This window comes from Neltuma alba, unplaced genomic scaffold (genome assembly GCF_004799145.2).
Source record: "Neltuma alba isolate B1F8T4 unplaced genomic scaffold, ASM479914v2 tig00000241_pilon, whole genome shotgun sequence".
In the NCBI taxonomy this organism is placed as follows: domain Eukaryota; kingdom Viridiplantae; phylum Streptophyta; class Magnoliopsida; order Fabales; family Fabaceae; genus Neltuma; species Neltuma alba.
This window is the reverse complement of record NW_021631975.1, coordinates 67,586-139,674: the sequence shown is the minus strand read 5'-3', so window position 1 is coordinate 139,674 and position 72,089 is coordinate 67,586. Positions and strand designations below refer to the sequence as shown.

The 72,089-nt window shown below is 37.1% G+C and overlaps 1 protein-coding gene across 3 annotated transcripts; it reads left to right on the top strand.

The window, feature by feature from the left end:
• Positions 1-27,860: 27,860 nt before the first annotated feature.
• On the top strand, positions 27,861-51,410 carry LOC114761356 (external alternative NAD(P)H-ubiquinone oxidoreductase B3, mitochondrial). 3 transcript variants are annotated; one of them, XM_028950806.1, is made up of 11 exons: positions 27,861-28,065; positions 28,354-28,489; positions 28,597-28,653; positions 29,152-29,358; positions 29,596-29,846; positions 48,585-48,807; positions 48,928-49,032; positions 49,520-49,792; positions 49,867-49,988; positions 50,555-50,674; positions 50,783-51,410. In XM_028950806.1, the coding sequence occupies exons 1-11, from the start codon at positions 27,977-27,979 to the stop codon at positions 50,868-50,870; spliced, it is 1,671 nt and encodes a 556-aa protein (XP_028806639.1). In that variant the 5' UTR covers positions 27,861-27,976; the 3' UTR covers positions 50,871-51,410. The 3 variants fall into 3 exon arrangements, with proteins under 3 accessions (XP_028806639.1, XP_028806571.1, XP_028806714.1); XM_028950738.1 differs by having other exon boundaries at positions 28,354-28,600; XM_028950881.1 differs by lacking the exon at positions 28,597-28,653 and having other exon boundaries at positions 27,862-28,065.
• Positions 51,411-72,089: the final 20,679 nt, after the last annotated feature.

Here is a 72,089-nt window from a genome sequence, read left to right as displayed (position 1 = left end):
ATAAGCAAAGATGACCTACCCTTGAAGAAAGAAGAATTAAATACAAAGCTGAGAGCTCCGAGGGACGGTAACTGTTATACACTTCAAATTGATTCCAAAACATCTGAAAACTGCTTTATTAGTAAAAAGGAGGAAAGTTGGATTTGGCACAAACGACTTGCACATGTCAACATGAATCAACTTTCAAAATTAATAAAAAGGGATCTAGTTGTTGGTTTACCAAAAATCCAGTATGAACGTAATGATATCTGTGATGCATGTCAAAAAGGTAAACAAACAAAGTCTTCGTTTAAATCAAAGAAGACAGTTTCAACTGAAAGACCACTCCAAATGATTCACATGGACTTGGTCGGTCCATCAAGAGTAAAAAGCTTTGGAGGAAATCTGTATACTCTTGTAATAGTTGATGACTATTCGAGGTTTACCTGGACTTTGTTTCTTTCCTCTAAAGATGAAACATTTAATGCTTTCATTGTTTTTGCCAAAAAGGTTCAAAATGAGAAAGGTATATCTATTGTGTCAATCAGGTCTGATCACGGAGGAGAATTTGAAAACAACGAATTTGCAGACTATTGTGAGGAACATGGAATTGACCACAACTTTTCTGCACCAAGGACTCCTCAACAGAACGGAGTAGTTGAACGAAAGAATAGAGTACTCACGGAAATGGCTAGAGCAATGCTGAATGAGAAAGGGGTCTCACAAGTATTCTGGGCAGAAGCAATGAGCACAGCTTGCTATATATCTAATAGAGCCTACATCAGAACACTGCTCGGAAAAACGCCATATGAATTGTACAAGGGGAGAAAACCCAATCTGACACATCTAAGGATCTTTGGGAGCAGATGCTATATCCACAACAACAACAAAGAAAACTTGGGTAAATTCAATCCTAAAGCTGATGAGGGTTTGTTTCTTGGCTACTCTAATCGTAGTAAAGCATACAGAATTTTCAATAAACGAACTTTTACAATAGAAGAATCAATTCATGTAGTGTTTGCTGAAACTGAAGCAATTTCGAAACCTGTAGATGATGATGCTGAAATCGTTCAAAATTTTCAAAAACTGGATTTGAACAAAAATTCGAACAAATTATTTTCAGAAACCGTTTCAGAAAACAGGGATGATTTAAACGATCCCTCTTTACAAGAAAATCTAGAACAGCCAAAGGCATAGAGACATAACCGAGATCATCCTCTGGAACAAGTCATTGGTAAAGTCAATGAAGGGGTCAAAACCCGGAGACAAATAGTCAATGAAGTTCTTTTTTCTGCATTCATATCTCACATTGAACCCTCTAGTATTGACGAAGCACTATCAGATGAATTCTGGATAGTTGCAATGCAGGAAGAGCTTAATCAATTTGAGAGAAATCAAGTTTGGGAATTGGTACCCAGACCAGAAGACCATCCGGTCATTGACACCAAATGGGTATTCAAAAACAAGCTCGATGAATCCGCACAGATCGTCAGGAACAAAGCCAGATTGGTAGCCAAAGGCTATAATCAAGAAGAGGGAATCGATTATGAAGAAACGTATGCTCCTGTAGCCAGATTAGAAGCCATACGAGTTCTTTTGGCATTTGCTTGCATCAAAGATTTCAAACTATTTCAAATGGATGTTAAAAGTGCATTTCTGAACGGTTACATATCAGAAGAAGTGTTTATCGAACAACCTCCCGTCTTTGAAAATTCAAATTTTCCTAATCATGTTTACAAACTTAAAAAGGCTTTGTACGGTTTGAAACAAGCTCCTAGAGCTTGGTATGAACGACTTAGCAACTTCCTGATAGAAAAAGGTTTTGAAAGAGGTAAAGTGGATGCCACACTTTTCATTAAAAGAAGTAAGAAAGATCTTTTGATTGTTCAAATATATGTAGATGATATTATTTTCGGTGCTACTAACGAAGATCTCTGTCAAGAATTTGCTAAGCTTAAGCAGGGAGAATTCGAGATGTCCATGATGGGAGAACTAAACTTCTTTCTGGGATTACAAATCAAACAAAAGAAAAATGGTATATTTATATCCCAGACGAAATATGTGAAGGAGTTACTGAAGAAATTTGGAATGGAGAATGCCAAAAGTGTAAAGACTCCCATGAGCTCAACCTGTTCGCTTGATGTGGACGAAGACGGGAAAGACATAAATCTAACAAGATATAGAGGGATGATTGGTTCTTTACTATACCTCACTGCAAGTAGACCAGATATTCAATTCAGTGTGGGAATGTGTGCAAGATATCAGTCAGCTCCAAAAGAGTCACATGAAGAAGCCGTCAAGAGGATACTCAGATATCTTGTAGGAACTCAAAATTTAGGAATCTGGTATCCAAAAAGAGGAACCGAATATCTAATGGGATGCTCAGACGCAGATCACGGTGGATATAAAACAGACAGAAAAAGCACCAGTGGACAATGTCAATTCTTTGGAGGATGTCTTGTCTCATGGTCAAGTAAAAAGCAAAACACAGTGGCAATCTCCTCAACGGAATCAAAATATGTAGCCACTGCCTGCTGTTGTGCTCAGATCTTATGGCTAAAGCAACAAATACAAGATCTAGGAATCAACTTACGCGAGATTCCAATCTTATGTGATAATACGAGCACGATAAGTCTATCCAAGAATCCAGTCCATCATGCTCGAACCAAACACATCGATGTCCGACATCACTTCATTCGGGACCATGTCCAAAAGAAAGATGTAAAGGTTGAGTTCATCCCCACTGAATATCAGATAGCCGACATCTTCACGAAACCTCTAGATCAACAGAAGTTTAACTTCTTCAGAAGAGAATTGGGAATGGTAAATCCCAATGAACTGTAAGAAATCTCATGCTATCTCTCAAAATTAATTGTTTAAATTTATTGTTTTGATGATAAAATAACTAACTTAAGCATCAGAGCATGTAGAAATTTGTTTTGCAGGAAGCTCTGTTTCGATGAAGAAAAACAGAGGTAAACAGAGTATAAGATTATCGATCAATTGATCGATAATCCTGAAGGCAAGAAGAAGATAATTTATCGATCACCTGATCGATAAATTCACTTTGTAAAGAAAGGGAACTGCTCCAACTCAACAATTATCGATAATGTGATCGATAAATGCCCTATCGATCAGAACATCGATCAAGAGCCTCAAGGATTCGAGACCCATCCTTCAAAATTGGTAAGCATTAATCGATAAGCTGACCGATAAGTTTAATTATCGAACAGATGATCAATAAAATAGATCAGGTACGCATTTCTTTTTACTGACTTTATCGATAATATGTCCGATAAATGCATGATCGATAACGTAATCGATAATTCTGCTCTATGTTCAAGTGTGTTCTTCATAATTATCGAACACGTGATCGATCAAGGAATGATCGATAACTTGATCGATAATTCCGAAGACTTTAACGGTACTGTTTTGAAACCCCATTGTCAGTTTTTCGAACCCTAACTCGAAAAATACCGGTCCCCTGTTTCACGTAATGGTCAGGATTCACCACTCTCTTAAATCCTTCAACCTTTCTTCCACTCGAATCCATCTCTGCTACATTTCCAACCTTCACCCAGCTCAAAATCGCCGTTTTCAACCGATTAATCTGTCAGAAACCACTCGGTACTTCCGAAATGGCTCGGGTGAAACAGCCAAATGTAGAAAGGGAAGAAGGGCAGGAGAAACAACCTCAATCAAGCGACACCACTACTTCGGGTACTCGAAAACGCTATAGACCGAAGGTAAGGGAGGAACCAACGAAGAAGAAGGCTACTCTGAAAATTCGTGAGAGTCGGGCAGAAGAGCAACCGACCTCTCTCAGAAAATCTCCCCGGTCCAAATCAAAATTACCGATAGTGACTGAAGAATCAGAGACCGAGTCGGATGATGGTGCCTCAGTTCAGAAAGCCGTGGAATCCGCTTTGAACATATCTATCCCCAAGCAACCAAGAAAGAAGAAGCAGAGGGCAAGTGAAGGAGTCGCACGGGAAATTCCTCCTGAAGGTATATCCACTGAATTTTCTGAGTTATTAACTAGCAATCTCGATAATGAAGTTAATGTAGCAAAGTATAAAGCTGATTTTGCCAATAGAAAATTCTGTCCCGTGGTATCTGTGGATTTAGAGGGTCTGAGGAAAAACAAACAGATTGATCTTGACTTAAGTGACCCACTGCAGCATTATTCAAATTGGTTAATCATTGGTGGTGAATACTGCCCTGAAGTGGTTAAAAGGTTCTACTGTAATATGGAATCAGTAGAAAAATATGATGATAAAGACAATCTTATAGAAAATTGTCTGAAAATTAGACTGAGAGGCAGATCCTTTAAACTCACAAGTGACAAAATAAATGAGCTGCTAGGGACTCAAGATTTTGTGCGAGGTGGCGACATGAATGAAGTAAAGGCTTACAGAATTTTAATGCAGAGTAGTGATTACCCCGGTGAGCTGAATTTTGCCCCTAAGCAGATGTGTGATTTCTATAGGATCATCCATTACATCTATTCTAGGAGCATGGTAAACAAATCCGGCAGTTTCTCACATCTCACTCAGGATGATTATCTTCTCTTAGCCTGGATTATTAGTGGGGAAAAGATTAATATTGGGGATCTTTTTATTCTGAGATGAAGGACTTTGTTCTTAATAAGTCCAGATCAACCCCAATTCCCTATCCTCAGCTGGCCACCTACTTCCTTCAGGCACATAACATTGCTCCATTTGAGCCTGGGGAACTCAAGACCAAGGTTCCTGGTTTTGGCCTCACTCAGCTCCACAAAATGAGGATCTCTGTTCCCTTTACACCATCACAGAAAGTATCTCAACAGGATAAGGGAAAGCAACCTGCTGCTAGTACATCTCGGACCCAGGATGAAGCTGAATCCACTGTTGCTCCATCTCATACCCCTGGTCCATCTTTTATGGAGAGATCCCTCAGGGAAATGTTTCAGGCTGAGCTTCGCGCATTTGAGTCCAGAGTCTACTCCACTGCCAGAGACTATGGGGAAATTTCTGATCGGAAGTTTGAGGGCATTTCTAAGATTCTGGATCTTCACCAACAAGCTATGGTGGTTTTGGAAAGAGAAGTTACAGAGAGATTTAATTCAGTGGACAAGGAACTTCAAGAGCTTAAAGGCTTGGTTACCTCTCTCTGCCAGCATTTCACTGCACCTAGCACAAGCTTCAGCTATGAGGATCTCCTCTTTCATCCACCCTCTCCACCTCACCCTGAGCCTGCACCTACTTCCTCTCCCTTACCCACTTCTCCTATTTCCACCACTTCTCCTTCTGTTCCATCTACTTCTGTTCCAGTCCCTACTACTCTTGCTCTTATCACTATACCCCAACCTGTTCCCTCCTTTCATTTTCCATCTTTTTCTTCACTTTTTCCCCTTCCTCCTCTCCCTATTCCCCTGACCATTCCTTTGGTTCCTACCTCTTCCCCCTCATCTGATGCTGACAAAAAGGGGGAGAAGAAAACTGATAATGTCTCGTAGTTTCTTTATGGTTTTATGAGTTGCTTTATGATTCTATGACTTTCTATGGCTTTATTTATGACTTTATGTTATCTCTCTTTCTGTCACCTTTGTGGAACTGGTTAGTGATTCTATCGATAATATTTTTCTTGATATTTATTTGCTTTTTCACGTATTTTGAGGTTATGAAACTGGTTGATGTTTTTCTTTGATAGTTGATTTATAACTTATGTTTTGTCATCATCAAAAAGGGGGAGAATGTTAGGATTATAGTTTTGATGATAACAAAGTCAGATAATTTGGGTTAAGTATGTTTATCGATCAACTGATCGATAAATCGGTTATCGCTAAGGTTACAGATAATTGTTCAAGTTTAAAGCAGTTTTATAGTAGGTATCTTGATCGAAGAACTATTCGATAAGTGGTTAATCGATAAAATGTTCGATTATCGCTAACATAGAAATCACACAAGATTACGACTAATTATCGATCACCTGATCGATAACATCAGATAAAAAACGAGTTACTGATAAAAGGAACCAAATCTGAAGTATATTTATCGATCACATGATCGATAAATCAGTTATCTATAACGACTTCGATAAGAGGTAACACAATCTACTTGTTCTGCACATTAATTCTGTTACCATTTATCGATCATATTTTCGATCATTTGCTTATCGATCACCTGATCGATCATTATGCACTAACTCTCTGAATGCAGGTAATCATCTTTACTGATGGATCGATAATCTTATCAATCATAAACTTATCGATCACATGATCGATAATCAATGTCCTTATCTACTCATATTTAGTTTTTCCTGCAACCAAATTATCGATAACATTATCGATAATTTAAACTTGTTTGCATAAATATCTTTTCACATAACATGATCGATAAAGAGTCTGAGGATTGCTATATTCGCATTAACTTATGTTGAACCATTTTTCGATCACCTTTTCGATCATTGACTTTTCGATAATATGATCGATCATCCAATTTCCTGAAACTCATGTTTTCACAAAACTTGATCGATAATCAGTCTCTTTACCTTCCAGGATTAAATTTATTTTCTCACTTTATTCGATCACTTGTTCGAATATTCATTGATCAATCACCTGCTCGATCATTTCAGATAGTCTGTGTCTTTCACTGAATATATTCATACTCATGATTTATCGATAACATTACCTATTCTACATTTATCGATAAGTTGTTCGATCATCAATGACTGAAGTTTCATTTCAATAACATTTGAATTATCGATAATCTGTTCGATCAAACAAGTGTTCGATCATGGAACGATTTCTGTTTACTATGATAATTCTTAAAGTCAATGATCCAACACTTGATCGATAATATTGTTGAACTAATTCGAAAAGTCTTCATTCTGTTTATCGATAACATGATTTATCAACAAGTAATCGATCATCTCTTCGATCAAACATATCCAGAATGTCTTTCTGCTCTTTTTACAGATAAATCGTTTCATCCAAAATCATTGAATGATAAATTCGTTTTCTCTTCTTGGTTCATGTATAAAGTCTACACCGCAAGACTCTTACTTGTTTAAAGCTTAAAATATGCAGATTACTGAGAAAGAATACAACGGCTCTTCAACGGGATTACGTAAACTGCAATCTACAGTGTCAGAAGCTCAGACGCATTAATGGCGGAACCGTTGAAACCGGCGAAACACGCAAACTGAGTCACAACGGCTAGAAGCTCTTCCGTCTAACGACTAATTAACGACCTCAACTATAAAAGGCGCGAAGAAGCATTAATGAAGAGATTGAATACCGGAACTACCACCTGCGATTATTAAGTCTAGCATTCAATACTCTGTTTTCCGCGATATTACCGAGCATCAGTGTTCATCATTAAATTCACTCTGTAAGAGAGCCAATTACTACTCTTATTAAATACTTGAGTGATACTCAAGAGTGTGGACTCTTGAGAGGGCTTGTATCCTTACGGGAGTAAGGGGGAGTGATTGAGCGATTCAATTACTGTACCGAGGCACCAAGAGCCCTGTCGATCTTGGAAGATAGTGAAATACTCAGAGGTGTTCTGAGGACTGGAAGTAGGTCAAGTGGTTAAGACCGAACCAGTATAAATCTTGTGTCTTCCCTCTGCGGTGAAATTTCTCCTGACTCTGACTCTCTGTTTTTTATTCAATACTGTCACGCATTTAATTTAAAATTTTTGTAACTCACCCAATTCACCCCCCTCTTGGGTGAGATTGTTTCTAACAAATTTAGCCTCCAATCTGTAGCTTGCTCTTGGGAGTTTCAGACCCTAAATGTTAGATTATATTTGGGGGATGAGATTTTAAGAAATCCCAGTAGCAAGATCAATCAACCAAAACATTAATATGCATCAATTACAAGCATTCCAACCTTTTACTATTAATAGGGAACTACTTTACCTTATACATGTAGCACTCTAACATGCAATAGCCAAGGCACATAAAGCAAGGAGTATAGCTACACAATCATCATCATCATCATCATTTAGTTCAACCACATAATAGCACATGAAATTGCATAGCACTCAATGCAACACTCAACATTAGGGTTAATTAAATCTTACTACCTTAATCCAATGCTCTTTGATTTTCTTGTTCTTCCTTCTTGCTTCCACAAATGCCAAACCCTAACATGGAAATCCATAAAAAAAGGGCAGCAAGAATCATCAACCATTCCACATAAAAATCAATAACATAACTCAAGTAACTCCTAAACCCCTTAAAGCTTTCATCTTTGTTCTTGAATTTTTAGAGTTGATTTCCATAAACCTTAAAAATTTTCTCTTGACTCATTCCTACATGATTTTTTATGTAGATTCCAAATATCTACTTGGATTTAACAAAATAAAATTCCTTCTTTCAGTTTTAGCTTGACCGAACCATTAGGGTTTAAAATCCAAAAATTTCAACTTTGATTCTATGGCTTCCAACACTTGTTCTTTAGGTTTACCCTACACCAGTTTTCATTTTGAACACAATGGAAGCCTCAAAAATTTGAAAAACACATCTTAGGGTCTAGATCTTGCTTTGACCAAAATGAACTTTAGGAGAGATATCAAAGAAACACTTTAAAATCAACCTATAAACTCTTGTAACCACTAGGATCTATCATGTTTTGAGATGTTCTAGCAAGATTGAACCATAAAACTTCCTCCTCTACAATATATATGTTTCGGCTAGCATCAAAAGAGAAGGAAAACTATGATTTTCAACCATACAACTTAAGTAAACAAGCAAGGAATCATCTTAGAACAACTTACCAAGCTTGAATCTTAGTTGGAAGGTCAATTATGCTTGCTTTTCTCTTGATTAACTCAGCATTGGATCCTACTGTCTGATCCAAATAACAGAACTCATTCTGCCATCAGGGTATGAACAGGAGCATATCCGTCATCATCAAGATCCAATCTTTGGTGTCTAGATAAGGGTTACCCAGTCCTTGAGTCTGATATAACACCTTTACTCCCTGAAGGTATTCTAGGTAAATGTTTGGGTCATGTTGATCCTCATCTTTCCTGATATGTCGACCCAAGAATTCCAACTTCTCTCTCAACTGATCTTGACTATGAATCTTAGGCTCAGTCAAATAGGGATAGGTACTCTGGGTGTCAGGGGTATCCCTGGCTTGGTACTAGGTTCGGGGATGTTGCTTGGATGTACACTTGGGGTCACAAGTTGTCTGCAAAACTGATGTCACAACTAGGGTCCACTGGTTCCTGGTACAAATCATTTATGGGATCCACCGGGTTATTGGGTCTAGGAAAGTTCATTAAATCCTTAATAGTAACCCCTAAAAGGTTGGCCCCGTGCTCTAGATAATTGTTGGATTCTTTTCTTGAGTATCCTGGGCTAGCAGTCCCTATAGTCCATCCCACTGGATCCTCTTTGGTGAGATCGGTCATGTTAACATCCTAAACATTAACTGACTTCTCAGATCTAGCATTCCAATTCATGGTGTTTTCCATCACAACTCCTGTAATAATATGTCAATTTTCCTTCTAACTGACATATTAACTAAGCAGAGCATTCTATCCTATGCCAGAACCTCCGTTCTGATACCAAAAATGTAACACCTTACTATCGGATCCACTTAGGATTTAATTAAAACCAATTTAGACCATTTTGGATGGTCTTGGGCTCAAAAATATATGGAAAACGCCGATTTTCGGATTTTTACTGTTCATTGGGTAAAAATCCAGTTTTCTGGCCCAACTTCAAAAATTCATAACTTAATTTAGATCCGGGTTTAACTTCTTTTCTATAATTATAGTGCTCTGGCCTCTGTAATTATTTTCTGTCAGATCCATAAATTATTCTCCTCATTTTTATCTTCCCAAATTGCCCTTTTTGTCTCAAATTTAATTCCTTCTCTTTAGTGATTTTTCCTCTTTTCAAAGAAATTGGGAAAAATCTTGGATACTTGAGGGTCTTCTTTTGATTCCATAATCTCTTATAATACCTTGAGATATCATAGAAATTTTCTTGGGATTTGATCCTTCTTAAAAATATTTATTCGGAATTTTCCAAATAAAAGACCTTAAACTAGCTTAAATCGCCCTTAAATTCCTTTATAATTTCTCTAAGGGCAATTTGGTCATAAAACCAATTTTAAAATCCCATATAATTCTCAAGGATATCATCCTTATTTTTCCTTAATTTTCTGAGGCTTGAAAATATTTTTCCATAATCATTCTTGACCAATTTTTCTTAATTAGTCAAATTTCCATAATTGGCTTGGAAAATCATACTAATTATTTTCCACCAAAATTCTTCTATTTCTCCTTGTTACTTTTGACCCTTAATTATTGAGGAATATTCCTTATTCCTAATTACCATAGTACTAGATGTGACACCTCGTACTAAGAACCCTGTGCCTGTGTCTGAATCTGATTCTGGGGATGAGTATACTTTTGAAGAGTTATATCAAAAGATTGACCAAAGACCTCTCCTCAAGGAGCGACCTTTCCCCTTAGACCATCCAAATAACCCTTTTGTCTGCCAGCTCCGATCCTCCCAATTGACCGGTTTGGTCCAGGAGCGTTCTATGAGCAATGACACTTTTGTTCGCCATTTTTACACCTATGCCCATTTCCATGGCTCCATGATCATTGACTTTAGCAATGTCCTTGTCCACCACTCCTTTACCGCTGAAAACATCCATTTCCATTACTGCCTCCCCCCTTGTCGCCACTCGGGTTATTCTGCTTACAAAGACAATTACCCTTTTGACGATGTGGGCCAAACCTTGTGTTAACTTCCTCTAAATCGGCGTTACAGCTCTTAACCGCCTAATATGATCAATACTCCAGCTGCACCGGAATGTGACAGGACTTATCATAGATGATTCGATACGGAGACATACCAACTGGGCAGTGCGGTAGGCCCACAGTGTATCATCTAGTTGCAAGCTCTAGTCTCTGTTAGAGGGCTTGACAATCCGTTCCAGGATGCGTTTGATCTCTCAATTTGATACTTCAGCCAGACCATTGGTTTGAGGATGATAAGGGGTGGACACTCTATGGGAAACCCCATATTTTGCCAACAAGTTATTGAGTAACTTGTTGCAGAAGTGGGTTCCCTAATCACTTATTAGCACTTTAGGTACCCCGAATCTACTGAAGATGGTAGACTTTAGAAATTTGGAAACCGTAGGTGTATCATCTTTACGTGTGAGGATGGCTTCTACCCACCTAGAAAGGTAATCTACAGCTAGGAGAATGTAGGTGTAACCGTGGGAAGGTGGAAAGGGGCCCATAAAATCTATCCCCCAAGCATCGAAGATCTCACAGACCAAAATAGGTTGTTGTGGCATTTCGTTCCGTCTACTAACCCCCCCAAACCGTTGGCATTTATCACATGCCTTACGAAAAGTGAATGCGTCTCTAAATAAGGTGGGCCAGTAAAATCCTGCATCTAAAACCTTCCTAGCTATTTTTCTAGCACTGAAGTGCCCTCCACATAATGTATCATGGCAAGCCTCCAGAATGGCTCGAGCTTCTACTTCTGGAATGCACCGTCTAATTACTTGGTCAAAACATAACCTCCATAAGTGCAGTAGATCCCAAATATAATAGGAAGCTTTGCTCCTAAGCTTTTGAGCCTGAAAGGTGGTCAAGTGAGAAGGGATTAGACTAGTAGCAATATAGTTAACTAAGTGAGCAAACCATGGTTGAGAAACAGATAATGCAAATAGAGATTGGTTAAGGAATGAATCACAGATAATATCAAAATCAAGTACTCCCTTGGTTTCTAAAGGTAGCCTACTCAGGTGGTCTGCTATATGATTGACATTTCCAGCTCGATCTTTCACTTCCATATCAAATTCTTGAAGCAATAACATCTACCTCAAGAGCCTCAGCTTCGATTGAGGTTTATGGAAGAGGTATTTCATTACTGCATGATCTGTAAACACAACCACTTTGGAATTTATTAGATATGGTCTAAACTTATCAAGTGCAAAAACAATTATAAACAATTCCTTCTCAGTAGTGGTATAGTTTTTTTGAGCTGCATCTAGAGTTTTAGAGGCATAAGTAATCACTTTTGAAACAGAATTCTCCCGTTGACCCAACATTACCCCCACACTCAAGTTCGAAGCATCACAAGAAATTTTAAAAGGCAAATCCCAGTTGGGAGAGGTCAAAATAGGATGAGTAACTAACCTATTCCTGAATTCATCAAAAGCAAGCTCACATGCATGGTCAAATTGAAAATCAACATCTTTTTGTAGCAATTTGGAAAGAGGTAAAGCGATTTTACTGAAATCCTTGATGAACCTTCTGTAGAACCCTACATGTCCTAAAAAGGACCTCAACTCTTTCAAGTTGGTAGGGTAAGGCAAAGAAGATATCACCTCTACCTTGGCTTTATCTACCTTAATTCCTTTTTCAGAAATCAAATGTCCTAGCATGATGCCTTGGTTAACCATGAAATGGCATTTTTCATAATTCAAAACCAGCTTTTTCTCAATGTATCATGCTAAGATTTGGTCAAGACTTTTCAAGCAATCTTCAAAAGAATTCCCATACACAGTAAAATCATCCATGAACACATCCATGCATTTTTCAATAAATTCAGCAAAAATGGACAGCATACAGCATTGGAATGTGCCAAGAGCATTGCAAAGACCAAAAGGCATTCTTTTGTAAGCATAGGTTCCAAAGGGACAAGTGAAGGTGGTCTTGTCTTGGTCTCTAAGGTCTATAGGAATTCGGAAATATCCAGAGTATCCATCTAGGAAACAGTAGTGACTCCTCCCCGCTAAACGTTCAAGCATTTGATTAATAAAAGATAAGAGAAAATGGTCTTTCCTAGTGGCATCATTCAGCTTCCTATAATCAATACAAACTCTCCATGAGTTTTGCACCCTAGTTGGGATGAGTTCATTGTTCTCATTTTTAACTGTTGTGATTCCACTCTTCTTTGGAACAACTTGTACTGGTGACACCCATTCGCTATCAGAAATAGAGTATATGATTCCAGCTCTCAAAAATTTGTCTATTTCTTTCCTAACCATATCAGAAATTAGAGGATTCAATCTCCTCTAGCTTTGTTTAATTGGCTTGGAATCTTCAGTCAATAAAATTCTATAGGTACACACAGTGGAGTCTATGTAGGGAATTGAAAGACGACGCGCAGCGGAAATCAACTTAAAAATTTTAAAACTTTCAATCCCTTGCCCGGATCTACCGATCGCGTTTAAGTCAGGTAGTAAGAAGCATTACCTTCGGTGTTCGATTTCCTGGTAACTCAATGATTCGGCCGTTCAGGATGCTCCTGCTCGCCTCCTTTGTCGTTCGAAGTCGACAACTCCGGTCGGCTTCCTCTACCGGTATCCACACGAGTAGCCCTCAACCTCGAACGGCGTGCTAGCGTCTATGTCCGTCTAGGGTTTTGAAAGTCCGTCCTCTCTCCTCACTTTTGGCCGTCCCTTATCTGCTTTGTGCTTTCGCTCTCACTCTTAAAACCCTAGCTCCCTAATATCGAATATATAGGATGCTATAGGTATTATGAGTGATAATTTAATTTCGAAATTAATCCCAAATTAATTCCGAAATTAATACAATATCAAATATTGCATAATTAGATAAGAGAACAATTAAATAAATACGGTTTATATTAAATCCGTCTCACAGATTTAATTCACCTATTTATCTAATTCAAAAATAAAGATATGACAGAATTAATTTACATAGATCTAATTTATCCTTATAAATTAAATCTAACAATTAATATCTCTTATATTTATACAATATATATATACGAATTTATATATATATATACACGTCCACCCTATTTATTCATTGAATCTGGACATATCCTAGATTCAATGAATCTGGACATCACAACTCGTGTTGAGCTATTTTGTGTGCGACCCTGTAGGCCCATATGAAGTTGGCAGTGGGCCATTAACTATAATGACTCACAAGTCGTAAGCGGTCTCTAGCAAGACATCACGACTACCCAAAACATATGAGGATCATTGAACGATGCAACCTTTCATACAACCATATCGCGTCCCTTTTGTCACACGACATTTTGGTCATGGATGAGGCATGGAGAACGTCATCCTCCTATTCATGCCCGTTACTTTCTCGATCCCTGAGTAGTCTGAGTATAGAAATGGAACTACCTTTCCATTATAGTATGGCCATACATTTCTCAGACTCACTCATCGAGGGGCCCAGTAATGTCTCTCTACGAATGTGAGGGACAAATTCCATCTTGACCATTCACATTCCTCCGCATGAAAAACCACTAAACCTGAACATAGTCTTTATGATCACTCGGTCAAAAGTGACTTTTGACTAGGTCAAAGCTAAGCGTTTCTCATGTAGGAATCCATGATGATCTCAGGTCAAAGGGCACAGTGACATGGTTTGTATATGAGAGAAGCTTATGACTTAACCCATGCAGCTCTCTCATAGCGGGTCGGTCCAACACCTTGTACTCTTACATGTGCCTATGACTTTAATTTATATCTCTATATATCTTTAAAGTCATACTGGTCTTATTTCATCTTTGCTCCCACATAGATGACCGACCAGGGACATTTAGGATAAACCATGAGTTATCCAAGGATAGTCATCACAGTAAATATGCAAATAATATGATAACGTAATTAACAAATTCATAAATTAACAATGTTCAAAACATAATGATTGGCCCCTAGGGCATAATTTCCAACGGTCTATTCCCTTAATGTCAACTAATTGCCAACCCAAAGCCTCCCTATTTCTTCTAAGGACTCCCATTAAACTAGTTTCTTCATATTCAGTTAAAGAACTAGAAATAATGACAGGCAGTTTATTCTCAAGTTCAAGATAAGCATATTTGAGGTTGGGAGGTAAATCTTTCAGTTCTAAAGTTGGGGGTTGAACAACAGAGGGAATTAGAGTAGAAACATCAGTAAAGTTAGAGAAACTCCCCTTTTTAGACCCTTGTGAAATGCACTCGCTAGCTTCACTTGGATCCACTATGCTTGCTTCAATCTTATCGGATGTTGCACCAAGCTCAAGTTGGTTTACAGCGGCAACAACCTTAGGTTGGGTTACCTCCATACCTACATCATTGTTGGAAATTAGATCATTCAGAAATCGTAAGTTATGGGGTGTAATCTTGGAATGTGTATGAGTAGCAATTAAGTCAGAGAGTGTTGGCCCTTCAACCAAAGTCCTCAAGACATGAGGGGGTGAAGCAATTGAAGTATGAAGTTCAGGGGGTGAAACAGGGGACTCAGGTTGTGACTTCATATCTCCAGGTCACGACCTAATTTCATAGAGGTCACCCTCTCGGATTGTTCAGGTTGAAGTCGCGACTTAATGACCTTCAGGTTGCGACTTAATTTGACAGAGGCCACCTTCTTCATAGTCTTGGTCTGGAGTCACGACTTGATAATACTCAGGTCGCGACCTCATGTCACAAAAGCTCATATCCTCGGATTTTACTCTACTCTCAGCACTCACCATTTCTTGAAAATCTGCATCATTAACTAACAAACTCCTTCCAAGGCCAATGTCAGTTGTAAACGCAGAAATGGAATCAAAATTTGATGGAAAACAAAAGTCTTAAGAAATAGAAATCATGCTATCAATTTCTAGAGAATTAATGCATGGCACCTCATCTCTGCAAGGACTAGAAAATGAATAAACAGAAGAGAGGGAATTGAAGTATTCATCATATGCACTTAAAGATGAGTCCAGGTCATAAGATTCATGTGATGATGCAGCAGAAGAATCAATCAATTTAGGTGAACTCATGTCATAACTATCATGCATATGCAGCTCATACTCATCCCTAGCTTACCTAACAGCTAAATCAATGGCATTTAAACCCATGAATGCAGAATTGTCAAAAGGATAATGCATAGCTTCATTCATATTAAAAGTTACAACATGATCCCCTACCTCCATTGTTATACAGCTGTGTTTCATGCTTATGATAGTCTTAGAAGTTTGTAGGAAAGGTCTTCCCAAAATCAAAGTGCTCTCATTTGCAAGTTCATTCGACATATCTAAAACATAGAAATCAGCAGGGAATACTAGGTCCTTAACTTGAACTAGAATGTCCTTGATTATGCCCTTAGGATACCTAATAGACCGATCTACCAGTTGGAGCATGATGAGAGCCCTTTTGTCGTTCGTGTAAAACCCTTTTCCTTAAACATCAATACTCTTCATAAGACCACTACCATGGTAGAAAAAGAAAGATGTTACAACAACTACCATAGTAGAAAGAAATTGCGTAATTTTAGAAGAATTAACATTTAAAACTTGGTTCTATCTCAAACGTAGTTGCATGCAACTATCATCATTCAATCACAATCACTGGGCCTCCGAGCCTCCGGCTCGGGTAACAAAAGACAACAAAATTAGCCCATCCAAACGGTTTCCAACCATGTACATCCAAGTTCCATAATCAGTAAAAGGGGCCTCCAGCCCAATTAAAATAAGAAGAAGATACACTTCCTCCAGTTTACAAATAAACCGGGCAATCAAAATAGTTTAAAAGGACCCTAAACGTGACAATATACAACTAGCCATACATCAACAAAGGCTAAAGGCCTAAAGCTAACCAAGCTCAAGCCTCTGCGTCTCTTCCCGAAGGCGCACGCCTAGAACCTTCACCTGAAAACATTGTAAACCACGGGGTGAGACTAAGTCCCAGTAACCAACCTTTCCAATACTAGGTACTACTAAATAGGTGCTCGTGAGGTGTCAAGTGGGGCAGTTCACAAATCATATATATATTGATAGCCACAACAATTCATGCAAGTGCAATGATGCAATCCCATCAACCAAATCCCTCACTTTGGGGGATTTTCAGGAGCCGAACCCGGCCTATCCCTCACTATGGGGGACGTAAGGAGCCATAAAGGCCTATCCCTCACTCTGGGGGACGTAATGAGCCCGAAGGCCTATCCCTCACTATGGGGGACGTAAAGAGCCAACCATCATGCATTAATGGAGGCCTTACCACGTGGTAGTAACAGACAAACTCTCACCAATTCCCAATTAATGCATCATGCTCAAATCATAACCCAAGAGTAATAATCATTTCACAATTAACCTCATTCAGTGGCATATCTTTCACAATTCCAAAATTCATTCATCATTAGTCGAAACCCCACAAGACGGTTTTCCTTTTTATACACCACATACAGTTTGAACATAATTACTACTTAGAGCACAAAACATAAATCTACTCACAATACCACAGAAGCAAGTACTAAGGATTGGAAAGTGGTTACCTCTCGCCTGAGCAAGGAATAACAAACCAACGATGTGGCCCCGTGCACCACCAAGACTCACAACCGGTCTACACAAGCACACAAACATACAACCAACATATATTAGCTTTCAAACTAATAATGTGGCCAAAACAACACTTGGGGACACAAAATTCCTATCTCCCATCAAAACTCTACCCAACTCAAAGGGTATAACTATCAAAACAACACTCCAAAGTCCTCAAAGTCTATTAAAACATCAAGTCTCCTTCCAAGCATCAATTAGAGTTCAAACCTCAAGGACCCACTATAGGAATTCAACCTCCAACATCTCATTTGAGCAATTAAGGTTCCAACAACAATTCTAAACCGATTAAACATCCAATTTAACCCTCCTTAACATAACCCAATTCACAAAACTCAAAATCAAACTCTACATTGTCATCCTCAATCCCAAATCATCCAATTCCATAAACCCTAACTCCAAAAATTCAAGATTCTTTAAATCCAAGGAAACTACACCGATTAAATACTTAAACTAACTCAATGCAATCAATTAAACTCAAAACAATCGGTCAAAAACCTCAATTCCATCACAACTTAGAAAATCCTAGGGTTCCACCACAAATCCTCAGAAATTCCAAGTAATTCCAAGAAAGAAAGAAGATTAGAGGTTAAAATCACTTACTTGAGGTAATGGATCCTTAGAAATGCCTTTCCCAAGCCTCAACAACGAAACCCTAGCAGAGCTCCTCTCTCCTCCTCAGATTTTCTTATTTTTCGCACGCTGACTACTCCCGCGAATATATAGATTCGCGACCTTTCGCCGCGGCGAACTCCATCTTCGCCGCGGCGAACTAATCCCGAGAGGGATTACTCGCCTGAAAACCTTACTTCGCCGCGGCGAACTCCAAACTTCGCCGCGGCGAAAGCTTCCCGAGAGGAAACTCTCGCTCACCCAGAAGAACTTCGCCGCGGCGTGCCCTTACCTTCGCCGCGGCGAAACCTTCCCGAAAGGGAAGCCTCGCTCACCTGAGTAACTTCGCCGCGGCGTCCCCTAGACTTCGCCGCGGCCAAACCTTCCCGAGAAGACACTCCCCTCTGAAACTCCCGGTGCGCCGCGGCGAAGTTTACTTCGCCGCGGCGAACATACCCTGAGAGGGGTACGTTCACCTATGCCTCCAACCAACCTCAAATCCAACCCAAACACCAAGATCAAGATTAAATCACTAATCTATCCTCAAAATCAACCCAAAAGAGGCTATTAAAACCCGATCAAACTTAGGATGTTACAGTTCGCCTTGGGGTTCTCAATCAAAAATAAATTCAAGCTATGCAGTATAGTGCAAACTCAGGTCGTTTCACTTTTGGGAGCCTTTATTAATTACCTAAGCTAGACTAAATGCCATACAATACAATGAAATGGGGTTTTGGGTTTTTAAGATTTAAATGAATGGTGCCTAAACTAAATGTAATGAAAACAAACCTAAGATACTATATTTTTGGTGTTTTAAGATAATAATGATGGAATGGAAATGAATGATAGGAAATCTCTTGAAAATGGTTTTGATGGCAATCATAGTTCACTTAAGATATTGGGAGTTTCACAAATCCATTAGGTTTTCTTAATGACAACCCCAATAACTCATTGAGTCAAATGTTTAAATCAATGGACTTCATTAATGAAAACATTGTTAAGCTCCCCTAATGTGTAATTTGAGAATGATCATGCAATTGGCTCAATGTAACCCATAATCAACTCAGTATCAAAACATGACCATGCAAGATAAGAGAGAATCATGAGAGTTACAAAGAAGCACATATGTGACCACATATATTTAAGCACAAAATTCAACATCAACCAATCCAAACTACAAATGTAAATCATTAACCAATGATTACAGAATCAACCAAAGTGTCTCACTAAGAATTTACAAATCCTAGACCTAGGAAATCATAAATACATAGGTAGAAACTAAAGATTGAAACTGAAACTCCCCTTTGAAGCTTGGAAACTCATGCTACTCCACCATCTTCAAGAGTTGATAAACCCTAGCTCACCATAGCCTTGGAATCAGCTCCAACCAGAGTTAAATCTTCAGCCATAGCAATCAGGAGATGAAGGAAATGAGGTGGGATGAAGAAAGAGTACAGGAAATGGAAGGGGAAGAAGATGGAGATGGAGAGGCAAGAGGATAGGAGAATAGAGGTGTTGGAGATGATAGAATGGAGTTCTTGGTTGAAAATAGGGTTTTTAAGGGTTTTAGGGGTCCATCTGGGTCGGATCATATAAGTAAAGGGTCCATTTTTGCGTTCTGGATCCGAATCTAACGTTACTGATACGAGAGAGTTTGCCGCGGTGAACTATTCCAGAAGGGAATTTTGGTGAGATTTTGAAAGTTTGCCGGGGCGAACTCAAAAGTTTGCCCCGGCGAACTATTCCAGAATAGTCACTGATGCACATTTTCAGACTTTTTGCCACAACACAGCATTTTCTTAGAAACTCTCATGTTGTGTAATGCTTTGGTCTTCAATCTTGGCTCTAATTCTCAAGTGTCCTACAATGAAAAACAACAATTTGAAGCATCAATTGTCCTAGAAATCAATTGAATACAATTAATGACTAATTATGACAATTTTAGCCTCAAAAAGACACTAACTCAAAGTAAGGACTCTTATCTAAATTAAGCACAATTATCATTAAAAGGAGCCAAAATCTATGATAAATACCCTTAAAATGATATGAAATAACATAGAACAATTGGGTTCAATCAGAGCACTACACTTGTGTCTTTAATCCCATTAATCCCTAATGCCAAATAAATCGACCAAGGCATGACTTTTATAGCAGCTCCTAAATCTAACAACGCTCCCTTGATGTGAACCTTTCCTATGGTACAGGGGATTGTGTAAGATCCAGGATCTTGGCACTTAACAGGTAGTTTGGCCTTGAATAAGGATGACACATTAGCACTTAGCTAAATTCTCTCAAGGGGCCTAAACCTTTGCTTGTCATTACACAGTTCCTTTAGTAATTTAAAGTATTTAGGATTCCCTCTTAAGAACTGAATTATTGACACATTAATTTCCAGCTTGTTAAATAATGAGTAAGCATCAGTAGTCAATTCAGCATCAAACTTTTTCTTACCAGAGAAATAGGCTTTAGGAAAAGGAAAGTTTTTAGCACATACCTCCTTATCTACTAGCTTAGAGGCTCTTTGGTTGCTGGTCTCTGGCTTGTCCTCTTTTTGCTTGCCTTTGTGAGTCAAGCTCTCTACAGTGCTCTTATCTTCTGGCACAGCTTCTTGAGATGCTTCTTTTTGTGCTTCAGTTGAATTCTCTTTTGGTTTAGTGTGTGCTCTTGCCTTCATCCTGAGCTCTTCTTCTTTGGAGCTCTCAGACTTGCCAAGCCTCATTAGGGAAAGTGGGGGACTCTCTACCCCTAGTACAGAATCATCTTTGTCTACCTTTTCGCTTTCAAAGTGAACCTTTTTACCGCTTCTTAAAGTTATGGCATTGAGGCTCTTTGGATTGATCATTGTATTGGAGGGAATGCTACCTCCGCTTTTAGCTTGTATGTCATTGACCACATTAGATAGTTGGGTCAAATGACTGGTGATATTAGTGTTCTTTAAAGTGAGCTCCTCCAGTTTCTTATGAACATTTGAGTTATCTTTCTACATCCCTTGCAATATGGTGGTTATGGAGATGAACTTGTCATCAATTTCCTTCATTCGCCCCTCTATGTTTATCATCTGAGCAGCCATGCTCTTTAAAAGTTGAGAAGCGTCATCTCCTCTTGGCGATGGTTGAGATACCATAGTCTGTTGTAGAGTTGTCACCACTGCTCTTGAAGGATCTTGAAATGTGCTTGAGGAGGCCCTAGTATTGTGGAACTGATTACCTTGGAACTGGTTTAGTCTATTTGCTCCCCCATCCCATTTGAAGTTTGGATGATCTCTCCAACCGGGGTTGTAGGGTTTTGAGTAGGGGTCCCTTTTCTGATATTGCCCCTCTCTTCCTTGGTACATGGCATTCACTTCTTCAACTGGCCCAGGGCAATTTGAGGTAGTATGCATCGATGAATGACAAACTTCACGACTTGTAGCTACTAGGGCAAGAGAGTGAGTTTTGTTGGAGCGAAGGCTTTCAACCGTATTTGCAAGTTTAGACATGTCTTGGGCTAGCTTTACCAAGAGGGGGTCTCTTTCAGATTTGGGGTCTCTTGAATCCCTTGAGCTCACATGTTTTCTGTTAAGAGCAAAGGTCCTTATTAACTCCCATGCAGCCCTTGGTTCCATATTTTCCACAGACCCATTTGTAGCGGCATCTAAGACTTGTGCATCGTATGTTGACAACCCATTGTAGAAATATTGTACCAAGTGCTCCTCAAGAATCTGATGGTTGGGGCACTGGGTAAGCATCTCTTGAAATCTGCTCCAAAATTCAAAGAACGTCTCAAATGGCTCTTACTTAGTTGCTGAAATTTCCTTGCGGGCGACTGAAATCTTTGTGGAGGGGAAGTATTTATCCAAGAATGCTTTCTTCAAACTGGTCCATAACTCATAGGTATTGTCCATATAGAGTGGCAGGTTCATGTACCATTCTTTAGCTTTGCCTTCCAAAGATAAGTGAAAAACCTTCCACATAACGTCATCAATATTGGCTCCTACTGGCTTCATGGACAAGCACTGCATATAAAGAGTTTGGAGGTGCAAGTATAGGTTTTCTCCTGTAAGACCATAGAACTTAGGCAATGAGTGAATCAATTGACCTTTAATTTCAAAATCTACATTGAAAGTAGGAAAAGCACCAGGCATAAGTTCAAAGTTCCCATCAGACTGAGTTAGTTCCTTAATAGTTCTACCCCTGGGTTGTTCATTAATCCTATTCTAGCCATTATTTTCTCCTTGCCTCTCATTACCACCATTATTAGGTCTATTATGGTTACCATTCCCATTCCCATCGTTTGGACCATGAGAAGGTACTTCAGCCATAATTTCTTCTTCTACTTTCTCACTCTCACTAGATGACTGGGTTAGGTCTCATAAAATTAGTGGGCTAAGAGATCCTGTATGTCTACCTCTCTTGCCTCTACGCGCTCTAAGCATGCACAATTACTCAAGAATTCAAGCACAGAGAGAGTTCAAGAAAGAGGTAGGTTCAAAACCGTGTATTTACCAAGTGTGTAATTCAAAATTAAGGCAAACTCAATGATTTCAAATAATGCTCAGTGAGTTTGAGGTGTATGAAGTGCTATACACTCTCAAAGTATGTGTAAAAAGCAAAGTTATGCACCTATTTAGTTGTACCTTGAATTGGAAAGGTTGGTTACTGGGACGTTTGTCTCACCCCGTGGTTTAAAATGTTTTCAGGTGAAGGTTCTAGGCGTGTGCCATCAGGAAGAGACGCAGAGGCTTGAGCTTGGTTAGCTTTAGGCCTCTAGCCTTTGTATATGTATGGCTAGTTGTATATTGTCACATTTAGGGCCCTTTTGAAATATTTTGATTGTTGGTCTTATTGTAATCTGGAGGAAATGTTATCTCCTTATTTTTGGTTGGCCAGAGGCCATTTCTAGTGCTTTGTGAAACTTTGATATACATTGTTGGAAACCAATTGATAGGCTGATTTTGATGTCTTTTATTACCCAGGCCGGAGGCTCGGAGACCCAGTGAATGTTAATGACTGATTTTAGTTGCATGCAACGGAGTTTGAGTTTGAACCGAGTTTAAATGTTAATTTCTAAAATTATGCAATTTCTTTCTACTATGGTAGTTTGTTGTAACAGCTTTCCTTTTCTACCATAGTAGTGATTTAATGACAAGTTTATAATGTTTTGAGGTTAAGGGTTTTACAACTGTCACCTTCCGGATCGTTAAGAAAGAGAGTTACACCAGATAAAATGCAGTATAGGATGCAACCAGTCATTCTTCTCGAGGAGCTTGTTATTGGAAATCCTAGTTTAAATTGGGTTTCAAAAACATTGTAAAAAGGGGGTTTTAGTTGTTTTAAAAATGGTGCAACAAATGTAAAGTGCAGAAAATTAACTATTTTTGGTATTTTAAGTGAATGAAGAAATGCTTTGGATTAAAAGAGAATTATGGTTAACAGTCTCTTAATGATGAAAACTCAGCTATCACTGCTCCTTAGAATGATTGGGAGTTTTAGAAAACCTCTAAATTTGAAGAAAACCCCAAGTAATTACTTGGGTCTAATGTCTTAATTAATGAAAACTCACTTTAATCAAAGTTAATTAACATCTCTTAAGACACTGCTGAAAACCACTTAGAGTGTAGATGAACAAATGATGCAAATGTCCTTTGAATGTCAATCGACAAACACAGAATACCAAGCACGTAGATTAATCACAATAATCACTGAAAATCAAACTGAACACAAGGATTCAAACTGAAATATTATATAGATTAATCAACATTAACATCATCCAATCCAAATACAATAGAATAGTCTAAACACCAGATTTACAATCATAAACCACGTTTGATACAAGTGCAGAAAGTTCCTAAATCTAGAAATATTCAACACAGCATTAAACAAAGGTTTAGACTATAGAAAAACTCCCCGATTAAATCATTGAGCTCAAGCTTCGTTCTCCATCACCAAGAGGCTAAGGGTTTAGCCTCTCATGCCTTTAAACCAATCGCAATCGCTCTAGGAATGAACAACCATGGTTGAAGCTAAAAATGAAGTTGGAAAAGTAGATAAGAAGGGTGTTGGAATGGTTTGATCGGTCCAAAATTTCAGAAAATGATGAAGAGATGAAGAAAAATTGAAGTTTTGGGTGTAGGATCAATGAAGACTTGAGAGGAAATGATGGTGGTTCAACCTTGTGCAAATCTGCAGAATAGAAGTGTCATTTTGTGGTGGCTGCCCCCCTTAGGTATAGAAGCTTAGAAACCTATTCCAAAATGCATAGCTTCACTTAACGCACTCAGGTCACGACCTCAGGAATATAGGGTCGCGACTCAGGAGGTTCAGGTCGCGACCTGATAAGTTCCATGTCGCGACCTGGGAAGACAGAGAGCTCTCATCTTGACTTGGGTCCAAAACATGTAATTTCACTAAGAGGCATCCAGGTTGCGACCTCAGGAGTCCATGTCACGACCTGGGGAGGTAGAATACTCCCAACTCTTGTGTTTTGGTCCTTGTAACATTTTGGCTCCATCCATGCTCCATCATGGTTCTTGGGTCCTTCTTCAATTGCCTGAAAATCACAACAAAGAGCTTTGTAAAGACCAACTAATTACAGATCAAGGCAATTAAAATTTAGAAGAGAAAAAATGACCCTTTTTATCCCTTAAACAGCAAAATGCAATGCATGACTCAATGTAATCAAATGGATATAAATGCACGCATAATGAGGGTAAAATTGTTGCAAATCATTAGAAAACACTTGAGAAAACCATATAAAGATTTGGTTCTATCACGGTTGGATAGGTTAGGGTTTGATTTTGATGATTCCAATATGTCTAGAATGAAAAATTATGTGGGTTAAAGGTGAGAAAATAAGTTTGGAAGTATTAGAATTGAAAATGAAAATTTTGAGCCGTAACACTATACCTCTCGACACTGTATGTTCTCGGGGAAGGAGTTGGATTTTGATTATTTTGACTTGGGAATGGAGTCTACATGCAAAATTATAGGGGAACAACATATGAAATTAATTTTAGAAAAATTGGAAATCAAGTTTAAAAGTTAGGAGACATTATGGCTTAAATAGAGCAAAGTATTATATTACTTGTGACCATGGCTCTAATGAGTGATTGGTATTATGTGTTGATGTTAATTAGGACCATGAGACACTAAGAAAGAGGAATGGTAAGATTGTTCAAGTAATCTTGGTAGTTGGGAAGTAAAGCGAGCAAGAAGAAAGCTTAAGGATAAAATGTAGTGAACTTACCTTTCTTATGTGCTTGATGTGTATGCATATGTGTTGATGTGCATTATGTTGTTTGACCCTCGACATCCCTAAATGGAAATAGGACAGTATTTCCATGGATTTCATAGTAGAACTGTCTCGTACATCATCAGGATACAATGCAATTTGGGTTATTGTAGACTAATTAACAAAATCTGCTCACTTTCTAGCCATGAAGGTAAACTACTCACTAGAGAAGTTGGCAAGGTTATATATTAAAGAGACCATACATCTGCATGGAGTACCAAAGAATATTGTGTTTGATTGAGACCCGCGATTCATATCTTGATTTTGGAAGGCTTTGCAAGAAGCACTTGGTATGACCTTGAGATTTAGTATGGCATACCATCTGTAGACTGATAGACAGACAGAACGGACTATCCAGATATTGGAAGATATGTTGAGAGCCTATGTCTTAGATTTTAAGGAAAACTGGGATGAATACTCATCGCTAGTAAGCTTGCCTACAATAATAATTATCATTCCAGTATACAAATGGCTTCGTATGAAGCCTTATATTGTAGAAAGTCCTGATTACAATTATGTTGGACCGAACTAAGTGAAAGAATTAAATACAGTTCTTGTTGTTTGTTACCTATCTCATTGATTAATCACTATTATCGTTTTTTAAGATGTTGTTATTGACGTGGTTTTGATTTGAAGTCTTCCCCCCCCCAAAAGAGATTCGAAGTCAGTTGGATACGTAATTGTGGAGGTTATATTGTTGAATCCGTGCATGATTTGAACACGCAGGTTTTTTCATTTCACATATATTCAGATTAAGAGCCTGTTTGGCTAAGCATTTAGAGGCAAGTAAGCTTCTATTTTTCAAGAATAAGCCCGTTTGGAGAATTTGTGCTGTTGGCTTAGTGATTGAGCAATCTGGCTTTTATATAAAAAGTTACAATAAGTTATAAGCTAAAATTAATGGCTTATTTCTTATAGCTTTTGAAACATGGAGAGAGAAAAATTTAAAAAATTTATTATCTCCTTTAGTTCTTATTATAAGTCTCAAATAACTAATTTGTAGATAACAAAAAATCAGTTAAAATTAGTTGAAAGTAATAAATAAGTTAGAAATATACTTTTGTTAAAATTACTTACTCAATTATTAAAATATTTTTTATAATTTCTCTAAAGTTTTAAAATTTAATTCACTCATTAAATTTCACTTCTTTATATTAACTTAATTTAAATTTATTGTATTATGTAAATTCATTTTTTAATAATGTTTCACTTTATATTTAAAATATTTTTTTTTGATTTCTCTAAAGTTTTAAAATTTAGTTCACTAATTAAATTTCACTTCTTTATATTAAATTAATTTAAATCCATTGTATTATGTAAAATTATTTTTTAATAATGTTCCATTATTTATTAAAACTCATAACTATTTTGGTAATTTTATAAACAAGCTTATTTTTATTCAATTATAATCCAAACAACCTTTTACAAATCTCACTTTTACAAACTAATTTTTCTAAACTCCAATCCAAACACAATTAAGTTTATCCAATTTAACTTTTACCTAACTTTATTTTTTCAAAAGTCAAATTGACAATAAGTTACTTTTCCAATCACTAATCCAAACAGACCCTAAAATACCCACAATTATTTAACATATTTAAAACAAGTCAAAATTACTAATCATTTATGTAAGCATTTTTTTTTTGCCATCAATCATTTATGTAAACCTAGATATGATAATTTCTTCCCATCATCACAGTACATAATATTTCCTGTATTAGTTATTCGCATGATTTCTAACACACAATATTCTTGATATACTTGTGAGAGAACTATTTGGAATCGGAAAAATATGATGAAAATCCATTTCCATCATGCTTTCCCATTTAGTGATCAGTTCAAGTTCTATATTGGCGAGGATGAAGAGAACAATTATTCTGATGGTTTCTGCTAGAAGATTTCCACATGCTTTTATGGCTTTAAATTTTAAAAATTAAGACCTTTCTCTCTTGGTTATCTCTTGCTCATTTTAATTTTTAAACAAATCTTAAAATGTATGCAACTGCTTAGTACTTGCTGTTTCATTATATGAAACCAATTTCTGGTAAAAAAAAAAAAATTATATGAAACCAATGAATTGTAAATTTTATCGTTGGTTGCCCAAAACGTTCCAAATGAATCGATCTACTTAATCATTAACACTAGCCATGGATCGCATGGGGATTTACACTAGTTGGGATAAAACCTTGTCTTTCGTCTTTTTGTTTTTTTATAGTGGTTGAATTTAATTATGTTTAGTACCTTCTCATAGCAACTTAATAGCAATTCCTATGTTAGATATGATAAATTATAAATATTGATAGACTTAAAAATTAAAATCTATTTAAATTAAATTTTTTGTCTTTTTTGTCTTTCACTTATTTAAACATATGTTTTTAATAGTTATTCATTGATGAAAATAAACTCCGTTATCACCAATTTATTTAAACTGTGGCAACCTTTAGTTGTACCATTTGCTTTTTATTAAGATCACCAATTTATTTTCATGTTGTATTTTTCCTTATCACGTGAAATGTGATACAGCCTAGCAATCAACTCCACGGTACGATCATGGTAAAAAGGGGAAAAAACTACACGGCGCGGTAGTTGTGTCTCCCCATTGTTCGGATTCTCGATGGCCCACTGCTCCATAGCCAACTGCCGTATAATATACTAAGAAGAAAGAAGTTACCAGATTCCTCTGCTCCATTCTCTCTCTTTTCGTCCTATATTTTCTCGCTGTGTCATTTCCCGGAATTTTGGACTCGGATCTTTTTGCCAGAACCTTGCAGTGAAATTCACAAAGCCGGAGAGAAATGTGCAGCTTCACTTTCTTTCAACGGGTATCTAGAGCTTTTCACGACCATTCCTCGCATTTCAAACTTGTCGTCCTCTGCACCGTAAGGTCTGATCATCAGATACTCTTTCAGTCTTTCGCTAATCTCCTTTCGAAATAAAATTGAATCGAAATATTCCTGAATCATGAATTCTCAATTCAAATTAAGTAGTACCGTTTTGATGATTATTTTTTAAATGATTCTCTGCTCCCATTTGCTACTTTGACTCTCCGGATCAAAGCGGCTGATTTTTTTCTTTTTATTTAGATTCTTGCAATTAGGCACTAGTTAAATCTTAGTGAATAGATCTATGGAAATTGTGAATTGCTCTGAGACGAATACTTTGCCTGATCCAGTGGAGGCGGTCTTTTGGCTTATGCGGAGGCTGCTTCATCTGGAACAATCAACGACAAGAAGGTGTTGGTGCTGGGAACCGGTTGGGCAGGCACAAGCTTTTTGAAGAATCTCAATAACCCGAGATACGAGGTTCAGGTGGTATCGCCTCGTAATTATTTTGCATTCACCCCCTTGCTTCCTAGTGTTACATGCGGTACGGTCGAAGCACGCAGCATTGTTGAACCCGTTCGCAATTTTTTCAGGAAGGTGACGAAAAAGCCTGTTGGACTAAATTTCTACTGCTGCAGAGTTTAATCGTTGTTAGTAATTTCTCATATTGAATCCTTTTGTGAGGAAGCTGGCCTTAAGGAAGGAGGATATGACTTAACTTGTTACAGGGGCATGTAACATTTCATTTCATCTGTCAATTTTTAGCCATCCATCCTTAACGTCATAGACACTATATAATAACTGTTGACGCCAAATTACGTATCAGATTGTCATTCGTTATAGTTGTGAAACTGTTTGTTTGGTTGACTGCTTGCTCACGTCCCAAAGGTCCATCTGTGAGATGGGAAAAAATGATTGGATCTTGAAAACGCATGTTTAAAGCCTCTGAAATGTAAATACTAACTTTATTTAAGATGTATTGCTATGTTTTCCAATTACTATAATCAAAAACAGTTTTGGGGAAGGAAATTGCCTGACTAAGATTTTGCTAGATGCTATATACTCATGAGTCGTATAATTAGTAGATTACGTCAGTAAGAGGAGACACAGGATGTAACTAGGACCTTTTCTTGTCTTCCTATGAGCAGAAAAAGGTCGACTTTCAATTCAGTGAAGCAGAATGCGTGAAGATTGATGCAGAAAACAGGAAAGTTTACTGCCGATCCAGTGTAGAAAATAATTTGAAGGAGAAAGAAGAATTCGTTTTGGATTATGACTACCTCATCATAGCCGTGGGAGCTAATGTCAACACATTCAATACTCCGGGAGTGGTGGAGAATTGTCTTTTCTTGAAGGTAACTTCCTTGACCATTAGCCCTTGTTATTTGCCATTGAAATGAATTGTGTACAGAAATGAGGAACAGTTTTGCCTTGCTTCCCCCCCCCTTTTTTTTTTACTTTTCTGAAAAGGTAAGTTGAAGTGACAAGGAATACAAATTCGTCGATTTGGAGACTCTAGTACAGACTGGATTCTTTTTATGCATGTTTACAAGCTTTTGGTTTGTAGTTACCTTGTGGATATGCATGGGCAGGAAGTAGAAGATGCTCAAAAAATCAGAAGAGCAGTTATTGACTGCTTTGAGAGAGCAAGTCTGCCAAATGTTAGCGAAGAAGATAAGATGAGAATTCTTCATTTTGCTGTTGTCGGAGGTGGCCCAACTGGAGTGGAATTTGCAGCATCACTTCATGATTTCGTTAATGAGGATCTGGTCAAATTATATCCCAAGATAAAAGATTTTGTTAAAATCACACTTCTGGAGGCAGGAGATCACATTTTAGGAATGTAAGTTGAACTCTCACAAATCATATGCCCTCCTTTTTGTTAGATGTTGGGTGGGGTTGGCTTTGCCCGTGTGAAATGTTGAAGAACTTGTGCATGTTTTTAAGTTACTATAAAAATGGCAAGGTTTATGGTAAGAACTGAGGTAATTTGAAAGCAATAAACTCACACAAACACTCTACTGGATTTCACAAGTATCTCACTTGTTCACTCACAGTAGCCAATTAGGAGTATCTCCATAATGCTGAGATAATATTATTGTAGAAGGTAACGACTCTAGGGTGTTGAAATAATTCTTCTGTATATTTACTGTATTATTCGGTCAAATATATACAAGAAGGAGATGTACAGGGCCGATCAAAGTGGCCTGATTTCATGCGATTACAATCAACGTAAAAAAGGAAATAATATCCCTAAAATCTTCTACTCATATCTATAATTTCATTGCTGTATCTTCTCCTAATAATCCGCGGTATATTCTACACTCCCCCTCAAGTTGGAGCATAGATATCAATCATGTCCAACTTGCCTATGAGAAATTCGAACTTGTCTTTGGGAAGTCCTTTTGTGAGGACATCAGCGGTCTGCTCCCTTGAAGTGTATACCTGAGATCAATCAATCCACCATCAATCTTTTCTCTTATAAAGTGTCTGTCAATTTCCACATGTTTCATTCGGTCAGGCTGGACAGGATTATGGGAGATGTTGATCGCCGCCATGTTGTCGGAGTAAAGTTTTACGGGCAGATTTACACCTGTTGTTAGTTCTTCAAGCACTCGCTTTGCCTATATACCTTCACAAATTCCAAGGGCAATGGCCCTAAACTCTGCTTCAGCACTGCTTCTGGCCACCACATTTTGCTTCTTACTGTGCCATGTGACTAAGTTACCCTAGACAAATGTGAAATACCCTGAAGTTGATTTTCGATCATCCTGATCACCTGCCCAATCTGCGTCTGTGAACATTTTAATATTCCGTTGGCCATTTTTCTTGAAGAGGAGACCACGTCCTGGTGAACCCTTTAGGTACCTTAGAATTCTATACACCTCATTTAGATGTTTCAATTTTGGGTCATGTGAGTGTTGTTGGCTTACCACACTTACAGCAAAGGCAATGTCTGGTCGTGTGTGAGATAAATATATCAGTTTTCCCACCATTCGTTGGTATCTTCCTAGGTCAACTGTCTTTCCTAGGTCTTCGTCATCCCCAATCTTGTCTGTACGTATGGGGGTGTCACTTGGCCTACACCCAAGCATCCCGGTTTCTTTCAAAAGATCCAGGATATACTTTCTTTGTGAGATGTAGATTCCCTTTTTTGATCTGGCCACTTCCATTCCTAGGAAATATTTCATCTCTCCTAGGTCCTTGACCTAAAATTCCTTACTTAGAGCCCCCTTGATACGATTAATCTTTGATAGGTCATTTCCTGTAAGCACAATATCATCTACATATACTGCAAGTACCGTGATTTTCCCATTTAGATGCCTGAAGAACATAGTGTGATCACTCTGTCCCTGTTTGAATCCTTGTGTTTTGAGGACACCAGTGAACCTCTCAAACCATGCTCGGGGAGACTGTTCCAGTCCATACAGCGACCTCTTTAGTTTGCACACTTGGTTTGCCTTTCTTTCAGGGAATCCTGGGGGCAACCTCATATATACTTCTTCCTTCAATTCACCATTGAGGAAGGCATTCTTTACATCCATTTGATAGAGTGGCCAATCTAGGTTTGCTGCCAGTGAGAATAGAATTCTAATAGTATTTAGTTTTGCCACGAGTGCAAATGTTTCTGTATAATCCATGCCGTATACCTAAGAGAAGCCTTTGGCGATGAGTCTCGCTTTATACTTGTCAAGGCTGCCATCTGCTTTGTATTTTAGAGTGAACACCCATTTGCAACCTACTGCCTTTTTTCCTTTTGGCAAGTCAACTATATCCCAAGTATGGTTGTTCTTCAAGGCTTTCATTTTTTCCATAACTGCTTGTCTCTATTCCGGATGGGCCAGGGCTTCCTCTATGCCATTTGGGATTCTGACATTATCAAGGTGAGAGACAAAAGCACAATATTTTGATGTGAGGGCCTGATAAGAGACGAACCTCTCAATGGGATGTCTGGTACATGTTCTGGGTTGTTTCCAGATTGCAATAGGCAGGTTAAAATCATTTGGTTCCTGTCTTTCTGTAGCCTCTTCTCTTTCATGTTGCATTTGGTCTGGATCAGTTTCTGGTTCGGATTCATGGGTTATTTCAGTAGCTTGAGGAACAGTACCTGTCTTGTGTCTTCATGCATAGGTCTGTATTTGTTTAGATGTGTCTCCCCCTAAGTCAGTAACCTCCTTATTACTTGTAGGTATTGTTTCACTCTCAGGGTCCTCAAAGACAGGGAATGGGTCAAATAGGAGCTCAGTTTCAAGTTTTCCGGGTTCATGGCCTGAGGTTTCTTTATTAGTCTGAGATTCACTCCAATTCTCCCCCTGAATTGAAGACTGGGAGTAAAACGGAATGGTTTCATGAAAGGTAACATCACACATGACATAAAGACGTTTGGAAGTAGGATCGTAACATTTGTACCCCTTTTGAGCGCTAGAATAGCCCAGGAAGATGCAACGGATGGCTTTGGGATCAAGTTTGTGATGGTGATGGAGGTAGACATACGAGGTACACCCAAATACACGCAGAGGCAAGGTATTTTCCAAGTAAGGAAGGTTGTAGTGAGTGTGAAGTACTTGCAAGGGTGTTTTGTATGACAAGGGTTTACTAGGCATTCGGTTGATGAGAAAAGTGGCAGTGAGGATGGCATCATCCCAGTGGTATTTGGGTACATTGCTACTAAACATAATGGCTCTGGCTCTGGCAGTTTCAAGGATGTGGTGGTTTTTTCGTTTGGCAATGCTGTTCTGTTGAGGTGTGTGTGGACAGGTACTTTTATGAAGGATGCCGTGTTCTTTAAGGAAGGATGACAGGTTGGTGTTGAAGTATTCAGTGCCATTGTCAGTGTGAACAATCTGAATTTTTGTTTGAAATTGTGTGTGGATCATGTGATAGAAGTCAACGAAAGTGTGATAAACATCAGTTTTATCTCTCAACAGGAAGACCCAACTTACACGGGTGTGATCGTCAATAAAACTTATGAACTGTTTTGACTGCGTGCGATTGGGACCACGAGTAGGTCCCCATAGGTCACTTTGGATAATGGTGAAGGGTTAGGACGCACGATAAGAAACATTTGTAAAGGAGGTACAATGATGTTTAGCACGTTCACAAGCGTCACAGTAAAATTCAGAACAATCTTTATTAGAGCAAATAGAATGGAACATTTGTGCCATAACTCAAAGTCACTGGTCCTAGGGAGAGACACTTTATTACAAGAGCTAACACGGTGATCAACACAATCATCCAGGTAGTGAAGACCATCAAACTCCTTAGCAACGCCAATCGTTGTCCCCGTCAACAGATCCTGAAAAACACAATAAGTGGCAAAGAAATCAACATGGCATCTTTCTTGTTTCGAAAGTTGACTCACATATAACAGATTGCATTTCAAGTTTGGAACATGTAAGACAGCATGCAAAGTGAGTGTGGCAGATATCTTAATACTCTCAATACCAGCAACTACAGAATCAGAGGCATCGGCAATTTTAACTGGTGGTAAGGATGTGGTAGGTGTATAAGAAGAGAAGAGAGTGATATCATCAGTCATATGATCAGAGGCTCCAGAATCAACAATCCAACAATGTCTAGAACTCATACCTTTGATTGTGGCCAAAGCTTTAAAAAAGTTACCTCGTTTAACTATTGTAGCAACCGGTGGCTTTCTAGCTTATTGATTGTTCTCTAATGCAGCAAGACGTTCTAGGATTTTGCTTAGTGCATCATCAGGGCGTCCTGGATTTAGCGAGGCAGAATCCTCACTTTGAGATGCTTCAGCTACATAACCACGGCCTTTTCCCTTCCGGGGTTTCCAATCAGCTGGCTTTCTATGGAGATCCCAGCATGTATCTTTGGTGTGGCCCTGTTTGTTACAGTGCTCACATGTGGGTCTGTTTGGTGTTGCTATGTTGTTGATTAGTGGAGCGAACAGCAAGTGTAGAGGGCTCAATGGTGGGAGGCCGAGGAGTGGTGTCAATTTTCATCATAACCTTCTTACGTGAGTCCTCGCTTCTTGGCATGGCAAAGGCCCCACGAATTGAAGGGAGAGGATCCTGACTTAAAATACGACCTCGGATATCATCAAAGGCAGGGTTGAGGCGAGCTAACAGTTCAAAGAGGTGCTCCTTTTCAAGTTTCTTTTTATTGTTGGCAGCATGGGAAGCGCAGCACGGACTGTCGTCACTGATGAGATCTAATTCCTGCCAAAGGGTAGTTTTGGCAAGATAATAATCTCCCAAGGAGAGAGACCCTTGTTTTAGGTCCCACAATTTTGCTTTGAGGTCAAACACCTGGGACGCGTTTTCTTCATCCCTGTAAGCTTCACGGACTGCCTCCTACATCTCACGTGCAGGAGAGAGGAACATAAAACAACGCTTGAGGGCAGGAGCCATGGCATTCACCAACCACAAACAGACCATAGCGTCCTTGGTTCTCTAGATTTTCACGGCTTTCGCATCGGATGACGGTGGGGGCGGCGGGTCACCAGTGATGTGGCCGAGCTTGCCACGACCTTCAAGGGCAAGCCGGATCGACTGTGCCCATTCACGATAGTTGTCGCCGGAAAGCTTCTCCAGGACAATCAGAACGGCTGAGCTTTCGAACCCAGCGGGTACAAGGCGCGATGCGCCACCAACAGAGGAGCCTCCTGTCGCTGGCGAAGTGTTCGACTCGGGCTGGGAGAGTGTCTCCTTCTCGCTGCCAGAAGATTCAGTCATCATCGTCATTTCCCCTCACGAACGCTCTGATACCATGTAGAAGGTAACGACTCTAGGATACTGAAATAATTCTTATGTATATTCACTGTATTATTTGGTCAAATATATACAAGAAGGAGATGTACAGGGCCGATCAAAGTGGCCTGATTTCATGCGATTACAATCAACGTAAAAAAGGAAACAATATCCCTAAAATCTTTTACTCATATCTACAATTACATTGCTGTATCTTCTCCTAATAATCCGCAGTATATTCTGTAATTATGCACTCATATGCCAGCCATAAACTGATACTAGCATATTTATAGACCTAAGTACAATGAAGAAAATAACAGAACATCCCTGCTTTATTGGGATAAACATCAAATAGAAACAAATGGACTTAGAGGACTCACATAACGTCTATAAGAGTCTAATATTCAGCTAACAAACCCTGACTCATTCAAAATAAACAATTAATAAATATTAAATCAGAAATAGCAATGACTTGGTCAAGTCTAAAGATTCTTCCCCACTTCTTCTCCTCTGATAAGTTAGGATCCTATCACTATTCCCTCCTTCGAAAGTCAACTTGTCCTTAAGGCTGAAAGTAGGAAATTGTTGCTTAAGAAGGTCACAATGTTCCCAACTTGTCTCCTCAGTAGGTCTAGACTTCCATTGGATTAGCAGTTCTAGTGAGCGCCCTTTCCAGCAATGTGATAGCACCTTCTCAGGTTCTAATAGCAGCTCAAGATTATCAGAAAGTGGTTGTTCAGCAGGAGGAGTGGCTAGTGGTTGGCTATGGGCAGGGCACAATAAAGAGACATGAAGAAAAGGATGGATTCTTGCTGTCATTAGTAGTCAAGCTCATATGCAACAGGTCCCACCTTCCCTTACAAGGACCAAAGAAATGGGGTGAAAGGTTGGAATATTTTATATGAGCAAGAGAATGCTGTTTGAAGGGTTGTATACGAAGGAACACAGCATCTCCTATGTTAAACTCAAGCTCTCTACAGTGTGAATCAACATAAGTCTTCATGTGGTCGTGTGCCTTCTTCAACTTAGCACGAAGTAAGCAAAGCATGTGATCTCTAGTCTCAAGTTTTTTAGCAAGGTTAGCAATCTGTGTTTCCCCTCTTACGAATGGGTGAAGGGGAGGAGGATCTTTGCCATATACTACTTTGAAGGGTGTAGTATTAGCTGAGGTATGAGAGCTGGTATTAAATGAATATTCTACGCAGCATAAAAATTTTACTCTAAGAACAACCCCTTAGGTAAGCTTGCAAGCAATGATTGACCACTTCTGTTTGCCTATCTGTTTAAGGATAATATGATGTACTTATCCTTAAACAGGTTTGGCTTAGTTTAAATTACTCTTACCAAAATGTACCGAGAAAAAGAGGGTCCCAATCTGAAACAATAGAGGAAGGCATGCCATGCAATCAAATAACCTCTTCACAAAAATGTGCCACCACATATTTAGCAATATAAGGATGCAACAAAGGAATCAAATGGCAATATTTGCTTAAGTGATCCACTACCACCAGGATGGTATCATACAAACCAAGTTTAGGCAACCCAACAATAAAGTCCATGAAAATATCCTCTCAAACCTGTTTAAGCGCAGAAGGGGTTGCAAAAGACCAACAGGGGAAAGAGTTTTGACATCAATTTTCGTTTTAGGCTAGTCTTTAAAAATCCTCCATGACCAGTTGGGAGAAATATGCACCTCTTCAAGTAACTTGGCGTGAAGTGAAGAGCTACTAGGAACAGCTAGACGCCTATTGAAAGACAATTTTCCATCTACTAATGTATAAGCTGGCTTGGAATCAGGATCCCCATTCAAAGCAGCAACAATTGGGCTAGCGTGGGGGTCAAGTGATAATGCTTCTTGCAGTTCCCAAAGTCCACAAGGATAGGTACCACCAAGTGGAGGAAATCGGCATGTTGAGGTCATGGTGAGAGTGCATCAGCTCCTGTATTCTCTTTCCCTGCTTTTTATATAATGGAGAAATCAAACGGAAGAAGTTTAAGGATGAGGCGCTATTGATTATTGGTAAGAGTACGCTGGTCAAGCAAATTGGTAAGAGTACGCTGGTCAAGCAAATTTCTAAGGCTGTGATGGTTTGTTTTGACTATGAAGTGATGACCTAACAAATAATGGTGCAATTTCTGCAAAGCAAGCACTAGTGCTAACAATTCGCGGTCATAAGGAGACTGGTACGTCTTCGAGAGTGAAAAACCCTTGCTGCAAAAGGCAATGGGATGATTGTCCTGCATAAGAATGGCACCCACACCCTCCATAAAGACATCACATTCAATAGTAAAGTAAGAGTTAAAATCTAGAAGTTTAAGCACTAGGACAGTAATCAAAGACAATTTGAGCTTATCAAAAGCCCTTTGAGCCATAAGGGACTAACAAAAAGCATTCTTCTTAGTCAGTTTAGCAGGAGGTTGAGCAATCATACTGTAATTCTTGACAAACCTTCAATAGTAGTTGTTGAGTCCCCACAACCCACAAAGTTCAATAACATTAGAAGGTATTGGCCATTCTCTTATAGTGTTGATCTTGTCATAGTCCATTTGCACCCCTTGAGTTGAAACTCAATGCCCCAAGAATGTCATGCATGAACACCCAAATTCGCATTTCTTAAAGTTAACAAAGTATGAATGTTGCTACAAGGTTTGAAAAACAGTTTTGAGGTGTTACTCATGCCGCTAAGGAGAGCGATGGTATACTAGAACATCATCGAAGAAATCAGCACAAATTTTCTATGGTAAGGCCTAAAAAGATCATTCATAGTAGATTGGAAGGTAGCTAGGGTGTTGGTAAGGCTAAATGGCATCACCGCAAATTCATAATGTCCTTTATGCGTTATGAAAGCTGTTTTGTGAATATCTACCTCTAAGACTTTGATCTGATGATAATCAAAGCATAAGTCAATTTTAGAAAAATGAGCTGCACCACACAATTGATCTAATAACTCATCAATGTTGGGAATGGGATATTTATTAGGTATAGTGATCTTGTTAAGGGCCTGATAATCAATGCACATGTGCCATGAGTTATCCTTCGCCATTAACTGGCAAAGGTACTTGAGCTAGGCTGAATGAGCATTTTGTGCAAAACTTCTTCTACTTGTTGCTCAATTTCATTTTTGTGCAAGTAAGGATAACGGTATGACCTTAAACTAGGGGGTTAGGCATTTGGCAGTAATGGAATGGCATAATGGTGTTCTCTTAAGGGTATTAATGTCTTTGGTTCATCAAACACAGCATTAAACTCAATCGTAAGCTCATCTAAATTTAATGGTCCGGTACTGTTTGGTGCAAACATCATGGAATGAAGTTCAGCGTTTTGGTTTGCATGAGGAAGTCCTTGCAGCTTATACCTTTTACCATCAAGCCAGAGATTGTGTTTAGAGAAGCAAGCCACGTAATGCCCAGCACTAAATCAAAACTAGCCAAAGAAAATGGATAGAAGTCTTGTTTTAATGTCAAACCTGGAAGCTTAACTTCAATATCCTTGAATACGAGGTTGCGATGAACTATTCTTCCACCACCAATTCGGATGCTAAAGGTAGGAACTAAAGTTGGCAACTTCAATTCAGTGACTAATGACTCCGAAATAAAATGTGTGGGGCCGCTATTTACTAGGAGCAGAACACTACAACCATGAACTAAACTCCAGAGTTTCATTGTGGCAGCAGTGGGTTGACCCAAGATTGCATTAAATGATACCTCAGCTTCCTCTAGTTCTGCTGCCTCCACAGGCTCTGAAATTTCAGGCACTAGATTCCCATCCTCATCAACTTTTACCAGGGAAAAAGAAGAGGAAGTGCAATGATGACCCTGTTTGAAAGTCTCCCCATAGCGAAAGCACAGCCCCTTATCACGCCTTTGCTACCTTACCTTATCCCAAGAATTGCCCTTTGAGTTGTTCAGAGGAGTTGCATGCTAATTTTGCATCGCAAAGGCCCTGAGTACAAGTTGTGAGCATGTTGCAAGGGGAGGAGAGCACCTTTTTCTCGTGCAGTAATGTTCGGGTAAGAGGGTTGGGAGGTGCAAATTGGGCCTGTGAAGAATTAGACTTGGGCCCGCTTGCTAGTAACATCTTCTTACGGCAAGACTGGCCACATGATATACTGTACGCGGCTTCTGCATGTGCACATTTGACTTCAATTGCGCGTTCAGCACCTTGATAAAAAGCTCAAGGAGGCAGTGTTCTAGCCAGTTGGATACGTGCAATGCCCTCCTAGCGAATTCCTGTCTGTAGTCGTGCACCGAACCTGTTTGACGAACAGTGCAAAGATGCTCATCTGGGTTCATATACTCAAGTGGCCTATATGTTCCCGTGGAATCTTGACTAGCTCGTCCCAATACAATTTTGTTCTCTCAGAATTCACCTAAGAAAACAAGTCCAAGGCATCTCCTTCATGCATGGAAGCTACATCAACTTTAAGATCCTTCGGTGTCTCATAGTATCTGAAATATTTCTCTACCTTAAGGACCCATACTGTCATTACTTTGGAAATTCAACTTTGGTATGAGGAGGTCTCAGCCCCTTTCTATATATATCTAAATCATTATTGTTGTCATTGGCCTAGTGGCACGACCTACCTCTCCAGGAGTACCTTGAGCTGATATAGTCTCCAAGGTTGCCACTTTCTCAATCAAAACATCCAAAGCTTCAAGTCATGAAGCTATTGCTACAAAAGGGTCTCCAGCAAAAGGGTTTTCATCATTTGGATTGTTGTTGCAGGAAGAACACATCTCAACCATGGCTTTGATGCCCAATGGTAAGAATCGAGTTAATCTAGAAACAATAAACTCACGCAAACTGTTGTGACCCGGCTTTAATACTTAACAGAATGGAGAATAAACTGATGATAATAAAACAGATCAGTCATAAATGAGGAAAATACTGAGGCTTTGATATTAATGTTTCAACACTGAATCAAGTTACAGTAAGTTTTCCCTGATTCTAGCTCAAAGCTCTATTTCCCTAATTACAAAATAGACCACGTCCAGCAACAAAAGATTACACTGGAATTAATATGACAAACTTAAATACAGCAACTTCCCATGGCATTCGAGAGGCCAGGTCTCTCCCTCAATATTCTCCCTCTAAAACTTCCTTACCCTCTCTCAGTTCTTTCAAAATAATATAGGCTCCCCAAAAGTAATTCTACCCACCCTACCAGGTTTAAGACCCATATGACTAGTGGTAGCTGCCACTCAGAGTTGTTCCTCAATTCCTGGAGCTCTGGGGTGATTGATTTGACCAGTGGTTTCAACTTCTTCCCTTGATTTTCTCATTTTCCTCCCATAAGTCTTCCTAATGCCAACGGTTATATCATTTCCCACCCCTACAAGTTTCACCTTGTCCTCAAGGGGAAAGCCTGGAAACTAACTACTGATGGTGGCAGCGTTTGCCCATGAATTTTCAAATTCAGGTAGATCCTTCCATTTAATCAGAACATCCAACTCCCCATTGATGAGTTTCCGAGCTTTTCGAATTTCCTGGGGTTGCACTTGTAATTCTAAGTCCTCGGACAGTATTGGAGGAAAGTTAGGTGTCACAATAGCTGGGTGGACTGACTTTTTCAGATTTGAAACATGGAAAACCGGGTGAATCCGAGCTGTGGGAGGGGGTTCCAATCTATATGCCACTGTCCCCACTTTTTCTAGGATCTTAAAAGGGCCATAGAAACGAGGACTTAGTTTCTCATTGAGTCTTCTTGCCAAGGTTCGAAGTCGATAAGGCCTAAGTTTAACATAGACTTGTTCCCCTACTTCAAAATGCACTTCCCTTCGATGCTTATCAGCTTGTCCTTTCATTCTGTTCTGGGCTCTGCTAAGATTTTCTTTAAGGGCAGCAATGACTTGGTTCCTCTGCTGAATCTGCTCATTTACAGCTTCCAGTGCAGAGGGTTCATCAACCAATTTCAGGAAGGTAGGAGGGTCTCTTCCATACACAGCTTTAAAAGGGGTCATGTTTGCTGCAGTATGATGTGATGTGTTGTACCAATATTCAGCCCAAGGTAGCCACTGAACCCAATGGTTAGGTTTCTCGCTGGTAAAACAGCGTAAATAAGTTTCCAACCCCCTATTTAACACCTCCGTTTGGCCATCGGTTTCAGGGTGGTAAGCTGAACTAAGGCACAACTGAGTTCCAGCCTACTTAAACAGTTCTTTCCAGAATTGACTCACAAAGATCCTGTCTCTATCCGATATAATGGACTTAGGGAAACCATGCAATTTTACAATTTCATTCACAAATTTTTCAGCAACATCTTTTGCTGTAAAGGGGTGTGACAAGGGCAGGAAATGGGCATATTTGGAAAGACGATCCACCACAACCAGTATAACATCATACCTCTTAGATTTAGAGAGCCCAGTAATGAAATCCATGCTAATATCTTCCTAAATTCCTTGTGGAATTGGTAAGGGCTGCAACAAACCGGTAGGAGAAAGAGCTTGATATTTATTTTTCTGGCACACATCACATTGAGCTACATAAAGTTGAATGTCCTTCTTCATACCTTCCCAATACACAACGCTGGACAGCCTCTTGTAGGTTCTTAGATAACCGGAATGGCCCCCCACGGGAGAATCATGATATTCTTTAAGTAACAAGGGAATTTTGGTAGATTTTTTTGGCAATACCAGCCTCCCCTTGTAATGCAAACAGCCTTTTTCAATACTGTAACCTTCGACTTCCCTTGGATTAGTGATGAGTCGCTGTACAATTGATGCTAATTTCGGGTCAGATTGCACCTCCTTTTCCCAGTCTTCGATTTCATCATATTGCCACATGGAAAATCCCATCATCTCTATAGATTCATCCTGCCTTGACAAGGCATCAGCAGCCCGGTTTTCCTTGCCTGGCTTGTAAACTATTTCAAACTTAAACCCCATTAACTTGGATACCCATTTCTGCTGGTTCTCTTCCACAATTCGCTATTCCAGCAAGTATTTTAGAGCTTTTTGGTAAGTCCTGATTACAAATTTGTGTCCCCAGAGGTAGTGACGCCATTTCTTAACTGCCATAACTATAGCCATGAGCTCCCTTTCGTACACTGAGCACTGCCGAGCCCGGTTGGACAGTTTCTGGCTGTAATGGGCTACTGGTTTTCCCTTCTGCACCAGCACGGCTCCCACACCAGTCCCCGAAGCATCGGTTTCCAGTTCGATGGGAATTGAGAAATCTGGCATTGCTAGTACTGGAAGTGTTGTCATGGCTGTTTTGAGCTCTTCAAAGGCTGTCTTAGCTTCTGGAGTCCATTTAAAAGCATCCTTTCTCAACAAGTCAGTAAGAGGACTAGCTATCTTTCCATAATTTTTAACAAATCGCTGGTAGTAACCAGTGAGCCCTAGGAGCGTTAGCTTAGAATAACTAGTAGGATTTCTTAGTAACTAGATAAATGGCATGGTTTTTCAGGAGGAGGAGAACAAGTACAATGTTTTATTCTTTTTTTAATTGTTTTAAGTTGAATTTGAAACTAACATTCAAAACAACTTACATAGTGTTTTATTACTCACTAGTCTATTATCAAAGGGGTTGATCAAAACCACAAGAAATGTAATACGTACTATGAGAGTATCAAGCGAAAGCATTAGCATAGTGCATATTTTTTATGGAATTAACTCCAGAAAGTAGGTATTTTGCGATGAAATTAACTCTAGAAAATAGATATTATTCAATGAGAAATTTCTCTGGAGAGTGTAAGTCGTATGGAGCTTATCTTATACAGAAGGAAAGCAACCTCATTGCATTCGAGAGGCACAGAAACTCTCTCAATTCACTCGCCACATTTCTCATGCATTCACCTCCTCCCTCCAACAACTGTTATATAGCCCCTCTCACTAGCTGTCAAATAGCAAATACCACAAATACCCATGCTCACATGGTTCCCACCCTGCACTTCAATATTACTGTAATTTCTATGTGGTAACAGCTCGTATATTTCATTGAGAATAGAGTGTTACATATATAGGGAAAAAGAGAGAATAAAATCAGATCTGATTCTACTCCTAGAATCTCGGATAATAAATACAGATTACAAGAGAAAACAAGTCCCATGATTTTAGGGGTCCTAATCTCACACACAAAAGGAAAACTAGGTCACATGATAATAGGCCTATGAAATTGACAGAAAGCCCAAATTTCCTCCAACACTCCCCTTCAAGCTGGTGAATAGATATTGATCATTCTCAGGTTGTCTACAAAGCCTTCAAATTTCTCTTGAGTGAGAGACTTAGTCATCATGTCAGCTGTCTGTTGTCCTGAAGGAATATAGGATAAATCAATCACCTTTGATTCCAGTTTCTCTTTGATAAAGTGGCGATCAATCTCTACATGTTGATCATTCTCAGGTGTAGTCATGATGGATAGGATTATTTGCTATCTTAATGGCTGACATGTTGTCACACCATACTTTGATTGGTTCATTATCATAGATTTTGAGCTCCTTTAATAACCTAACCAGCCACATTCCCTTGCAAATTCCAAGTGCCAATGCTTTATATTTAGATTCAGCTGAACTTTGTGACACCACTGGTTGTTTTTTGCTTCTCCAAGTTACTAGATTTCCTCATAAATAAGAGCAATACCCTGTGGTAGATCTTCGGTCTGTCTTAGATCCTTCCCAATCAGCATCAGTAAACATCTCAATACCTCTAGTATTTTTCTTTGCAAAGTACAACCCTTGTCCTGGTGTCCTTTTTAAATGCCTGAGAATTCTAAAAACAGCAGTCATGTGTTCCTTTTGAGGATTGCTTGAAAATTAGCTAACTACACTAACCAGGTAGCATATATTAGGTCTAGTATGAGACAAATAAATTAATTTTCCTACTAGTTTCTGACATCTTTCTCTATTTACTGCTGTACCATTAGGTCTTATGATCAGTTTCTAATTAAGTTCCATTGGAGTGTTTGCTAGTTTTGCCCCCCAACATTCCTGTCTCCTTTAGAAGGTCTATAGTGTACTTTCTTTGTGACACACTGATCCCTTGGTATGTGCGAGCTACTTCCATCCCTAGAAAATACCTTAGAGGTCCAAGATCCTTGATCTCAAATTCGGCTAACTTCCCTTTCAGCCTAACAATCTCACTTGAGTCATTTCCTGTTAGCACTATATCATCAACATATACAATAAGATTAGTTATCTTATCACCATAGCACTCAACAAATAAAGTATGGTTAGCTTGGCTTTGGCTATAACCCCATTTCTTAATAGCTTTAGTGAAATGTTCAAACCAAGCCCTAGGAGACTGTTTTAGGCCATATAAGGATTTGTAGAGCCTGCACACTTTGTGAGAGTTTTCTAATGTTCTCAACCCTAAAGGAACTTCCATGTACACTTCCTCTTCAAGGTCACCATTTAAAAAGGCATTTTTGACATCTAACTGGTGTAATGGCCAATCTAGATTTGCAGCAAGAGAAAGTAGGATCTTTATAGTGTTGAGTTTTGCTACTAGGGCAAATGTCTCCTGGTAATTAACATCATAGGTTTGAGTAAACCCTCAAGCCACTAACCGGGCTTTATATTTGTTCACACTACCATCAGTACTTACTGCCTACCAACAGTCTTGCCTTTAGGTAAATCAACAATTTTCCAGGTTTTGTTTTTGTACAGAGCCCGTAGTTCTTCTTCTATGGCTGCTTTCCATTTAGGATGAGAAATAGCCTCTTTAAAATTCTTTGTAATAGATTCTCTTTCCACATTCACCACAAACATTTTCAACTTGGGAGATAGTTTTTGATAGGAGACATACCTAGCAATTGGGTGCTGAGTGCAACTCCTCTTTCCCTTCCTCAAGGCAATAGGCCAATGTAAGTCTTCAAGACTTGCCTCAGGTACAGATTCATGGCTTTGCATTGGTGTTTGAGTGGGCTCTTCACCATTAAGCTGCTGTTTAGATGACACCCTAGACTCTTCCTCCCTAGTCTCGAATGGGTTAGGTGTGGCAAGGGATTCAAAGGGATTTGTATGCTGAAAGTCAGATTTGGAAGAGGGACTGGGCAAGGAATTTGGTGAGTTCCAGGACTATTTTCTGCAGTGTTTTCGGTGGAATACTAAGGAGGGACATTTGGTGTGTGAGGAACAGGGGGTAAGAGTGGAACCGTAGCGGAATTGGGTGATGTGAGGGGTTCATAAACTTGCTGTCCAGAACCAGAAAAATCAGAAAATTTATATTGATGATCATTCTTGGTATCACAAATAAGCCATTCACTCACACCTCTCTCCCTCTGAATGGTTAATTTGTTGAAAAAAGGTAGTTCTTCGATAAATTTCACATTCATACTGACATAGACTTTGTTATTGTCAGGACAAAAACACTTGTAGCCTTTTTGATGTGAGGGATATCCTAAAAAAATGGTTTTAATAGCTTTATGTTCTAATTTTTCACAATTATCATTTAAAACATAAGCTATGCACCCAAAGATTTTTTGAGGAATTGTAGTAATAAGAGGTGAATTTGGATAAGTTTTCTGGAGTTTCTGAAGAGGAGTGAGGAATTTTAAAACTTTTGATGGCATTCGATTTATGAGGTATGCAGAAGTTAAAATAGCATCCCCCCAAAATCTGTTTGGCACATTATTTTCAAACATAATTGCTCTTGCGACTTCCAGAAGGTGCTTATTTTTTCTTTCGGACACACCATTTTGCTGTGGTGTATGGACACAAGAAGTTTGATGATGAATTCCATTGTTTTCCAAGTATGTTTGGAATGATATATTTAAATATTCCTTTCCATTGTCACTCCGAAGAACCTTTATTGAACTTTGAAATTGATTTTGAATAAGTTTATGAAATTTTTGAAAAATCCCAAAAACCTCAGATTTTTGCCTCATGAGATAAACCCATGTTAACCGAGTATGATCATTAATAAATGTTACAAACCATTTGGCCTTAGAATTTGTTTCAAACTTTGATAGACTCCAAACATCACTATGTATGAGAGCAAATGGTTGAGTGGGTTTATAAGGATGAGGAGAATAGGTATTTCGAACTTGTTTTGCAAATTGGCAAGTTTTACAATGAAAATTAGATATTGTTTTATTATCAATGCTTGGAAACAAGAATTACATGTAGCGTAGACTAGGGTGGCCTAACCTATATTCCTAAAAGTAGGAAGAGCAGCTTGAGCTTGAGCCTTATTCGGTGGTGATCCGCAAAGGTAGTAGAGCCCATTACCTTTGCATTACCAATCATCTTCCCCAAGGTCAAGTCTTGAAAATTACAGCAATGTTTGTCAAAAATAACAAGGCAATTGATCTGAGAAGCAACCTTTCTTACAGATAGCAGATTGCACTTAATTTCAGGGACATATAGAACATCTTTTAAAACAATCTCATCAGATATATTAATAGTTCCAGATCCCATTACTTTGGCATATTGTCCATTGGCAACTTTAACAATATCATGCTCAGAAAATTCAGAAAATTGAGAGAATAATTCTTTAAGACCTGAGATATGGTCTATTGCTCCAGAATCCACTACCTAAATATTTTTTGTTTTTACTGTACCACTAAGAGCCTTAGTAAGAGCTGTACTTGCTTGTGCTAAAGTGATTGAAGGGGTATTTTTCTCACTTGGTTTAGCCGAGACAGGTGCATGTTTTTCTAAGATTTTTCTTAAAACTTGAAGTTCTTCAGTGCTCAATAACCCCCCCTCGGATTTCCTGAGCTAGCTAATAGCCCTTGCTTCTAATTGGTAGGCTTGCTGTGGAGCTTTCAACAGACCTCCTTGGTGTGACCACCTTTGTTACAATGGTCACATCATCTTTCTGGTTTTTTTCCTTTTGCATCTCCCTAATTCCCTTTGACAACCATTGCTGACATCTCATTAAGAGACTTCGAACCAGTTTGAGTTAGCATCTTTCGACTTTCTTCACAATAGACTAGATTGAATGCCTCCTCTAAGGATGGGAAGGGCTTCATACTCATGATTCTTCCTCGTACCTCTTCAAATCCATCATTCAGGCCAAGCAAAAAATCATAGCACCTTTTTTATCAATGAGTTGCTTATAGTATATTCTATCTTTGGTACAGGACCACTCATAAACCTCGTAAAGGTCAATTTGCTGCCAAAGCTTGATTAGTGCAGTGAAATATTGAGTGACAGTCTTGTCATCTTGAACTAACTGGCGTAGGGTACGTTTTACTTGGATAATAGCCGCTGTATTTTCTCTAACAGCATAAGTCATTTTGGCAGAATCCTAGATTTCCTTCGCTGTAAGTGCAAGCAGATAGCTTTCACTGATATCAGCTGTCATTGAGTTCACCAACCAAGTCATTACCATGTTGTTTTTGGCACTCCAGATTGCAATTTGAGTCTGATCAGCGTCTGAAGGTGGATCCTTAGTCAGATACCTTTCTTTGTTTTTCCCTCGAACAAACATCAAAACGCTTCTGGACCATTGGAGGTAGTTATTTCCATTGAGTCGATGTGTGATCAACACTGGGGGAAGAGAATTAGATGTCACATTCGACATCCTAAGGTGCGACGAGTTGTCTCCACCATGATCCCCTCCGTATGATCCTGAACTAGTCTTGGTTGAGCCCTCCTCGCTTGAAGATGAGCGTGCGCCCTCATCCTCAGTATGGAAGGCTCGTGGCTGAATCATTAGGGCTGCCTTAAACGTCATAGGTTGGACGACCAAGGCTTTGATGCCATGTAATTTCTATGTGGTAACAGCTCGTATATTTCATTGAGAATAGAGTGTTACATATATAGGGAAAAAGAGAGAATAAAATCAGATCTGATTCTACTCCTAGAATCTCGGATAATAAATACAGATTACATGAGAAAATAAGTCCCATGATTTTAGGGATCCTAATCTCACACACATAAGGAAAACTAGGTCACATGATCATAGGCCTATGAAATTGACGGAAAGCCCAAATTTCCTCCAACAATTACTCTTCTATCCAACATTTTTCTTTTCACATGAATTCAAACGAAACTTCCATTCTCTTGCTATAGTCATTCTAGCTTGTTCTATGATGTCCTGACATGGATGGTCCCTCCTTTAGATCGTCGTACTCAGGTTGATTATCTGTGCACAGCCGTGATGATTTAAACAGATTTAAACTTTTGTTCCAACAAAATTCCAACTCTTTTAAGATTCCTTTGATATCAGTTGCCATTGGTGGGTAAGTTTCCAACCTGCAATTGAAACACCTAATCCACTCGATTTTGCTATTCCTTGTGACTCCCCATCATAAGCTTTCCCCGAAGGTATTCACAGATCCATCAACCTATAAAATGTAACGTTTGTCATTTTGACTTTTGCTATTGTGAGTGTTGTCCCTACTTCACCCTTAGAGTGTAGGCATTGGCCAACTGCTTGTCTTGTTAGGCTCTAAACTGATGTAAGCATATGCAGAAGTTTTTAGAAACTAGAAAAATGGCGTGGTTTTTAGGAGCACAAGTTGTAGGTTTTCTGGCACGTAGAGATTTTAGAATATGGCACAGAAACGAACTATGTCTGAGTTTGTGATTGTCTGAAAGTTTAGGCTGTTATGGGCGCCTTTAGCATTATATTTCCCATAAGTGTCACTTTCACTTACTTTAACAGAGTAGAATATTGAAAAGAACAAGATGAACTGACGAAAGGGACATATGAATGAGGTGGTTGTTAAAGATATTCGCTGCACTTGGTGGTTGTTGAAGGTGAACTGATAGCTGAGATTTTATTCTGAAGAAAGTGAATCATTATGCTTTACGTTATGTTGTCTACATTCCCAAAAAATTTAATGAAGTTGGTGGAAGTTTACGTATGGGATTCAACTATTTACACACACACACTGCAAAGGAGTTATTGATATCCGAGTCTGCTGTTACCAGCTATAAAATGCAAGCTTATAACATGCTCTTTTTCTGCAGGTTTGACAAAAGAATCACTGCTTTTGCTGAAGAAAAGTTTCGAAGAGATGGTATAAATGTGAAAACAGGATCCATGGTCGTGAAAGTGTCTGAGAAAGAAATCTCTACTAAAGAAATGAAAAATGGAGGAAAAATTTCTGCTATTCCTTATGGAATGGCTGTCTGGTCAACTGGTATTGGCACTCGTCCGTTCATTAAAGATTTCATGGAGCAAATTGGTCAGGTATGTCCTTGGAATTTTGGCATCATGTTTTTTCTGATTCATATCTCTCTTCTATTGTTTGTATTAGAAATGAAGTTTATTTTCCTATGATATTCACTGAACATTGCCTCTTGGGAACAGGCTAACAGGCGTGCTGTAGCTACAGATGAATGGTTGAGAGTTGAGGGATGCGACAATGTGTATGCACTTGGTGATTGTGCTACAATAAACCAGCGAAAAGTCATGGTACCTAGTACAACGTCTCCATCACTCAAATGATCTTGCTTGCCAGCATGCAAAAGACTAGCTTCTGATATTTCTGTTAAACGCATTCTCTTCAGTGGACTTTTTAATATAATATGGGACCTCACTTTCATTTTTGCAATTCCTTTTAATTTGATTTTCTTTACAGTAAGACATTATGCATAGGCTTTTGTCAATTTAATTTTGGTGAGTACAGACTTTGATAAAATCATTAACTATTAGACATGGAAAGCACATCTTTCCTAATTAACTGTACTTTAACAAGATGAATTTAGTATTAAGATATACTCCCATTGACAATTAGGGGCTGGTATTAAGTGATACAATTACAAGCTATTTTAGGTAGAATTAGCATAGGCACCAACACCAAGACAAAATCTGAAATTTAAAATGTCCGTACTTTATTGATTTCAAGTGCGAATATTCTTTTTGCTCTTCTTAATTTGGGAATTGCATTTCGGCGTTATAGGAAGATATTTCTTCAATCTTTAAGAAGGCTGACAAAGACAATTCAGGAACACTTACGGTCAGAGAGTTTCAAGAGGTCATTGATGATATCTGTGAAAGATACCCTCAGGTTGAGCTATATTTGAAGAATAAGCAGATGAGCAGTATTGCTGATCTTTTGAAGGAATCCAAGGAAGATGGTGAAAATGAATCCGTTGAACTGAATATTGAAGAATTGAAGACCGCACTTTCCAATGTGGATTCTCAGATGAAATTTCTTCCTGCTACTGCACAGGTACATGTCATGTTATTTCACCAGTGGTTAACAGAATCTGCATGATTCTGAGTGCTTAGGAATCTGCTTATCAGGTTGCTTCTCAACAAGGTGCCTACCTAGCCAAGTGTTTCAACCGGATGGAAGAGTGTGAGAGAAATCCAGAGGGTCCTCTCAGATTCAGGGGAGAGGGTCGCCATCGGTTCAAACCCTTTAGGTAAATGAGCTGCAAGTTCTCTGTGTCCAGTCTCTTTTATTTAGCGAGAATACTTTTGAAGCGGTGCGGTAAATATCCTGCGTTGGGACAATTGACTACTGTATCAAGCAGTACTCGTTTTTTCCCCCCCACAAGCATCATGCAGTACTTTTGAAAAATACAAGTTTGTTTAACTTTAATATTTGTACGAAAAATTGTAACAATAATGGTGCAGTATTGTGCAGCGCACATAATTTGAAGAATGAATTGCACTGTTTATAATTCATAAATAATGTAACTTGTTAGAGATAGATTTGCATACTAGTTTTTGCATGAACATAGCAATCCTTTCAGAAAAGCTTGAATTGCTATATCGATTGTTCATGTCTTGCCCAACTCAACATTTACTTTTTATACTGTAAAAATTTTCATGCATCGTAAATATTCTTAAATTCTTAACTCTTAATTTATATAGTAATTTTTTTTTTATTTTGAAAGAATTATGGCCCCTGTAGAGAGGGATTCGTTGCTATGCTCCATAGATAATTACATTTCCTTCTTTGTACATGTTTTACTGTTATCTCTAGGTACAAGCATTTTGGGCAATTTGCTCCTCTTGGAGGGGAGCAGACAGCTGCGCAGCTTCCTGGGGATTGGGTATCAATAGGCCGCAGCACCCAATGGCTATGGTATTCTGTGTATGCAAGGTATTCATTTATTCTCAAAACCCTTTAATTTTTTTTTTTTTTAAAGATAGCATGTAAATATATTGCCCCAGCAACAAAATTATAATGCTGAATCAATCCTTTGAACAGCAAGCAAGTGAGCTGGCGCACTAGGGCCCTAGTGGTATCAGACTGGACAAGACGTTTTATTTTTGGGAGGGACTCAAGTCAAATCTGAGCGACTCTGACGTGTTCCACGGTCTTTCAGTGGTAAAGTTTGCATGCAGAGCTCGTGAAGGAATCTTGAACTTCATTAAAATAACACAAAATCTGCATCACCTAGTAATTTCTTATTCTTTTTTTGATACAAGGTAATTTCTTATTCTTTGAATAATATAACCCAAGCAAACTGAGTCAGAACGAGGCCTCATTCAACTATGAAATGCTCGTATGTGTCCTCCCCCAACTGATCCCTTGGTCCTTTTTTTTTTTTTTTTTCCTGCTAAAGCATAGGTATCCTCTTATTGGAGGTAATTCTATTCGAGATACTGTCGGGTACTAAATGTGAGTACTTCTCCCAATAGGGATTCAAACCTTGATTCGCCAAGTTGTGAGGAACTAGCCCTTTCTGTTAGACCTAACTTTTTAGAGAAATTGAAGCATTAGTGGCTCGCCAACTTTTGCTGTTCGCGGGGCCATGCTAGGTGATATTAGCTTCCTTCCCGGGAATTTCCCAAAAATAAAGATATAGATATTTATTATATTCCTCCTTGAATTACTCGATGGTTGCGGTCTTTTTTCTATTTTCTTTTTTAAATTCAGAGGCATATCATTTGTCTTGTGTTAAATCATTTTTTGATTTCAGTCTGTTTTTCATTTCTTTTGTATTGATACTGTATATTGTTTTTCGCAATGCTTACAGATGATAGCTACTCTTCCTTGAATCATACGTGTCAAATCCAAGAGCGGTTCCCAGCTCATGTTTACAATATCAAAAGTGAATTTTGTTAGAGCCTGATTTTCTTTTTAAAATGGAAGAATCCCAATAAAATAATTTTAACATTCCAAATTCCAAAATGGTCACACTAATTTTCAAAATATCAAATCAATATTCATGATCAAAATAGAATTTTGAAATATTGGTGATTTTATAATATTACCTTTTATTTTAAAACAATGCCAAGCCATCATGGCTAATTGGTGACAGTGACTACTCTTCGAATCCTATTTAGAAATTACTTTTAATATGTTTTACACAGATTAAGAAAAATTTTAAACTTCATTAACTCATTTAAAACTTAATAATTTTATAACTTTATTCCTATTTGATATACATTATACTTTATATAAATAAAGTCAATACAAATTGTGGGTAAAATTGTGCGTACATACAAAAAATTTCTCTTAATGCACTATAAATAGGACAAATGAAGTATGTGTTTTGGGCAAGATGGTTAAGGTGGGATTCTTGGATTCCAAAAAAATTAGTGATCATTGAGCCACCCATTCTCCTTGATATAATGTGAGATAATGTACCAACAAGGGTTGGGTTTAGCAGAAGGCATTAATCCCTCATAATATGGTGAACTAATGTTCGAATTTCCTCTAGGAGAGGTGCCTACATTTAGTGCCTGACATTATTTTGAATACGATTGCCTTCAATAGGAAGATAACTATGTTTTAGTAAAAATAATAATAATAATAATAATGTAAGATAACGTATAAGATAACTATCAAAGTAAATGACCTGTTAAAAATCATTATTTACTATACTAATAACAATATTTATGACATTTTTATCAGGCTTTATCATTTTATTAATGTCATTTACAACTATTATTTTATTATAAATTATGTTTTAAATCATTTACTACACTACTAAAGGTATTTATGACACGTTTATTGAGTTTTACCAGTTCATCAATGCCATTTACAACAATCATTTTACCATTTTTCGGTACTTGGAAAAATACAAGTAATATGGTCGTGTTTAAAATCATAAACTACTATACTAGTGGATTTAAAAGACTTCTGCTGAGTTTTACCACTTTATCAAGGTCATTTGCAACAACTTCTTCACAACTTCAATACTTGAGAAAACACAAGAGGATTATGTTTAAAATCATTTACTATGCTACTAACATCATTATCAAGGTTCACCACTTACATTTGCAACAATAGTTTTACAATTTTAAACTTGGGAAAATACAAGTTTATTCACCACTTAGATTTGCAACAATAGTTTTACAATTTTAAACTTGGGAAAATACAAGTTTAGTGGCTCAAACTGTGGAAATGCTGTAAATACTGCTAATAATGACGTAGCTAATTTAAAATATGATCCTCTCACTAATATGTTTTCAAATGATGAAATTGTACAAAAAAATTGTATTAAATGGAATTGATGAAGTGGTGAAATTCGATAAAAGTGATATAAATGCCATTAGTAGTAGTAAATGATTTTTTTTCCAGTGAACAGTAGTAGTAAATGATTTTAAAACATGACCCTATTGTATCTTTCCAAGTGCTAAAATTGCAAAAAAAAAAAAAAATTATTGTACATGGCGTTAAAAAGTGGAGATTTTGTAAATGTCCTAAATGTCGTTGGTAGTGCAGTAAATAATTTAAAACATGGCCATCTTGCTTGTATTTTTCCAAGCGCTGAAATTGTAAAAACATATTTGTAAAATAACAAGCAAGTTTTAGTTTCCTTTTCAGTTGGGAATTGTGTTGACAAGATACTATGTGATGCTGTGTTCATGATTGCTTGTCATTTATTACTCGTGTGTCCATGGCAATTGGATGGGAGAGCACACCATGATGGTTACAAGAATTCCTACATTTTTGTGCATAACGACCCTCAGACTACTTTCGTACCAATCAAGCCCATCCAAGTATGTGAAGATCAAGTCAAAATTGCAAAAGATTTCAATGAGAGATGAAACCAATGAGAAAAAGAAAGACGAGAAAAGAGTGAGAGAAAAACGGAGTCCTTGTAACACTTATTTTATTACACAATTTTATATCAAGTGGAACTCATTGGAACCATTTCCCAAAAAATTAAGTTAGAAAATTTTGAATTTTTAAATTTAATTTCTCGGTTACTATTCATTGTAACCCCTATTTTAACCAAACTTTGAAAAATCATAACAAATTCTAAAGAAATCGAAATGATATGGTTCCAAGTCCTACTTGAAGCTTGCAATAAACTCTTTAGGAAAAAAAAATACATTTAGAGTATAAACTCAACTCATGTGTGCTCAGTTCCAAAGCTAAAAGTATGAACTATTGAACTGTTAATTTTCATATCTAGACTCCTTCATTTGCTTAAAGTTTTGTATAGTCAAACTTTACCCTAATTAAGTCAACTTTCATCCCTTTTATGCATAACTTGTCAAAATAAGACCATAGCCACCTAAACATAATTTAGCCATATATCATAGCATATAACAAGTAATTTCATATAATTTATAGCCTTCAAAAGTCATTCAAACATCACTCCACAAATATTACGAAACTTGTACATAAGGTTTATTAGAAATTCCATAACATTTTTCTTCATGGAGACACCACTTACTTGCCCTAATGGTGGTATTTAGACATGGAGAGAATGAGATTTCATAGAAATCTCAGTAGTAAAGGATTGCAACAATAATGTTAAGCATGCAAGACATATTACCATTAATTCCACAAAGCATTTCTTTACCACTATGCCATGTAAAAATCATGTCAAATCATTCCAAATCAATACATTAAAGCATTTGGCCAAGGTATAATATGCAAACAAATTAAGCACATTGCCATTAAAAAATTTCAAATACCACTTGGCATATATTCAAAGCATTATATCATGTAATAATCAAGCAAATTAACATTAAAATTGTAAATTCCATGCTACCTCTTTGAGCTTAAGTCACATGGTCTCCTCTCTTAATCCTTGAGCCTTTAATTGCTCACTAAAATAACCTATCAAACAACAAGAATAATGGTGTCCCAAATTGATCATACCATTCATTACATAATTCTTCCTAAAACCCTACCCTTTTTCCATTAATTTAGGGTTTTAGTATCATCAATTTTTTCATAACTCCCATAGGTGTTTCCTACACAATTTTTCATGTAGAATCTATTTTTGAACTTAGATTCATCAAAATCCAATTTCTCCTATCACTTCTCCTCTTGGCCAAATAGGTTACTTTAGGGTTCAAAATTCCATTTTCAATTTTAATGTTTCCAAACACATGTTCTCCTTATATCCCTACACAAAATCGCCTTCTAAATCCATTAGAAGCATCAAAATAACAAAAATCAAACCCTAGGGTATCCATTTTCACTTGGCCAAATACCCCCCTTTCAAACACAAAGTGATATCTTTCGAATAACCAAGTTTAACTACTATCTAACAATCATTTCCAATCCTTTAAACCACATAATAACTCAATATTAATCATAAACCACCAAGAACATTTTGTGAAACACTATCCCTTAGGGTTTCAATCACCAAACTCCACCAAAACCAAGTCTAAAACCATCAAACCATAGAAAATTAAGTACTAGTGATATATATAGACATAAAACCAACTTGCCATGTGTTACAATCTTGGCCCTTGATTTTCATCACATAACACATGTACAAATCTCCTTCATCCTCCCTTGATTTGGTGCCACATGTGAGCTGAGTTGTCCTCCACATTAAATGCAAAATACCACTTGATGGGACACCTAATCATTCACATGTAAAAATTCTACATATTTTATTCAAAAATCCATTCTTCCAGCTATATTCTTCAACAAATTGCATTATTCCATCTAGGTCCTCAATCCTCATAAATGGCACCATTCAAGTCAGAAAAATAGGGAAAAATTGGGCCCCACGAAGCTTAAGGTTAACACATTATGTAATTTTACGTAATTGGTTGAATTTTTCTTAGATCCTGTTAAATTCACTGTCTCCAAAAATTTATTTCCTTGTACCAATAGCTTTCTCTTAATGAGACATGATTCCCCAAATTTTTTCAGATTTTGGCCTACAACTCCTCCAATTGAATTTTCTCAGAAATCAGCCCTTTATTGATAAAAATTCAAGCTTTAAATAATTTAAAGCTTACCTATACATCTCTAGAGGTTGGGAATAATTTTAAAATTTATCATAATCCTTCAAATGATTTTCATAATTTTTTCATGAATTATTGAGGCCCTTATGTATTTTAAATAATTCAATTTGGCCAATTTTCCTTTAATTAGCCAAAATTCCAAGAAAATACAGAAAATTCTAAAATAAATTATTTTCATTCCATTTTCATCTTCCAGGCCTCAAATACTATTCTGTATCCTCTATTCTATTTTTCATGATTTGTGAGAAATTTTCTAGAATTTTTAGTCCACATTCATATCCTGTTCAACATTGATCGGATATTCCAGAAATAACAGTCCGGTCTCGGTCTGATCTCAGTTTAAAAGTTGTGTCGTCTCTCTATTGGCTACCCTACTTAATTTATATTTCTCATTTTCAGGGTTAAAATTAACAAGATATGATAGTCATTTTATTTGCTAAAAAGCAAGAGAATTTTGTAGATACTAATTATTAGTTTTCTAATATTATATCGTCTCTATAGAAACTTGATTATGATGGCTCTTGCACTTGAATCTCGATCTCTGGAAAAAAACTAGGAGCCGCCATCAAAATTTTAATAGGATTATTTTGGAAGCTTTTTATAAAAATATGATCTGTAAAAACTAAGTAGGGTTTGAGAGTCGATTGTATATGAAAAAAGTATTAGGCATCCTACGACACCCATTCATAAGAATGATTACCCTATACTTATATTTTAATTATCTAAAAGAATAAAAAAATAAAAATAAAAGAATAAAAATTATTTATTTAAAAAAGAAATTTTTTTATTTATTTACAAAGTTGGACTTAACCTAAGGAGAGAGCCTAAGGCCTATGTACTATTTGAAAGGAATTAAAGTCTACATAGTTCTAGAGGAAACATGTCACTTGGTTGTAATTTTTAATAAAGACATTTTTCAAATATTTTTGGTATTGGGTTTGCATTTTTTAATTTATAAATGTAATTGCTTATATTTTATTTAGGAAAATATTTCTTGAGAAAGACCTTTGGATCAAACTTCTTGTGGAGATTCCTACAATCTAACATGAAAGTTAATCATTTGTACCAAAAATCTCTCTTCTATTAAGGAGCTTTTTATTGAATCCTAGATTAATCTATATGCCATGAAATGCACTATGTACAAGGGGTAAAGTGGTTTTAGTATTTTCATTAAAATAAAGTAAATACAAGAATGATAAAATCCTAAACTACTATATTTTTGGCATTTTTATAAGAGATGATGAATGGATATAGAAATGGAAATGGATAAAGTGAAATCTCTTAAGAATGGATTGCTTTGGCAATCATTGTTCCAAATAGTATGGGAGTTACTGCAATTTTGAATGGTTCAACGCAATATCTTCCCTTAAGCGAATTTCAAATGAGTGGAGTTACAAAAGACATGATTATGCTATGCAACTCAACATAAATAACTCAAGCAACAAATATATGCTAACACAAATCTCAAAATGAGGTCCAATGATCAATCACCCAACACATGGACATATAAGAGAATTAATAACATAAAACTCAACCAAAATATATTTAAGTATATATAAAGGTATTTAATTACGGGATCCAATCCAAAATATAGCAACTTAATTCAACAATAAAGGAGTCAACCCAAAGGGAACTCAATCTTAACAACATATACATAGAAACATCTAGACCTAGGTAATTCTAAATACATATTGGAGATCAAAACAGGGAATGAACTAAGAAGAACTCCCTATTAAACTCTTGAAATCAAGTCTTAGCATCCAATCTAAAGAGTTGGACTCCTTAGCCACGCATAGGAATCGGTTCTGTCACCACAACTCACCACATGAACCAACCATGGATTGATGGAAGGGAAATGGAAGAAGGAGATGGAGATGATTTGCGGCCAAGAGGAGAGAAATTAAATGTGTGACCAAATTAGATGGTTAGGGTTTGAGTCTAGATGTTTACGCTTCAAACTAGGTCAGATCTTGGTGAAAAATGGGTGAGAAATCAAATCAAAAATGCAGAAAACGTGAGCTATAGAATTATCACGTTCGGTATGGCAAAGTTTGCATTTCGGCACCAAAACGCATAGCTTCACTAATGGTCCTTTTATGACATCAAATTTGGTCCTTCCTTGGTCCTTGGTTAGCTTTTCCTTTGGTCCTTGTTTGGTATTTGCCAAATTCGTTCTCTAATTTCAATTAATCTCCAAAATACCTACAATTCAAATCATATCTTTGTAATATCAAATATCTTAGAAATTTATCAAATTGAAAAGAACAAATAGATTATGAAAATACCCTTTTTTAACAAAAAATCACATGCAAGGACCTAGGACACAAATAATCACAAAATATGCAAATAAAGATCAACTAAACCCTTAAATGACCTTAAAATGATATGAAATATGTAACATCTCATCCAACAACTTATAGAGTTATTATTATAATTTAATCAACCAGATCTTGGAAGGACTTAGGGACTTCGTCCCAAAGACTCCTTGCAAACTCAACCCAACACAAAATATCCAAAATAATCTAGAGTAATCATTTGAGTTCTAAAAAATATTTTAAATGACAAAATAAAGTAACAATATCCTAGAGTCATGACAATTAAATATAATAACAACCTATCCTCAAGGGGAATTGAAGAGCCTTCAAAGCTCACCCATGTGATGTCTTTCCTTGATGTTATTTGATCTCTTACCTAAAAATGTGATCTCTTACCTAATAAAGGGATGAAATCTAACATCTCTGGAATTATTGGAATTCTAACATACACAAGCAAACCTTACACACAACACAAAACACATCAAATTATAACCATGTATTTATTTATATAAATATACTTTATAGATATCATTTTCATCTCAAACTCATTTTTAACTCATCGAGATACTACAACCTCATATTACATACAAAACATTATATATATATATATATGAAGATAAGCAATATGCCTCTCTTATATCACCGTCCATTCTTACACCGCTGATTGGAGCCATAGGTTAGCACATATAGTCTGACAAGAATCATTCCATGTAACTAGATGGTCCCAAGCTTACCAGTACTTAAGATGTACCCAGTTAAAGGCACAGAGCTCAAGTCCAAACTATGGCTTCCCTCCTTAAAAAACAACATTAAAGAGATATCACATATGTTAGATTTAAGGTTTTGATGATAACAAATTAAGAAATATGTGTTTTAATAAGTTGATCGATCACCTGATCGATCAAGAGGTTATCGATCATTTTATAGATAACATACCTATGCAAACAGGTAACTTAGCAGAAATATTAATCGATAACCTGATAGATAATATGTTGATCAATCAATTGATCGATCATTGTTAACACAGTTGTGTATAGAAGTCTGTAGAAAATTATCGGTCAATTGATCGATAATCTAATGATCGAATAGCTGTCAGATAATGGGACACAAGTCTAGTAAATGTTTATCAATCACATGATCGATAATTAAGTCATCAATGAAAAGATAGATAAATGGTAAAGCTCTCTACTCACTTTATATTTTGTCTTAATCACCATTTATCGATCACATTATCAATCAAAGTTTTTCGATAACTTGTTTTGTCATCACTTCATAACTTACCTATTTATCGCTTTGTTCAAGATTACTGTCAAAGCCTTTTATCGATCACTTGATCGATCAGTAGTTTATCGATCAAATGATCGATCATCATTATCCTGCTGTATTACTGTGTTAAGTTATCTTTTTCGATCACTTGATCGATAATATAATTATCGATGAAATGATTGATCATCCAATTTTCTGAAAACTTCTTTTTCACATAACGTGATCGATCAAATTCTTTCTTGGTTTTGCAAAACAAATCTTTCAGACATTGTTTTACCGATCACCTGATCGATCAATCCTTAATCGATCATCTATTCGATAAGTTATACAGTCTGTGTTTTCTCTTAGAATATTTTTTCTTGATCTTTTATCGATCAGTTTATCCATCACCTATTTATCAATAAAGTACTCGATCATTGCTCCTTGAAAATCTATTTCTACCACTCAGCTTTATCGATAACATGATTGATCAAATATTTATTGATCACTTGATCGATCATTGATTTATTTTAGTTAAACATCAACTAGTTACAGTGACTATCAAAATATGTTGATTATTTCTCTTCGAGTTTTTCTCAACCTTCTTGGTTATCTTAATTCTCTATTTTAAGGATCTCAAAATAGAAAGTGATCCTAAGACTGTTCTTTACATGTTTTTCTGAAGTCATTCTTTTCACTTTTTGATCACTTGATCGATCAATGATTAATCCATCACTTGATCGATAAATGTAGTTACCTGTTTTAAAAGTTCTCACCTTGAATAATTGATAACTTGATCGATCAATCAGTCATCAATCATGACTTCGATCAAAGATGTCCATTTCTTGTTCAATACTTTCAGAAACTGATTGATTCCATTTTCAATAAATCAATATTCATTATTATCATTTGTTCAGTTGTGTTCTTGAGCCTTACTCTGCAAGAAAAACTTATTTGATTAAAGTATTGTTACATATTACGAAGAAAGTTCAACGGATATCCAATGGTTGTTTATTAGCCCGTAACCTACCATGTCAGAAGCATTAATGACGAATACCGTTGCAACTGGGAAAACACACAACCGAACTCTCAACGGCTAGAAGCTCTTCTGTCTAATGGTTACTAAACTTCCTCAACTGTAAAATGCGCGAAGAAGCATTGAATGCGAGAATTGAATATGCGAGCTGCCTTCTGCTAATAATTTACTGTTGCATTCAATACTCTGTTCTTGCTTATACTGAGCTTCAGTGTTTCTCATTTATTTACTCTGCGAGAGAGCTTTATCTATCATCTTTAATTACTTTCTGAGTGAAACTCAAGAGTGTGGACTCTTGATTGGGATTGTAACCTTACGGATAGTAAGGGGGAGTGATTGAGCGAGTCAATTACTGTACTGCGACACCAAGAGCCCGATTAATCTTGGAATTTAGTGAAATACTCAGAGGTGTTCTGAGGACTGGACGTAGGTCAAGTGGTTGAGACCAAACCAGTATAAATCCTGTGTCCACTCTCTACGGTGAAATCACTCTAACTTACACTTTCTGTTTTTGTTTAGCTTTTTTTTAATTAGCAAGATTTTTATAACTCACCTAATTCACCCCCCTCTTGGGTGAGACTGCCACTAACAACATATTCCACCGCTTCAATGTAATCCCGGCCAAAGGAAAACATGGAAGAAGGGACTGTGACAAGTACCATCCTCTGTGCATGAGTGATGGCATATCACGTGACAAAAGAATTTATCATACACATTCTTTTTAACCTTAGCCCATCATGAATGCAAATGTCATATTAGCGATATACCAATACACCACTAAACATGATATCATTTCAAATCAAAGTACACTAAATAACAATGTAACATGCTTGAAATGATTGAGCTAAAACTTGGATAATGTAAAAATTACATACATTTTTAATCCAACTTATGTGTATATAGAATTTTAGTTTATTAGTATATATTATCATAATATTATTACGTCACTGTGATTATGAAGGAACTCAATTATTATTAATTCTAATTATTATATTAATTAATGATATAAAGAAAAAAATGGAATAGAAAGGAATTTAATTGAAACTTCAAATATCTAGAATACATACACATGTATGTTTATATAATTCTAGCGAGAAACTCAACAACCATACAATCACAAATGGTTCACATGTATATGGAAGAAATTCTAGAGTTATCTGTTATTCCAGCTTATATAAGTATTTGTAAAAATTTACTCCAAAGCTCTGATTGAGAGTCTACAACCATCATACACAAATATCTATCAGTATATTACCTGCAAAAACATTCTAGAGTTACTTTAAAACTATGTAAAGCCGTAAATCTACCCTAAAAAAATCAATATATTATATTTATGTGTGTGCATTATATCCAAGTATAGGGAGAGAGAAGCATTATTATTAGAGCCACCGTGATAGGTGGATACAGGTAGTGTCATAAATGTTTATGTGGGCCACAACTTTAAAACCGACAAAAGAGAAAATGTTGCAAAGACAAATGGTGTCATAGAAACACCGGTTGTTTCAATTTTTTTTCTGTACAGGGCACTTTGGGAAAAAAATATATTCCTAGGCACATTCTAAGTCCAAATCCTAATTAAGTTCAAACCGAAACAAGGCTCTAAAAAAACATTAAGATGGTAGTTTGGTTATATATATATATATTATCCTGACTTCTTCCTTTTCCTACAATCCACGTCACTTTCAACCTTCGTTTATATATATATATATATATATATATATATATAAACGAAGGTTGAAAGTGACGTGGATTGTAGGAAAAGGAAGAAGTCAGGATGTTCAACACACAAGACACACAAATTTTTGAAAGGAGGAAGGAAGAAAGACAAGAAACGAAGAGGGGAGAGATAGGGAGCCACCTGCGTCGCTGTTCAAGGCTGACGCCAGATGCGACGAGCTTGAGTGCGGTGGGGAGGGAAAAGAAATGTCATAAGGAGATGAGCTAGGGCTTTTCCCAACCGGGCTATTTACAAGTGGGCCAATAAAAGACTTATATTTTTATTTACTTATTTTAGCCATACTTTGATTGTTTTATATAAATAATTTTAGATGCATTTATTTTAAACCTTATTCAGATAAAATATGAATATAAATAGATAATATCTAATAACTCCATCACTAATCTCAATCCCTTGAAATCTTAAAATTCTTCTAATTATTATTTATCTAATATGTTACTATTTAATATACTCCTAATGTGTGTGTGTATATAGGAAATAACTTTAGTGAGGCATTCCATCTGACATTTGTTTATAATTTTTTATACATTATTTTGAAAAATTAATTTTCCAAGCATAAAGTAATTGTCATAAATCATAATATATTCTTTAAATACACTAGCTCATAACTAACTCTGAGTCCTAAAACTTTGGATATTACAAAATACATGCAAGAAATATGTCCAATCAGAAGGAAATAGAGCAAAAATGATATGAAGACAGTTCTCTTAGATTACGTCTTCAAAGGCAAAAACATTGTTCTTGGATTAATTCAAATGATTTGTTCCAAAAACCATTTTCTATAAAAGACATCCCAGCTGCGTATGAAATTAAATCCAAGTTAAGCTCTAGCCAATGGATCCACGTGGTGTCACTCTAAGGAGACTCAACATTAACAAACTAATACTCGAATGTCATTCCACATACTTATGGGTAGTAAAATCATATAATTAAATCCATTTCCAAAACATGTGATTAGATTGGTTAAATGTATTATTCCTTTTGGATAAAATTCATTTAATGGGATGCTTCTAGCACTACCATGCCACACACTCAACATCAAAGAGCAAAAATCAACACAAAGCTATCAAATTGCACTTCAAATCAAGCTCAGCAATAAAATCATTGAACAAATAGACATTCAAAAACCCAGTATCACTTACATGAAAAGAAGCACATATATAGATTATTAAAGTACTTAATACATTAACTAATCCATCACATATAATTGAAGCTTAACATACATGACATTAGAATGGAAGACCTAAAAACACTAATGGAACTATAAAACCCACCATTGAATAACTGATTGCTATTAGCCATGTTTCAGCCCATCTAAGAGAACTACAAGAATCCTAGCCACGTATTGGAGTCACTGTCGTACTAGAACTTGATTGCAACACCGAACCCATGTGATTGATCCTAATCACACAGACCATTCAAAGATACTAGAATTACTATAGTTCAGGGGAAACAACTCTAGGTGTCGATCTCCTAGTCCCTAAGGTAAGAGATTTATTGTCTAGTGAAGAGAGTGATCAAATTAAGCAGGAAGGTTGTAGGTGTCTTGATTCTTTTAGTTTGACTTTATACAAAGAGATGAAATTCACAATCACAGAAGACAGAATTATCTTTGTTAGAACAAAAATAAAACAATTAATTTCTGGAGATAGAATCCAATTGGTTAACTTCTGCCTGAAAGCTTCATCTCACTATCATCACCAAATTATTGATTAAGAAGTTTGCCTCCGTATCGCTCATTACAATTACCACCGATGAATTACGAGATGGAGGAAGAAAATCAAATGCTTAAAGTATTAAATCATCCACAACAATCAGTGACACTAAATGCTAAAACTAATTTCAACTTTGCAATATAAATCCTAATCAACTGATAGAAATTCAAACCACAAAGTCTATATAGAATTACGGATGAATACCGAACACTTCAAGGATACAAACTGATTCATCAAATCTAATCGAATAGAAATGCAATGTACTCCATTACAACCTTTGCTTCAGACATCTTATGAGAGGGAGAAACTAAGGATTAGGAAACACAGATTGACAAACCAAGCTGGACTTCTTTTGCATTGGCTCCACGGTTCAAGTGATGTTTGCTTCTAGGAAGAATGTAGTGTTTAGCTGAGCATGGTTGACACATTGTCCCTACTGGAGTTTGAGTTTTCCATTACTGAGCTCAACACTAAATCGCCAAGATTGAGAGTAGACAATGAATGAGAGAAAAAAATAGAATTCAATCCTCTCCCCCTGCTTTGTTCTTTTCGTTCCTTATATTCATCAATGTTCTGCTCTCTTCTCTTGCCTTTGAATCTGTTCTATTTGTTCTTTTCCATTGGAATTCTGTTAGAAGATCCCGCTTCCCTCATTTGATTTTTCAGTTTTGGAGCTAAAGGAATCTGTTTCATTTATGATGGAATTCGAATTCCCCTCCTGATGGAACAACTTTCCTTCGAAATTCATTTCCTTTCTGGCTAGAATTGTATTTTCAGCAAGTGTGAAATTCCAGTTTTGTCCCTGAAATTAATCCAATAATCACAAGATAATATCCAGTCTGAAGAATTAATCAAATGATTATTAAAAACCACATTTTAACCCATTTCTACTATTTATGTGCATAGAATGTTAATTCATCAATAATGCAATTAATACTTAATTAATCCACTAAAATATCCACAAAATGCACTTGTTAACATATCAAAATAATGGTTCATCACCATGGTGGAAGGATGAAGGGAAACAGAAGGAATAGAGAAGAAGATGAAGAATTTTGTGTTTGGATGGTGACTGCCTAGGTTAGTATCTAAGGTAATTAGGATGATATAAGTTGGGTCCAAGTGTGAAACAGGTCAAAAATTGGGTTTGAATGAAAAAAAATTGCAAGTTACAGAGTTGTCATGGTTCTCCGCGGTGAAAATAGTTGTTCGCCACGACAAACATTGCATTCTAGCACCAAAACGCACAGCTTCACTAATGGTCCTTTGTTTACATCAAATTTGATCCTTCCTTGGAATTTCTTAGTCTTTAATCAACTTTTTCTTTGGTCCTTGTTTGGTATTTGTCAAATTCGCTCCCCAACTTTAATTAATCTCCAAATTACCTATGATCCAAATAACATCTTTGTGATACCAAGTGTCTTAGAAATTAATCAAACTAGGAAGAACAATTTAATGATGAAAATACCCTTTTTAGCACAAAATCACATGTAAGGATCAATCACACCAAATAATCATGAACTATGCAATAAAAGTCAAATATCTTAAAACATGACCCCAAAAATAATGCAAAAGCATGTAATCCCTCACACTTGAACCTTTGTACTTGTAACATCCTGAATTTTAGGCCTAGAAGTACTGGAATTAGCTTGAAACGGGTAGGTTACTAGACCCCTTTTTGGTAGAAGTTTTAGAAGTTCACTGGAAGGACAAGAGAATTCCCGGGGATTAAATTACAAAGTAAGAGTTTTCTGGAACCATGAGACAAGTAAGTTAGAGACTCGATGAAGTCTTAAGGGCTTGACTATAAGAATTGGAGATGATTAAAGGCCAAAGGTTGTTCTGGGAACCTCGATGAGATAATTCCTAAGGCTAAATCTGAGCAAGAACCTAATCGTAAATTCATAAAGTTTCAGGCCAGAAAGGGCAGTGAAGAAAAGTATGCCCAAAAATTTTAAAAAAATTTCCATAAATTCTAGAAAAATGGGATATGAGGTTTTGAGGCTTGTACGAGGTTAAAAATGACAAAAATAGCCCTGAAGCAAATTGATGAAATTTTCAGGGTTATTATGAATATTAGCTAAAATTGATGTATTTAAAATACGAGGAGGGGTCAGATAATTGGAGAAAAAATGGGAATAATACTTGAGAAATTATCATGGGTTTTAAAAATGATTTCATTCCCAGAAAGAAAAGAGGTTGGCTTTAATAGAATTTAAAGCCTATTTATACACTATTCGGATAAGTCAAAATAAACCGTCTATGGGTTGACTTTTAACCTAAAAAAATTAGAGAAATTTCCTATCAAGAAAAGGCAGTATTGGTACCGAGAGACATATTCTCAAAGTCATGGACCGATAGAAAGAATTCAATCAAATTTACTCTGAAATAAATATTATTAAATGTTTTAATGAAGGAACAAAAGGAGAAGCATCACTCCCTCTTTAGCCATGTTATATAATGCCATGTAAGGTTATTTGTGATGAAAAAGGATGCCAAAACATGTCTCGGGGTTACCGGGTAAGTTAGGACCTGGAAAAAAACCTGATATGACGTAAAATTGTAAAAAAGGTGGAGGAATAGTCAAGGGTAAGAGGGAGCACGAATTTCTCCCAATTTTCCTCCCTATTTTAATGCAAATTTGATGAGAGGACATGGATGGCATTGTACAAGTTGTTAAAGGGAATGTTTGGAGGGAATAAAATTACTTAACATAATCTCTATTACGTGACCCAGTGAGATTGGGTAGCCTATTAAAGAAGCTATTTACTTTCCTCTCTTCCTCTCTTTAATGGTGTCATAGTAGAGGATTTTTATTTGCTAGAAATCTCAAGAAAACATGTGAGAGAAAATGTAACCTATAAGAGGTAATTTAGACAAGATAGGTGGAAGCCGGTCAAAGAAGCTTCTTGGTCCTTTCCTTTCCTCTTTCATCATCCCATGGGAATACCCCTCATTGGCTAGAAGATGCTAAAAAGCCTACCTAACGTGTGAGTCATCAAGTGCAATTATTACAGACGCTGAGTCATTGTGTAATCGATAAAACAAATAATAAGGAGGTTGAGTCATCATGCACGTGGACCAATGAGAAGAGAGTAAGTGGCATGCATGTGGAACAATTAAGAGAAGGACATATGGCACCAAGTGAACCAATAAGAAAGAGGCAAGTCATCTTGTAATTTTATACAAATTCAAGGGCATTTTCCTTTAATTAGCTAAAATTTCAAGAAAATACAGAAAATTCCAAAATAAATTAATTTCATCTTTCAGGCCTCAAATATTATTTATGTACCCTTTATTGTATTTTTCATTATTTTTGGGGAATTTTTTAGAATTTCAAGTCGACATTCCTACTCTGTTCAATATTGACTGGATATTTTAAAAATGAAAGTCCGATCTTGGTCTGGTTTTAGTTCAAAAGTTGTGCCGTCTATCTGTTGGCTACCCTGCTTAACCCATGGTCTATTTTATATTTCTTATTTTTAGGGTTAAAATTAACAGAATGTGACAGTTGACAATACTATGAAGGAAACACTGAGTCCTCCCAGAGTGATAGAGTTGACGTCGTACCAGTAAAAGTGATATATCCTCTATCAAGGCAAGAAAAGTGGTTGAGTTGACATTACTCTGATATGACCAATATCCTCCCACAAGAAAAAGTAACAACAGTCCAGGCAAGGCACACTGAGTCTACCTTACCCTAATGAGAGTAAAACTAGCCAAGAGTAATATAAGGATGAAATTTCCTAGAAGTTAACAAAGGTGATTTTATAAGTCCTCTCCCTGTACTATTCAGAATTAATAAGAGATAGCAAGAATGATAAGATGAGAGAGAGAATTAGTAAGGCAGGGTAGAGAAACATAAATAAAGTGGCAAGCCAAAAGGCCATAGAGATAAACCAATATCTTATAAGCCTAAAGAGGCATAGCAAAAAGAAAAATAGCCTAAGAAAGCTAAGAGATAAGAGCAAAGAAGATACAAAAAGATGAATGATTCTAAAGTTGATAGAAAGGATTGAGTAAGGCCTATAGAGGCAATATTGGCATCTGTGATTAGTCTTGGGGAATAATAAGTCAAGTTACCAACTGAGTAGAGGTGACTTATTTCATAACTCAGTCTTATGGTCTAGAGTCTCCCAGAGATATTAATATGACTCGAACAGACGATAGTATTCCAGGTTCACAGTGGATCTTGAAGAGGCTTACGATAGAGCATAGTAGCACTCAAGGTCATAGAAGACCAAACCTAAGTACATTGGTTGAGCCATATGAGTAAGAGTACAGTACCTTTTTAGGAAGATAATGACCAGGGATGAGTTTGAGATATAGAAACCTCCTCTAGTGGTCAACTAGTATAGAGAGAGTACCCTTCATTTGTCGCCAGATACCTTTGTTGTTGATCGAACCGAGCTTAATTCTAATCTAGTCAACAAAAGAAGGTAAGGAAAACAAGAGTTGAAAGAATTAAGAGTTATAAGTCCTAAAAAGTATGCACTTAGGCAAGCTAAATATGAAATAAGAATATGAAAGAAAGGAGATAGGCCTTTAAGGCAAAGATGAGAATAGCAACGTATGCCGAAAAGACCTGATAAAGGTTGTATTAGAGGAACCTGAAATGCCATAGTATAATAAAATACCAGGAAGATAGGTACACTATCACAGTATTATCATAAAAGAATGTGCCTAAATAATAAAAAGAATGCTAGTAGCAATGATGAAATGCTTAAAAGGCAAGGGCCATGCTTGTGTAAACGACAAAAAATATAGAATGGTGAGCTATGTAAGTATGGATTCTAGGATTGAAACTTGGCAATGAGGTACAATGAATAGTTAATGGCCCAAGTTGAGTATAAGTGGGGATATTCTCCTCAGTTAATCTCTTATTAGGGTTAAGAATAGAGGTTTGACCTTGAAATTTTGAGAAAGAATTTTTTTTTTGAAGGGGAAGAATTGTAATATCCTAGATTTTTGGCCTATAAGTACTGAAATTAGCCTAAAATGAGTAGGCTACCATTCTCCTTTTCACAGGAGTTTTGAAAGTTTCCTGAAAGGACGAGAGGATTCTCAAGGACTAAATCGCAAAGTAAGAGTTTTCTAGAACCACGAGATAGACAAGTTAGAGACTCTGATTGTAACATCCTATGTTTTATCGGGTTTTAATAGCCTCTTTTTGGTTGATTTTGAGGATAAATTAGCGATTTAATGTTGATCTTGGTGTTTGAGTTGGATTTGAGGTATGTTGGAGGAATAGGTGAACATATCCCTCTCAGGGTATGTTCGCCACGGCAAACCGGGAGTTCCAGGGGGGGATTGTCTTTCAGGCAGGTTTGGCCGCGGCGAATGTTTTTTGGGCGAGCGAGAGTTTCCTCTCGGGAAGCTTTCGCCGCGGCGAAGATTGGAGTTCACCGCGCTGAAGTAGGGTTTTCAGGCGAGTAATCCCTCTCGGGATTAGTTCGCCATGGCGAAGGAGTCCGAATCTATATAGTTGCGGGAGGGGTTCAGTTGTGCGAAAATTAGAAAAATCTGAGGTAGAGAGAGAGGCTCTGCTAGGGTTTCGGTATTTTGGCTTGGAGGGGGCATTTCTAAGGATCCATTACCTCAAGTAAGTGATTTTAACCTCTAATCTACTTTCTTTCTTGGAATTTTTGAGGATTTATGGTGGAACCCTAGAGTTTTCTAGGTTGTGATGAAATTGAAGTTTTTGACCGATTGTTTTGAGTTTAATTGATTGCTTTGGGTTAGTCTAAGTATTTAATCGGTGTAGTTTTCTTGGATTTAAAGAACTTGGAGTTTTTGAAGTTAGGGTTTATGAGATTGGGAGGTTTATGATTGAGGATGACAATGTGGAGATTGATTTTGAGTTTTGCGATTTGGGTTATGATAAGGAGGGTTAAATTGGATGTTTAATCGGTTTAGAATGTTGTTAAGACTTCAATTGTTCAAATGGGGTGATTGGGTGTTGAATTCTTATAGTGGGTCCTTGATATTTGAATCCTAAATTGATATTTGGAGAGGAATTAAGGTTTTAATGGATTTTCTTGACTTTGGAGTGTTGTTTTGATGGTTATACCCTTTGAGTTGGGTAGAGTTTTGGTTGGAGCTAGGAATTTTGTGTCCCCAAATGTTGTTTTGGCCACATTATTAGTTTGAAAGCTAATACATGGTGGTTGTGTGTTTGTGTGCTTGTGTAGACCGGTTGTGAGCCTTGTTGGTGCACGGGGCCGTGTTGTTGGTTTGTTTTTCCTTGCTCAGGCGAGAGGTAACTGTCACACCCTGATAATTTTATTCTAATTGATGCATGATTTGTGACTGACTAAGGCCAAATAGTATAGTAGACTGGTAGAGGATCCAGACTATGAGGAAAAAATCAGGATAGGGACATAACGGTCATTTCTGAAAAGATCAGTTAAGAAAGGGCAGTATTGGAAATAATGTCCAAGATTCCTGAAAATTCCCAGAAAATCATGAAAAATAGAAAGAAGGGTAAAGAATAATGTTTGAGGCTTAGAAGATGAATATGAGATTAAAAATAATTTATCAGGGAATTATTTGTAATTATTGGAATTTTTGGTTAATTAAGAAAAATTAGCCAATTTCCATTATTTAAAATATATAGAGGCCTCAAAAATTCAAGAAAAATATGGATAAATTATGTGACATATTGTCCTAATTTATAAAATTATTTCTCACCTTTGGATGTACAGAGGTTAGCTTAAAAAATATTTATTACTGAATTATTATCGGTAGAATAGTGATTTTTGACAGGATAAAATTTAGAAAATTATAGAGGGAGGTAAGACTTGAGAAAAATCATGGATTACCCTTGGAATGAGGGGAATTTAATGAGGTGTTGAAATCGAAATTTTGTGACAGTAAATTAGACAAGATTGTTGGAAAATCGGACCGGAAATACACAAATAATCAGTGGATTGCACTGATTATTGGATGAGTCATTTTTTTTCCAATATTGAGAGCAATATTTCGGCCAAAATTAGAAGGGGAGGACAAAGTTGGAATTTTCCAAATTGTTCAAGGGCAAAAAGGGAAATAAGAGACAAAACAATAAAATAATATTTTATTTCCACATGAAAATCACATGGTGATTAGGTGTCCATCCATGTGTCACTTTCTTATGGTGTGTGCCCTAAGATTTGTCCATGTGTAAAGTAGAAAAAAATGGACGGCCGAGATCGCATCTTTTTCCCGAAGGGCATTTTTGGCATTTTGAAATATCAAAGCCTATAAATACCCCCCTTCCATGAACAAATTCGGCCAAGAGGTTTTGTTGAGAGGGAATTTTGTGTTCTTGAGTTCTAGGAGAGAGAAAGGAAGAAAGAAGAGAGAGAAAGAGAGAAAGCAAGCTTAGACACCTCTAATCGCCGATTAAGAGCTAATTAAGGTATGTTTACCTCCCTAAGTGTTAATTATTTTTAGTTGATTATTTATTTGATGAAGATTAGGATTAATTACCTTGATTAATTATAGTTTAGTGATAGCTAAGATTAATCATGTTATTTGATTAAGGATTAGTAAGTGATTAAGGTTAGCTACCCTAATTAATTAGTGATTAGTTATGATAATTGAAGGATGATTAATTAAAGGTTAATCATGTTGATTAAGGAATGATTAAAAGTTAATCATGTTGATTAAGGAATGATTAAGGATTAATCATGTTGAGTAGAGAATGATTAATGGTTAATCCAAAAGGGATTAGTGACTTAATCTTAGAGGATTATGACTATGTGACTTGAGGACCTTAATTAAATATTGGATTAAGGATTAAGGGTTAATGATTAACCAAGAAAGCATGATTAATCATGGATTAAGGAAGAATTCCAAGACCTTAATTGAGGATTAAGGCTTGGTCAAACCAAGGTCAAAGGTTTAGGAAAGGTATACAGAAATTATAAATTGAAAGGCACAAGGGTAGCATTATATTGAGAAAGAATGGTATACTGGATATGGAATTTACCATACCCTTACTGTATGGTTGATAGGCAATTTTCTGGAAACCTAGGAGGATCTCAAGCAAGGGAACAAGGAGGAAACATTAAGCGTGGAATTGAGGTAGCGTGAACTGCAATTATTTTGTTGATCTGCATTTGGTGTTTCTGCTATGTGTGTTTATGTGCCATGAGAATGTTTATGCCCAGATGATGTGAACTCCTTGCAATGTATGCCTTGGCTCTTGCATGATTGAGTTTTGACCAGAATGATTATATGCTCCATGATATGATGACATGGATACAGAATGGTTATAGCATGGCATAAAGACTAGAAATGTTATTTTACCG

Bases quoted from the DNA above. Each gene is read 5' to 3' on its own strand.
- LOC114761356 (XM_028950738.1), top strand. From the start codon at position 27,977: ATGTGCAGCTTCACTTTCTTTCAACGGGTATCTAGAGCTTTTCACGAC. The intron at 29,847-48,584 runs GTAAGTTGAACT...CTTTTTCTGCAG, and splicing joins GGAGATCACATTTTAGGAAT to GTTTGACAAAAGAATCACTG. The intron at 48,808-48,927 runs GTATGTCCTTGG...TCTTGGGAACAG, and splicing joins TCATGGAGCAAATTGGTCAG to GCTAACAGGCGTGCTGTAGC.